Genomic DNA, 72,089 nt, shown 5'->3' with positions numbered 1-72,089 from the left:
GAATTAATTAAAGTCGGCGAACAACTCCGACAGCGTTAGCAATAAAAGAATGGAAAGTATTCGGACTAATCGGGACACGAGGTGTATCGAGTGCGACTCGACTCTCGATTAATGGACGAACAGGATGAAGTCACGCGTCTTCTTTTTTCGCGCGCGTATCTATTACGAATACGTTGCACGATCTAACGCTCGAACGATCGCTGCCGAGAGACGATTTATCACGACGCTATGCACACGATATCGCGCATCTGACTTGCAAAACCGTCGTTACTGATGTCGTACATTTTTTCCGAAAATGCAAATCATTCGACGGAGCGGAGCGGCGCGATGCGGAATAAATTGAAAAGGATGAATGGGGTGGTGAAGATGACATTCAAATTCGGCCGCGGAGAAAATGACGGAAATATACATATGTCGCGTACCCTTCACGTGTCGCCCGTAATTGGCTGGTATTCAGATATCAAGAAATTGAGTTTCGCCTTCATCCCGGCCCGAACCGGGGGACATTTATTCTGAATCAACAGTCCCCCTTCGCTTCTACGGAAACACACGCCGTTACCGTTACCATGATACCCGTGACTCTGCAGTGTCCTTGTCTTTTTCATCGATCTATTCCATCTATTCTTTTCTACCAATCTTCATACAAAGTAGAATATCATTGAACTTGCATCGATCTCAATCTCGTTGTCATTCTTCCGTAAAGTCCTTTTTAATTTTCCTTAATATTCCTTATATATTTCCAATGTAGCATAGTTGTTTGTCTCAATTAACACGTTAAGTGCCAAATATCGACCCCAGAGATTCTTACAAAATCAGAGTAATTTAATTAACACTAGAACGACCGAGCAATAAATGCGACTCACGTATATTGCTTTGTAACGGTAACAAGACTGAGCCCATTCAGACTTCATACAACTTTTATTGTAATATGTGCTTCAATGAAGAGGTTCATTAAAAAATTTCCGATGAAAACATTTTTACAATTTCAGTAATTGTAAAAGAAAAAATTAGGAAGCAGTTATTTTGACTGCTCCGGTCGTTCTAGTGTTAATGAAACCAAAGCTAGAAATTTAAAATGTATTATAGGGGATGCTGTATTAACCCTTTTGAATTCGAAAGACTCCAATCAATTTCGGTTTATCTGGATATATTATGATAAAAAAGAAATTCTAAACCCAGTGAAAAATCGCTGTCAGTCTTATATGACTGACCTGACAGTTAACGTGTTAATGTCACCTAACCCCTACCGAATCTCTGTCACTTTTTTGTGACTATTCGACCATTTTCATTGACAAAAAATCCAGACACTGAATTTTTACACAAAGTGTAATATCATTGAACTTGCATCAATCTGAATCTCATTCTCATGCTTCCGTCGAGTCCTTTTTAATTTGTCCACCTCTTAATTTCTCTTAACATTCCCTAACCCCTACTGAATTTCTGTCACCTTTCTAGTGATTATTCGACCATTTTTATTGACAAAAAAAAAAGCAAACACTGAAATGCTAACCTCAATTTTTATTAAACTTTGTTGGCTTGAAAACAAAGAAAAACAAAAATAATATTCTTTAGCTGTGGTAACTCAAGTTCAAAGGGTGAACTCCCCATTTCTTCTTCTTCCTCAAATAAGTTTTTGGCAGTCGTTGTTGTCAACCAACGTCCTGCACTGTTTTTTAATATAAAAGCGTATGACTGATTTGCGGGAGATCAAAAGTTAAAAAATGTATGCAGCAAAAGGAGGCCTGAAGGATTACGTAAAAAAGACAGTACGATAAGTCCGGCAAAATTAGTAGAAGTTAGAAAGGACAAAAAAGTGGAAGAATGACTAACGAAAAATCGCTAGAGAAGTGCAGAAAAAAAGCATAACGTCTAAGTTCTAATTAGTCGATAGAGGAGTGCGAAACTAAAGAAATAGGGGTAAAGAATTTTTAGAAAATTAAATTTTTAGAGAATATAAATTTGAAAAGCGAATTTTAATTGCGAGTCCATTTCGTAGCGATCGAGCAGAAACTAGAACAAATCGTATCTGTTTATTTACAATCCTGTTTGCTAAACCGAGAGGACTCGAACCAAATGAAATGGAGTCGAGTGCCATCTGGTTTGCTAGAGTAGAATGGAGTCGTTTGCCAGCGTAAACAATCCTCGTGATAGTTTGCAAACGCGTCAAGATTCCTCCACCATTATTTCCGGCCGACTTGCTGCGAACGTTCGTCGATCGGCCTCGTTAACAGTCCGGCGTTTGACGAGCATAAAATCCGACGGTTCACAATGAAACCACCCTTTTCCACGTGTCTTATCACCGGCGAGGAGCAAAAGAGCCGAAACGAGCCAGCACACCGTTGACACTGTGAATGGAGATCGGCGAAAGTGACGAGGGACACTCGTGTTTAACACGGCCGGCCGTGCGTCGGTGGATCGAGGCCAAAACTGACCACTGGTCAGTTCCCATAGATCGGCAAGACTCTGAATGGGACGGACGAACAATGGTACACGGGCGACCGGTGTTTGCCAATCATAAGCTGGACAAGGGCAATCGGCTACGATAAGCCACTCCGGGGAACAATCCTAAGTACCGTGAGACGAGTCCTGTCGTCGTGTCTTAGAGCGAACCGCCAACTGACCACGGTTAATTGATGCTCGTCAATTTACGGGCAGCCGTCATCGAAAGGGTTCCATTTGACCGACCCGGCACGCATATGGGGGCACGTACGTGGAAACGAGTGCGAAATGGAACGAGCCGAGACTGACCGGCAGCCGTCCGACACGTGGACCCTGTCAATCTTCATTTTCTCGAAATAGAAAACGCCGCTGCGGACAAAAATGGGACGCCGAAGAGCTGCTCCGTTTCCCAGGTAGACCTCTCGAACAATGCCGATATCTCCTGAAACGTGAACGTGGACGCCGTCACAATGGTCCAAACGGTCAATTCAGCTGGCAAAAAGTCAACTTCAAAAATTCTGAACCAAACATTTTTCTTTACCCGAGGTAGTTAAATATCTGAAAAACAACACTCGGATGTTTTCTTTTTAACTCGTGCGCTCGTTAAACGTTCTACTATTCCTCAAAGTTGAGAAATAATCACAGGCTGAATTCTTAAAATTGTCTTACATAATTCTTATATTCTAAAACCTGTATCTTTCCTTTAAACGTGTTTTGGAAAAGTGTAAATAGACAGTATTAATAAAAATCCAGTGATCCTTTAATTCTGTGCGCTACTGTACTTTCGTGTCTTATTAACACTAGGTTTACGGAGCATTAAAAGTGAGTATTTTACATTACTTTATAAAAACAAGAGGAATGTGGCTAATCAAGTTTTCAGCCATTTTTTAAATAATATATACCAAAGGAAATAAGTTTGTTGAGTCATTCCACGTAGATGGATCTTCACAATCTCGATAATCGTAAATTAAAAATATTAGAACCCGTCATTTTCACGGGTCCCGGAAACCTAGTGTTAAAATCAATTTTCTTTGCGATGAAAGCATTCTGGTAATGAAGTTCGAAACTTTTTGTATGAATTGCGACGAATATCGACTGTCAACTACGCGACACAGAGGCGAGGTTTAAAAATCTTGATAACGAATTAGAATAAAATATATAGGCCCGATGGTATAAAAAACTTCGAGAGCGTGGTCTCATTTTGATGGAAACCCGAGATGGAACGTCAGCCCGAAGAGACATCCCATGGTCATTATAAGAAAGGAAGTCTGAGAGTTTTCAGAATCTTTTCTCCGGTGAGTGACAGACGGGCAGTAAATTGACCGGTGGTGTACCGGTATATATCGGCCTTGAGGAAATCGCGTCGAGGGTAGTCAGACGGTATCGGCTTACCCCAATTTTACCCCAATCATTTTGAAACTCAAAACCCCGTCGCGCGACCGTCCCTTTCCGTCTCTTCTCGTTCGAGGAATCGGACGTGCACGATGATAGGGAAGATATGGAAGAGAAAGCGGGAACGGTATTCGAAGCTGCAACCGTTTGTCCGCCGAGGAGCGCGCGCGACTGCTCCTACTCGCCCGGCGAACGGAGGGAGTTTGACAAATCAGGACCCGTCAGAATTCTTCTGCGTCAATTTTTCACGAGGACGACGCAGCCAAGAACAAGAGGGACGCGTCCGAAACATTTTTCAACCAGTCGAACGGAACGGGAACGAATCCGCGAGAAAAACGGCCGCACGTGCCCCGCTCTCTTCCACCAGCTGGGAAACCGAGGAAAGAATCCTCGACGATTTCCTTAAACCGGCTGATAATGCGATTGGTTGGTCGCGCCCTGACGCCTGGGACTCGAAGGAATCGTTCCGCGTGAATCACTCGCTCGAAGACCTCCTAACCTCTTGGCCATGATGAATCAGGAAACAGGGAAAGAGTGAACCCAGCGACATCGCTTGCGTCCTTCGAATACCACGCCGAACATTGCTTGTACAGGGTGAGGCGCTAACTATTGCCACCTACAATAACACAGAAAGTATAATAGTAGCAGAAAAGTTTTCAAAACAAAAGATGGGGCAACATTCTTTTCTTGGGTGGCGTCACTTCAGAGATGGGAAGGTCACCTTCCGAGAATCAGATAGAATGCTATGTTTTGGTAGCTGTTTTCTGATAGCGGCTATTGAGACGTAACCAACGAGGTGCAACATTAAGGTCTTTGAAGGTCAGCGAAGGTCACTTGACAAAGAAATTTATCAGGTTTTTATCAGGTTTTCATCTCTCGTGACAGCTACTAATCGTACCATTCTTATATTTAAGTACTGCGATATTGTCGACAAGTGTTTATTTGTCATTGCCAGGTTTAGTAAATACGCTGAAAGATGTCCTCAACGTTCTCACCCTAGATGTCGTAGCGTTGAATACACTTGTACAATAAATTGTAAATCAATGGTACCTGGATATTTTAAGTGATGTTCCAATTAAGTGATGTTTGTATTATAAGTGATTTAAGTAAATGTTCCAATATTTCGTCGGACCACGGTGAGCACTTATCACGGCTAAGTAAGCAAACATCTTGGCACGCTGTCAATCCCCATTTTTGCATCGTTGAGACGGGTAATTGCAAGGCGTGAATAAACAGTCGCATATAAAACGTTGTAGCTTCCAGTCATTAACGTGTAACGTCGCGCAACCCGAAGAATCATTACCCGGTTTCAAATTTTAATTACTCCCAGCCCGTCGAGATCCTCGAAATCTGTCTGGTCACGATAAGAGCAGTAAAATCAACCGGCTATGTAATCTGCTAGTGTCTCGCTTTCTCTGCCAGACACCCTTAACCGGATAAATCGTAAAACAGAGAGCACGCACGGGGGGTCGGGGGGGGGGTGGGGGTCGGTCCCCTTCGATTCCATTTATTGCGGCGAGCTTCTGTCAGCTCCTTGGGCTAATCGCGACTCCGGAGGATGCGAGAGCTGCGTACGAGGCCAGGAAATGTAAATTAACGTCGAGTGCGGCCAGGTAATCACGGCCGGCGATAAAAAGGTGATAAACGAGCGAAACGCAGCCGGGAGCTGCGATGCTTATCGGGTATAACTCCCTTTTTCGAGCCACCGAACGCCATAGAAAAATCCTGGCCGCGTTTATGTCACTGCTTCCACCCTCCCAACGTTTACACGAGCACAACGAGCGGGTCACTCGCACGAACGGCGCGCGTGAACGTGTGTGCGTGCGAAGCGCAACCAAGTGCATCCCGTGGAGTGCGTTAAAGGGACGTCGTTTTCGGGTTACTACGGCGGAAGGGTTTTCTGCTCCCTCGTCGCCGATGACTATCTACCGCGAGGAACGAAACGAGCCGGGTCGGAGCCTCCTGCGTTCGCTACCTGGCGCATTACGCCACCCCAAAACCCAAATAACCTCCGCTTGTTCTCCTCTCATTAACGCCACGATGAATCCATTCATCGACACCGTTCACGGCGATACTCTCGCACCGTTGCGGCCCGTACCCGCACGAAAATGAAAAATGAACTGGGATTAACGCGTGGTTGCCTACCGGTGGCCTGCGCCTGGCCCCCCGACTCCCGGGTCCTACGGGCATCCCGAGGTACGGGGTGCCTGGAAATTATACGTCGCGGCCACCATAACGCGATTCCACACCTCGAGATCTGCTCGACAGTTGCCGCAGATTTTCGTGTCCAAATTTTAGGCTAAACTGTCCGACATTTCGCTTGCTGCGTGGTCTATCAGTGTCAAGGGAACCATAGGTCGTAACTCGATTGTCTCCTCTCAAAAATGAATGGAAAATTTTAACTCTCCTTGAATCGGTTTACTCGCAATCTGATACCCAGGAAGACGAAAATTATCCGGAAATGGTAACAAAAATTCGAGAGTATAAATTTTCAGACAAAAGTTATTCGTCCTTTAAATGGGACAATGACTTGTGGACCACCCTGTACAACTCACGCGGATACTGCAAAAATTTATAATCAGAGTTAATTGATTTTATTAACACTAGATTTACGGGACCCGTGAAAATGACGGATTCTAATATTTTTCAATTGCGAATATTGAGATTGTAAAAATGCATCCATGAGCAATTATTTAACAAATTGATTTCTTTGGGTATATATTATTTAAAAAATGGCTACAAACTTTGATCGATACATTCATGTTATTTTTATAAAGTAATGTAAAATAGTCATGTTTAGTGCTCCGTAAACCTAGTGTTAAGGTGCATACATTTAATTTCGACTTGCATCTTTTTTTTATCCCTTGCTGGCACGCATCGCGGTGCGATTTAAATTGGATCGGGGATCGACGACCCTTGTGGACACGGTGATTCAGATGATCGGGCCTGCCATCATCGATTGGCGAGAAAACATTCCTAGTATCCCTAAACTGGCCTAACACAAAAATAAACAGGAAAACGATAGAGTTAGCCATCTTAAGAATTGATGTTATCAGACTGCTGATCTTTATGCATGTATGACAAAAATGAGGTGTCATTTAAAAGAGTAAAAACATTGGAAGAATTTAAAAGTAGTGTTACGTTAATTTCAGCCTATTAAACGTATTAAGAAAGAAAATAAGTTTCTATTTCACTCCAGTTTGTTGCAATGCAGGTAGAAAATTCTTACTCTCCACAAAGATCCGCTGTCTAGTTATTATTAATATACCATTTTCTAAATGTTTTATACGATGGCATGGAGCTGTACATTGGAAGCGCGGAATCGGATGACCATTGTTTTACCTACGTATTCCTTATTTTCAGACAATTTATTTCCAAGATGGCTGACGACTGGATAGGGAAATAAAGCGTATCTACCCCTTAACTATATTAACACTAGGTTTACGGAGCACTGACAGATACTATTTTGCATTACTTTGTAAAAATAACAAGAACCTGTTACCCACATTTTTAGCAATATTTTTACAATAATGTATACCCAAAGACATAGATTTGCTAAATAATTTCTCATGTATGCATCGTTGGAATCTTAATAATTTTAAGTTAGAAATATTAGAATCCGTCATTTTGACGGGTTCCGTAAATCTAGTGTTAAATCTAGACTGAAATACTGAAATCAACATGGTCTCTGCGAGACAGAAGTCGCGTAGGCCGGCAGAAACGGAACAGCAAAAATGCCTTTGGCCGTAAAGGGTTAACGAATGAACGGAACTCGCGAAGCAGTGAGAAAGAAGAGGGTGGGGGAGGGGGGGGTAGAAGAGGATCAGGAACTAATATAACCTCCCCTGATTCTAATAAAGCCGGGAGTCCGTGACGCAGCCCAGGTAGAACAAGATACGGAATCGACATTAGTCGTTAATGGGGGAACGCTGGTTACCGGTCACACCATCGTGTCACGCCATCGGGGCAGTCGGCAGGACCCCATCGTGAGAGCATCTCTGTTCCGAAACACCATAGAGACTATTCACGAGCTGGGTGAAGGTGGCAGGGAGCGAGGAGGGGACCCCCATATAGGCGCGAGGAGGGGGGGGGCGGAAGGAGACACGTGACTGCTTTATAGCGAAGCGACGAGGGGGCGCCGAAAAGGGAGGGACGCTCATCTTTTGACCACGTCGACGTCCCTCGGACCTCGTGCTTTTCCCTAGGAGGCAACGGACCAAAGTTACTCCGGGCCCTACCGGGAAACGGGCCGGACCGATGGTTATTGTGATGCGCGGGAATATATTTATATCGAAAGAGCGTATTGTTTTTACCGAGTCGCCACGGTACCCACAAAGAAACGCCGCTTTTTTTTTTATACTTGTCATGCTGCTGGACCGACCGGACCGGACCGTTTATGTACCGGCGGACAGAGGGTGGGCCCCGAGCAGCCAGAAGCATTACAAAACGCAATTTCCGGGCGCGGCACTGGGACGATTTCTCGTGGCGAGCCGGAATCCGAGGGTGAACGGAGAAACGCGGGACTGCGGACTGTGGATGATGGTCAATGCGCGTTTTCGGGCTTGACATCAATCGAGCGCGAACGGGGGAGAGCCTTTGGTGTCGCCCGGACGGAAGCCTGTGCAATTAATATTCGCCGATCCTGCAGGCCGCCTTTCACGGCGAAATCGATACGCGAAAGGGTAAAAGGTCCTCCGAATATATTATTTCTCCCCTTGTGCAGAACGAGTCGCGATTCAACTTTTATTAACCCGTGTCAATTAACACTCTGCATTCTTACCGCCCCCCCCCTATTGAAGCACAGAATCAAATTTCAACAAACAATACAGCCACGGCTTTTATCGCGAGTGAATTGTTACATTTCAAACATTACAAACTTCGTGTGCTTACGTACACTTCATGTTTTAGTTTTAAAACCTGACTTGTTTCTACGGAACTCGGATAGCAGTATCAACAATTTATTTCTAAGTGTGTTAGACCTTGATGTACAGGGTGTATAAAAATTATATGTCACGACTACCATAGCGTGATTCTACACCTCTAGATCGGTGGAAATCTGTTAAAAAAATGCACCGCAAAATTCACCTTGACCTTGGAAATCAAGGTCAAAGTGTCGAAAAATTTTCGTTTATTGCATCGTATAGTACTCATCACTCAAATTTTTCGATACTTTGACCTTAAGTTTCGAGGTCAAAATCCGGAGGCGTAGAATCACGCTATGATGGTCATGACATATAATTTTTATACACCCTGTACACATCTGCAGCAGAACTTTGACTTATTTCGCGAAAATAAGTGTTTTGTAAATATTTTGTTCCGGTCTGTCGGTTTTGTAGCGGACAACTACTTGTATCGCACAGCCAAGACAAATCTAAACAATATTTACTAGTACCTGCTGAGCAGTGTTTACAGTTAGACGTATTACAATAGTGCTGTGACGAGTAAAGGAAGAAATATCACACCGTGTTTCGATGAGTACTTAACTATGTGTCCGCAGAAAAAACACTTCAGCATAAAAATATAAAAAACTTTTTAATTACAGTAAATTAAGGAAAGCTATTTTGATATCTTATATCAAAATCGTATATCTTATATATCTTATATCTGTATACTTGTTTAACGTATAAGTGTACAGGAAATAATATTTAATTTTATTAACTGTACCTAAATATATGGCCGCCACTGTAGACTAGAGATATTCGACTAAATATGATTTTCACCCTAAATTTTCAGGGTTGCTTTCACCCCTAGATTAAAGTACCCTATATACCGAACATCCCGATACGAACAGGATGTTCTATATTTTTATTTATAATTTCATTAACACAGATCCGTTTCGTCGCTGCATCGTATAGAACATCCGCGATCAAAGAAATGTGCTAAATAATTGAATAATTATAGAAATTGAAGTAGACAGAATTACACAGACCCGACACCGGAGTACTCGGACGGGAAATATTACTCCATCCCCGTGAGTAAATGTTTAAAAACCAACAAGCGAGCGAAAAAGTCTATAACCAATAATCGCCTGTTGAATGCTGGAGGTATAGTTGTCAGACGATTCGATTTGCGGCTGGAGTAAAACATGGTCCGAGGATTACCCTTAATCCGTGGTTGCGATTTCATCGGCGCGACGCGGGCAGAGCGTTTTTCCCGAGAGCGGTTAGCTGGGTTAAATTAAGGATTGCGGCGGCTCGCGACGAATCACGTACGCGGGCGCACGAAGGCAAATCGAGGTCTAAGAATTTCAGCGCGGCACGTATCGGCAAAGGCCACGAAGAAACAATAAGTTGCACGTGTCCGAGGCGTTTTAACTCGCCAGGCAGCGTGACTCCCCGCAGAAAAGGTAACCGATGAAAAACGTGACGGTGTGTGTCGAGCATAGGGGCTCCGGCCGGCAGCCGCGAGATCTCTGGTAGAATCGCGTTTGCCGGTAGAATTATATCGTGTAGAGCGGCCGGCGGCAACGCGATAAGTATACGGTAGTGACAGACGACGGACAATGTTCGGCGCGTTGCAAAACTGTTACCCCGATGCCGAGGAAACGAGAGTCGGTCCCGACGAGCGAGCAAGCGAACGAGAACGGGTTGCATGGGTTTTCGCAGTGAATTATGGCCGTCGTGGGTGTGCCCTACCGCGATACGTCGGGGCAACGGGACAAGAATAATAAAGTAAAACGGGGAAGCAGATAGAGAAGGTCGTCGTTTATACCTAGACACGATATAATGACTCCGTTCCGCGATTGCATCGATCTCCTAGCGGCTCGTCGCGCGTTCTAATGGAACGATTGCACCCGCAATTCGCCGATTGCTCGTAAATTCCGGGCTCGGTGTCATTAGGCGCGCCATTAAAATTACTATTCTTTTGCACGAGCGTCGAACCCGACCGGGTCACCGTGCTCCTAGCCTTTCCAATGCCAAATCTCGCCCGTAAAGATTACTCGCCGGGGGATTAGATTGGATTTTTATCCGTCTTCCTATCCTACCTACTCGAGCGAGTCGCGCTGCCCGGTGTTACGTTTACGTGTCGGTGAACGACTCTTAACCGGGTCGATCGTCCAACAAACGATTCCCTGGGTCTGTTTTGCCGGGCGTCTTTTAGGGGACGATGGGCGCAATAAAATTGCCCGTGAAGCGAATCGATTACGATGCAGCTTTGGTTAATAGAATCCCGTCGGTGATGAGCACAGGTGACGGGAACCCGTAGGAAAAAGAGCGTTCTCACGCCGGAAACTTTAACTCATTGAGCTTTCTCGCCCCCCTTGGTCCCGCAACCCCCCGAGAACGACCGACTAGGAAGTATTTATTAGATTGGAATCTAAACGCCCCCAAAGAGACCTAAAAGCGTATTTCCTTCGCCGTAGGTGGTTTCGTAGATCGGGCGACCCCCTCAATTGAACGACCTATAGAGACCGGTTGTTCCTCCTCGAGGGTCCTAGGAATTAGCGGGTGCGACTTTATTAGCTTGTATCACGGAACCGGTGAGCCGGATCGTTGTCCGTTCTTTCATATTTCTTTCTGTCTTTTTTTTTTCCCCCGCGCGGATTCGTGGCCGTTGGGACTAACCTTCATGTCTTCCTGCCGACGAAATAAAATAATAATTGCCCTTAATCGCGACGGTGGGATCGTATTTATCATATCGCCCCTCCCAATGCCGAACCGTTCTTTCGACGGCCACGATTCCAGGTAACGCCCCGCCGGACATAAACACACATATATTTCACCGCAAAATCGCTCGCAGATGTTGTCCGGATATTTGAACTGGCCAGACGAGTATTTAATTCGATACGAGGCTCGTTGAGTGGCCCGCGAACTCGCGTTTGATAATAAATGAATTTATCGATCACGCTGCGATGCTGCGTGCGACCGCGCCCGGAAGCCAAACTCGCCGCCATTTATTTACCAAAAAGCCACGGCAGGACCGCGCACACGCTCCCGTCCCGATCAAAATAATCGCTATCAACTCTGCCTGACTTTCTTTAACCCTATACTGCACGAGTATGAATGGAACTCCTAATAACGTCATTTTGATTAATAAATATTGCTCTTTCTGGTTGTAACGAGGTCGTCGTTTTATCGCGAACCACGGAAGCGAGTTTATTCGAGCAATTAAGCGACTTTGAGAAGCGGAATAAACAACAATTTTCCTCGTGGGTCTCGCGGGTTGAACTAGTGCACCAGACGGCTGAATTTGACAGCAAAAATGTCGGTAAATAATTGCATTTACCGCTTGCCCTACAATATCGAGTCATACTCGTGATGAAAAGTCTGAACAGAGTCTAATAAATGGACTGCGGATCTTTATGCGAAATAAAAATTGTCTGCATCGATTACAAGAAATGGAAACCAAGTGGAATGTTAATTTTTCACTTGCTAATTTTAATAGATGAGAAATGGTATATTCACACTTGAAATTTTTTAAATTTTCTTATAATTTCAAATTTGATCTACTCAATTTTGTCATAAATGTATAAAAATCCGCAGTCTACTAATAAATATGTATGTTTTTAATCTTCTTTAACAACTTACCCTACAATATCGAGTCAGACTCGTGACGAAGACTCTGAGCAGAGTCTAATAAATATTCATGTTATTAATTTCCTTTAACACTAAACCTACCGAGCCTTAAAATCAACTGATACATGTTGTCTCATAAAAATGATGAGACTGAAATTATTTAGATTTTGTGCGGTTCGTACTATATTACATTCTCTGCTAAATATATTTATTTAATCATTTCCCACGAAAGCACCTTTATAATTTCAGTAATTGTAAAATAAAAAATCTGGAACCGGTCATTTTGACCAGCTTATCATTTTTTAGTGTCAAACCGAAATAGAATTCTATTCTGTTGTAGTTGATGTATATCCTTTGAAGAAAACATAGGCGTAGAATAAATATAAACTATCTTTCTTTTTCTATGAAATTCTGAATTCGGAAAAATTTCTAATCATTATAATCACAAAATAAGTAGTACTGCAAGAGGTTAAACCGAAATAAATTTCTATTTTGGCGTTGTTAATGCACAGCTATTGAAGAACATACAAGAATACAATAGATATAAATTTTCTACTTTTTTCAGGAAATTACGATTTACAAAAAAGTGCTAATCACTGAAACCGTAAAATAAATCGTGGTGCAAGGGGTTAAACCGAAATAAATTTCTATTTTGGCGTTGTTAATGCACAGACATTGAAGAACATATAGACATACAATAGCTATAAATTTTCTCCTTTTTTCAGGAAATTACGAATTACAAAAAAGTGCTAATCACTGAAACCGTAAAATAAATCGAGGTGCAAGGGGTTAAATCTCGTAGTCTGGTTACTCCAGATAAGATAGGGTATCTTCAGCGAGAAAAGAATCTTTCCGAAACTGAAGTAGAATTTGGAGGAAGATAGTTGGTAAGGGGGTCGCGCGGAACAGACGAAATAAATCAAGCTCATCGTCGACGGCTCATGAACCGTCATTTCCCATCATTAAAGTCGAGAGACCATGGCCAGCCGAGCGGAAACAGCCGATTCAAAGGGCCACGGGCGAAACGCATCCGTTCTGCTCAATTTCACCGATTTTCTGTCGCCTTTGTATCGGTTTATCTATTATCGAGGCAGTAGTGGCGATCATTAGTATTAGTGTCAAACAGCGGGGCATTGTCGAGCGTATTTATGACTAGTTTACCTGGGGCTTGATCGATCTTCGCTCACCGGTTCGCCTCTCGCCTCGCCTACCGACGCGACGCGACGATAGTTTAAGCTTTAACCAATGACCGTCCTGAACCCGTGAACCAGAATACGTCCTTACAGTTATTATTTATCGTACGGTGTGCTCTACGCGGAAATAAGAGAGTGCTAACGGTACCCCTCGAGTTTACGATCTTTCGGGTACGTACGGCGGAATCTATCGGCTGCCGAGCTTCTTGACAAATGACCCGCAGCGCTGTCTACCGTGGCGAACCCGCTCCGTGAACGGGCGGCGGCGTGGTACGTGTGCCCCGTGCATACGCGGCGCATACTCCTCGAACAAATTTATTTCGGATGATTTGAGATTCGCTGGATATCTGCCATTTCCGTTTCACGTCGTACCGATTACCATAACGAAACGAGTCCGACGAACAACGCGGGCCTCGGCCGGCTCCGGCGTATCAATCATCCGGCTCCGATTCCGAATAGTCTACAACGAATGGAGGATGATTAATTCCTCGCCGAGGACCGTCCACTTTACATAGTCTCGCGGGAGCCTTGTATCGCTCTGCACAATCCCGGTGACATAATACGCGGCGTTTCTGGGAGTATACTCGGTGTTCTCTTTTCAATGATCACGGGAGAAGAGAGAGGGAGGGATAGAGAGAAAGAAAGCGTCTCGTGTCTTTCAGGTGAAGCCACCTGGTTGGTCGAGTGCCGTGTGAACCTGTCCAAGATAGAGCGCCGCTCGAAAAGACACCCGAAGGGTAACTGTTTGTACAAGCACCCCGGTATTTTTATCCGAATGACGGTGACTCATAAAGATCAGAGCTCTCGCATGTCCCCTCGTTGTTCCCTCCTCTCACACGTACACGCTTTACCACGCGCACACCCTCGTCAACTCTCCCTCCCGCTCTCGATTCCTCTTTCTCTTCTCTCTCGTCGGGCTCTCTATCTTCCTCTGTTTCTCTGGAGCACCCACACCACCGTGCGAACACACACGCGCAAGCGTACGCACGCGTGTTCGCGCGCGCACGCGTACACAGGAACGACGAACACGAACGTGAGACGCGGCGCGAGGTTGGGAGCATCCTTGAATGTGTACTTAGCGGCAAAGAACACACTCGCCTCGCATGTTAGGATAGAGATTATGTCGTCCAAGGAGTCTATAGTTAGTTAAGGCTACTATTCTTCGGCCGGGTGGGCCTTTCAGCCGCCGAAAACGCCGTTCGAAAAGCGCTGCGAGTCGCGCGCACCCGGCTAACAATTAGATATTAATTCTATTCAATCCTCTCGCCCGGAACCGCGCCGCTTCTTCTTCTGCCCCGGTTAAAAGGAGACCACCGGATTAACCTCGTCCCGCTTTTCTATCTTTGGAATCGGATTCCGTCGCTCGGCATTCTACGTGCAAGACGAATTTGTCGGTTTCGATGAAGCGCTCGGCGGTGAACGCCGACGAGCACCGTGAATGCCACGAAAAAGTCCTACGATCGTCAACCTCGCGATCCTAACCTCTCAAGCACGGCGCGCTCGTCCGCGACTCTATCTCCCAGGTACGGCGAGCTTGGCCGCAACTCCGTCTCTCAGAGACGGCGCGCTCGTCCACGCATGGCACAAAACCGCTATAGTGGCGTTACCGTTCAAACAAACGCTTTCCACGGAAGCCACTATAGTGGCGTACCGCTCGAACTGATGCTTTCCACGGAAGCCACTATAGTGGCGCACAGTGCTTAAGAGGTTATGTAGATAGATGTACGGGAGAGTAGTCGAATTTGGCACGGCGCACAGTGGTTCGAATGCCATAATTACCTGGACAAAATCCATTTTCAAATCAACGAAAAATTAACCCCTCACACTAGAAAATCTTAAATCTTAACTTGTGATGTTTTTACAGGTTAGGCAAGCTTTGACTTAATAGTATGTAGAGTGTGAACTGACACTTGTTCTCGTCTGCACTTGGTCTCGTCAAAATCGATAAAAGTATGTTAAAAATTTATTAGAATACACTTAAATCTTAAATGTATGATAAATACGGGATGCTACGTGCGATAAGCTGTGTCAAAGAGATGGTGACAACTGGGCGATGCAGGAAAATAATCGTGTGGACGCGAGGCACGCGTTCTTGTTTACACGATTGCCCATTTGTAAAGAAGTAAATAGAAATATTTGGGCCGAAAAAGTAGGAGGTGGAAGCTCGAGTGTTCACACGTCGGCGGTCGGTGTTTACAAAAATATATCGTTCTACATCAAGACGACGACACTTAGCGCCGTAAAATAAACACGCTTCCGACGAAATTTTTCGGCAGCCTTAACGACAACTGTTGTCGTCGGTGGCGCTTCACGGAAATGGAAAACGCCTAGGTACCACTGAAACAATTTCCATAAAATCCAAGCCAAAATAATTTACACATAAACGACAAATCAAAAAGCGAGACATGACTGCCTGGTTTATTGGCATTTTAAATTGAATTTTCGAGTGCTGCTTGCAGTACAGGCGTCTGTTTTGCGTCAGTATAACTGCAGAAAAACTGCTGGAACCTCGTTCCTCTTATTTTCCGTTATCCCTTATTTCCAGCATGCGGTACAGGTGGGGATGAGTCACCGTTCCTGCACACGCTGCACTGTCTCGAGAACATGGCAACTGACCGTGCCCCGGGGGAAGAAACTGGTGAAAAACAATTTTTTATTCTGTTTCCCCTTATGAAGATGAACGAGGATCGAATGGCGGCGCAATGGGAAAGGGGTCGCCGCGTTTTCATGGCAGCAATTTTTCGGGGAAAAAAAGTGTCGGACACATGGCCAGGCCGAGCGAAAGGGCGAATCGTGGCCACGAAAATGGCACGTTTTATGGTTTTATAATGCGAATGGTTGACCAGGGGACGCGTGGGATGAGACGTAACACATGGCTGCTCTCCTGTCTGCTTTTCGCTTTCCAGGTCGCAGGCGCTCATGTATATGTATAGATATTCCCGTGTAGGAGCACGAGAGCAATGGGGTGACCAGTGTTCGACTGTCCACTACGAGAGACCGGGTAATGAGCCGTCACGTAGCCCGGTGCCCGTTCCCCCAATAAAATCTATATCAGAATCCAGAGTGGGGCTGTTCCGTTCCTTTTTTTTTTTCTTTTTTTGCTCGCGGATCGAAGCAATACATCATTTCTCTGCCGTCGTCGCCGTAGAGTACCACTAAGCTCTCTTATTCCTTCCAGTCACGGCCTCGCGGCCGTTTCGCCGTCCGGGATTTGATTTATACGCTGTCCTCCGTATCCCTGGTTGTCACTCCGGACTCGAACACGATTCCCGATATCGGAGGAGCTTTAAAACGTTTACCAATCATCGACCCATTCGACGGGGTCAACCCATTCTCCTCCGCCCGTTGCCCTTTTACTTTTCCCCGAGCTCGCTCGTAAATGGGTTCTCGTGTTTCAGGTATAGACGCGAGTAATGCCAAACAAACGGAGAAAATATCCACCTAGCGGGGCAACGTCGTGGGAGAGGGTCTATATTTACGCGGCAGTGGTTTCGACTTTTTTACTAGCACCGGTGCCTGCGGTTGTATCACTGTTATATTTAGGGAGCGGAGCCACGAGCACCACCACCACCAACATCACCACCTTGTGACGTGTCAGATGCAACGACTCGTGCTCGCCTTTTTATCGAAGGGGGTCGAGACCCTTCGTAAACCGAACTATTTCAGGTCGCATGGGAACCTCGTTTAGCAGGTGCCTCCGGCTGATTATAAATAATCAACGGTTCGCCTCTTGCCACTCGGCCCCTCTGCCTCCTCTTGCTCCGCGTGATATATGCTACGCTTATAATTATTCGGACTCGAAATGTCCGGAAAATACACGCACGACGAGATAAATCCATTCTTTGTGACATTCAACACTTGTGTAGGAAAACAATATATTGACGTTTTCCTAGAGTTTGAACTGTTTTTCTTTGTATAATGATTTATCCGAATTTAACTCGATGACCATGTAGAACCCTGCACCCTTTCGACCCGACTTTCCTCTACTTGGATTTTATTATATTTTCTTGTAGAAATCGATTGAACTGAATTGCGGATAGATCAAATTTGAATGTTGCGGCACACATGTGTCCCGGAAAAGTTAAATAGGGTTATCGTTTTTTTTTTTTTTATGAAACTTATGTCAACACGCTTGAGATGTTTGAAGTAAGATTAACCATCCAGTGTACGCTTGAATAGAACTCCTCAAGAAAGATGTTTGTTCTCGACGTGTAGCTAGAGCGAAAATATAAAATCTGTCGTTCTGAATTTTTTGACTTTTTTGAGCAATTAGAAGAATTGGTGTTCCAAATAATGTGCAAGAAAGATTTCGACAAAATTGCAATTGGTAAGAATTACGTGAGGAAATAAAAATGGCACTTTTTACAACTTTCTTATTTGAGTCTGTAATGAAGATATAAAATATGCGTTTTGTAGATCTATGTTTGGTATACACATGCTGAAAATTTCATTTTCAAAGTGGTAAAAATTGTAGACTCACGATGTAAAACTGTAAATTCACAACTTTTGGTCAGTTTCTGCTTAAAATCCACAGACTCTAACGTCTTTCGAAACCTGCCGTTTTCTTTCAAAACTTTCAGTATGTGTATAACCAACACAGATCTACAAAACGCACATTTTAAATTTTCATTACAGGCTCGAATAAAAAAGTTTCGGAAAGTGCCATCTTTCCTTGCTCGTACAATTCCTAGCAATTCCAATTTTCTCAAAATCTGTTTTGCGCGTCAACCAATTCGTCTAACTGCCCAAAAAAGTTCAGGTCATTTGTCCGAATTTAAAAACAGTTATGCTATTTCAAAGGGCGTTCGAATACTTTCGTGTGCCAGTGTATATATCTGCCTCCGCGAGCAGCCGACATTCGTTGGAATAATAAAGAGACACGGACGACGAGACGAATGAGGGACGCTGGAGGTTCGGGGCAGAGGTCGAAAGAAAAATATTTTAGTTCCAGTATCGGTGTTCCATTAGCGATCGGTGATTCGACGTTCGAGAGAAAACCGGGGTGCAACGTCTGTCGAGAGGCGGCGGATGATCGGGACGTCGAGCTAACGATCCGGAGCAACCGGTGAATCGGCTTCCAAGTGAGCGAATGGACTCTGAAAGCCCACGGGTTTCAACAGGTGCTTTCGCGGACCTGAAGTATGCAGGTATGCAGAAGTAAGCACTCCTCTCTTAAAAACCTCTTATACGTGCACACTCCACTTGTACACAAAGCGGGCCCGTATATTTCTCCTTTCCGCCTCGAGGGCTCGCAGAGACTCTCTCGAAAAGTGTGCGACGCGGTACCCCTCCCCCCTCTCTCTCTCTCTTTCTTTCTCTCCTATTTTTTCCTCTCCTTTCTCGTTCTCGCCGGTGCATGTGCAGCCACCGAGTATTGTCATATTCCCCGGGCCGTAAGGGAATTTGAAAAGGACCATCGTGAGGAGAAACGTTTTGCGGTTAATAAGCTGTTGGTAAAACATGGTGGCCATTAAACGCGAGTTTTTATTACATAATGGAACTCGAAGCTCCTTTCGGGGGTCGTGCGTGCTTTAAGTGTTAAGTTTGCGGTTATAATAGATCTCGGTCTCCCCTCCCCCCCCCCTCACCGCCCGTCACCACCCCCCTCGGGGGCACGTTAAGTGCTGCGAAAAGCATTCAACGCGAACGATTCGGATTCCGCGTCGCCGCTCGAGACACGACAGAACGTTGTTCTTGTTGTTCGGGGCCTTTGTCCCGCCGCGCGGTGCCCTCGACGCTCGTAACATGCGTACTCGTTCGTCGGACGGGTGTCCACGGTTCTCGAGGCGGGTTACCTTTTGGTTTTCTGGCTTCGGAAGAGTGCTAGAACACGGGAGAGGGCGGCTGAAACACACTTTCAATCCTGAGAATACACCCTTTAAACGAGGTACGCCAGTGTATTAAATATACGGGATCAAAGGACACCGATACCGGCCGGGCGGTTCGGTTATGTCAACGCTCCGACGGAAGTTCAAAGAGGAGAAAAAACTGACTGACGGACGGGTCCGCGCCCGAGGAAACTGCGAAATATGGAATTCCCGTCTGCTCCGGGTCAATTCCCTTCGAGATCACTCGAGAATCAGCTTCTATTCTCCGGAATACTCGAGAAGATTAGACTGTCACAAGCTTTTCCAGGTTTCACAATAAGCCGCTGCCTCTGCCGCCGCCACCCCGCAGCACCCCCCGAGAGGGCAGCCGCCCCCGAGGGTGGATGCATCGAGTGACCGTATCCACTCGAAACAAAAATAATTCTGGCTCGGGGAAAGGAAGAGAGAAACGGTGCAAAGAGAAAAAGAAGAACATGGGGCGGAAGAGAAAGAGAGAAAGGCGAAAAAAGGTATAGAAAGCAGAGACAGAGAGAGAGAGAGAGAGAGAGAGAGAGAGAGAGAGAGAGAGAGAGATGGAGAGAGAGAGAGATACGTAAGCCCCTCGACAATGGGGAAGATATTTTCTCTAATGAACCAAGACGAGTGCACTCCAGTGCCAATTACACTTCAACCGCGTTCTCCGTATTTCGCTCTACTTGACTTCTGTCATTTCAAAGCCAACGAAATGTTGGAGAGACAAGGGCGGCGGGAACGGTCCGGGGGAGGGAGGGGATCCGCTTGCGATCGATGCTAAGCCTCGTGGCCTTCCCGTCTCGTTCTGAGCAATAAACCGTGAGACGGGGAACCGAGGCGGAGAGATAAGCCAGACAATTAATTCTAAGACGAATCCAAAGACGAAGAAACTTCGGTGATCCGCTTCTGGCACGAGGTATCGCCTTTTTAGCCGGCCCGATGAATGCCCGCCTCGCTAGCCTCGCTAGACTGAACAGTTAAACGACCATTTCGAGGAGGAAATTGCACCAGTCAAAGAGGAGATTAATGGATTCTTTTATTATTCATTAATCCGCCATTTACGCGCAAGACACGGAATAATAGGTTCCTGAAAGTTGGTTTCACTTTTAACGAACCGATATACCGTGTGGCGAGAGCAGGTTCGAGGACCAAAATCAAATTTCAGGTCTCCTGGGCTCGTTTATACGCAGGTTAAAAAGTTCTTAAGTATGGGTCCCTTAAATTGTAAAAATTAACTTTCATGCTTTTCCTATCTCCATCAACTGGGACGCAACTAAGCTAGATCAGCTTTGTCGGGTTTGTCAAGCTCGATTTTCCCGATAATAAAACCTCAAACAAATTTCAAAATCACCCCCTCCATATCCAATATTGAGACACCCCGTAGACATGTAGAATAAAAGTTTGCGAAACTTTAAAGTCACTCTCCAAGAAAACGATTGATACTTTATTATTTGTGCCGTTAATAAAAATTTAAAACGCAGGCTTTGCAGGTTTATGCCTGTCGTATGTATGCATGCTTACATGAAGCACTGAAAATAATTGACAGAAATTAACAAAATTTCATTTCGGGCTCTGATGAAGAAGCTGTAGAAAGCTATGCTTACTATTTTCTTCGTGATCCTGTCGATTGCAATTTTCTAAAAACTTTTTACACTCAAAACTTAAGCCGTTTGTAATTATTTCTTTTCCCACGATATTAGATCTCCATCTGATTAAATGTTGATAGATACTTCAAAACAACATTTCGAGATATATTACACAGACCGTAAACACGCCAGGCAAGGGTGAATCATGCGAACAAGAAAATGAAATATTTCATTTTTGTTATACGGGCAACGCATTGAGCGATAATTATACCTGAAGCGAGGAAGATAATTGTCGGTGAGCAAGTGAGTTTGAATCCGACGCTATCTGCGAGGCAATCGTAATCAAAACTAACCGCGCATCTAATTAACGCGGAGCGTATAGTTCAGGTTACCGAAACTAAACGCGCGGCGATCTCGCGACGTCGACGACGACGACGACGTCGACGTCGGCGACGGTCCGTCTTAATTTAGCATAGATTACGTAGATCACAATAAACCAAGTTGATAGGGTCAGTCCGAGCAGTAAGCCTTGATTAACGGATTTAATTATGGGATTGTGTGTGAGGGCAGGATTGCAGCGGTCATTATAGAGGTCTTAGTAACTCGGTATGCTGTACAGTCTGCATCCACCCATGGTACACCATGACTCCCGCCACGGCGTGTTCATACTCGGCCCGCGTCCCCATGATCAACGATAGTAGGTATCGCGATATCCATTTCACCGGCATGATTTCCACCATGCGAAAGAAAAGAGAAAAAAAAAAGACCGAGAGAGATAGAGAGAGAGAGACCTCTAATCGTCGTAAACGTATTACACGCTTGGTTCGAACGGTTTCATAATGGAGCCGTTAGCCGCGGTATCAATTTTCCTCTCGGCCCGATCGCTTTTACCGGTTCGCACCTCCAGCGAACCGTGAAAGGAACAAAAAGATCGTTACAAAATCAGAGGTGTGTCGCAGTACTGGCAACCTGACAATCGCGGCCATTTTATCCACCCTGTACATACAGGGTGAAAGAACAATGCGAAAACTTGCAACACTTTTTCTTCCAGATGTCGAGAAATTTAAGTTTTAATATTCGTTTCTTTATTCACACATTTATTCATTATTTTCACTGTGCATTTATACCGCATATTATTTACTTGCATGGGAAAAACTTTTCTTTGCAAAGAGTTGTAGAGTTGTAGTATTGTTGATAACTAAGAATTTCAAACCAAATGGGAAATATGAAACGGCAATTAATTATTATACGACACAGATGTACGGTATAGAAGATTTATAATTTTCATTCCAAAGTAAATTATCTTCCTCCGCAATTGGCGTCCAGTGACCTTGAATAACCTTCATTAATAGGGCACTGATTGGAATCAAATAATTCTATTTGATAAAACTGAGACCTTAAAACTTAGATTTTAATTTTCATTGCAAAGTAAATTATCTTCCTCTGCAATTGGCCTCCAGTGATATTGAACAACTTTCATTAATAAAATTGACCTTCATATAACTTGGACGCGTCTATCAATCAAAAAACTATTCACGTCATATTATTTACCGCTTGACATCATGCAGCTGTGGTCGGATACATTTTTTTGCCATTTTTAGCCGAGATATTAAGGTGGCCCGTTTTAAATGCCTCACTCTGTATAGACCCTATTATTTTGCTTTTATTATTATCCTATTGTTTTCGCAGTTGCCGAGTTGCTACAAAAGCAACACGTACAATCTTCTCCCAGAGTGCAGAGAAATTTTCCGAGAAGCTAACTCAGAATAGTAAATAAAATTTAGGCGAACTAAGCTTAACAAATATGCAGAGTGTGACAGAACGCGTGTGATCCACTTGGTGTGCTGATTGTACACCTAAAAAAAAAAGAGAAAAATTCATATAATCTCTCTACCTATCTCGTTCATTAGACAATCCGTGTTTAACAAATACGTTCAAACATGTCCTCGAAAACCTCGAGAGTTTATTCAAGTAAAGAAACAGCATTGTAAGTTTCATTGTAATTTGATTGTAGCGCAATTTTCGATGCACCCTATATACGGCGAAGTTCATCGAGGCATATTACGTGACACGATACCCGTAGACACCCGGTGGTCCACGGGGAATAAGGTTTTAGAGTTGAGCCCTCCCCACCCCCACCCCCAGCCCCCCATTCCGTCCTCCTCACTCAACCCTCTCGCAGTACCGAGGACTGCGGCTATAGGAAAACGGGCGAGCGCGAGAGATAATTAAGTCCGTAATTAAAAGACGGAATCGTGGCAAAGCCTTTCACGGTAGCTAAGTGACAAAAGCAATCGATCAAAGGGACAACCATGGAGTCGATTCACGTCGAGACGTTCGATGTGTACACGGAACGGCGTGTACGTGTTCGGACCATTAAGGCCTCCTATCATTTGTTACCATCAGGGATCAGTGTATCCCTTAATACCATGTTTCACGGGTCCGCGACTTCGCTAGGCAGAATATAAGCGTATTAACCAAAGTATTCCGCGTGCGCTCGCGCGCGTGCTCGCTCGCGTATTGATTCCCTTCGCCCGAAAACGGACACCCTCCGAAAATCGTCTCGTTGGGGCCCGGCATTGAAATCAATTACGCGTCGGTACGGCCACGGTCGAAAGCGTGCCGAAAGCTCGGCAGAAGCACCGGAAGGGAAATATTCCTCGAGATTCTCGATTACAAAGCTCCTCCTCAAGACGTTCGGTTTCCATGAATCCGCTCTGGACGCTCTTAGGCGGTCCTCGGCCGTGCACCGAGGGGACCTTTCGGTTAAATGAAATCACGGTCAATCTGACATTATGTAAATCGGCGGTGACTATCTGGTCAGTTTTGCATATGAATACCAAAGGGACAGGATACTTACGAGGACGTGTACGACCTTAAGATGATGCTAATCAGTGCTCCTCCGAGGACGCTGGCCGAGGACTCCGTCCACGGTTCGTTTGGTTTAGTGGTTCCGAGGGTCAGGCTCTAGTCAACGATACCGGAGAGACTGTCTCGGGAGGAGTGAATGGCAGAGCGAATGGCAGCGAACGGCGTCGGACGGTAAACGGGACAAAAGGATGAAATTACTTTACGAGCTCCTGGCGCGCTTGATAATTCTCTAATAAGGATCCGGGGATTGTCTCGGTTGGAGATGCGACAATACGAAATGTCCTCTTGCGTAAACGATGAGAATTCAGGGAGCATATCGCGTTTGGCTTGATAACAATGAAAAGCGCAACGCTGCGGCCCGAGTATTTTTATCGGTTGCATTTGCGTCGACGTGGAATCTAATACAAGGTGGTAACTCGTGTACCGAGCGCCTTCTAATGTCACCGCACGGTTTCGATGACTAGCCTGAACCGAGTAATCCTACGGGGTAGCACCTACTCGAAAACCGTCGGCCGGGTATGTATTGTCCGGCGGTGGATCGCCGCGATTTCCTAAATTAAATACGGCCGGGCGACAATTGTTGTCCGTTTATCGGCGGCAACGGTATTACCCCAAAGGGGTGCGCACCCTCTGATTAAAAATTCTCGCGTGGTTAAGCCTCTGATAATGATCTTCCCTAACCCCTTTCTGCCCGTGGGGTTTATACAGTATGGTCTAAAAACGATTGTACTTACTCAGTCAGCGTGCACGGCGACGGGTAAAGCGCAAATGGCTCGAGGTCATCGCGAACAAGAGTTAACGATCGTTTTCAAGGGCGTTCCGCTCTTTTTTCTTTTTTCCTCGGGCCTTCTTTTTTTTTCCTGCTTTTTCCAACGAACGCTATCGTCTCCGAGGGATTCTGCGTTCGAGGTCTTGCGCGTGTGTACCACTTTCTGAGAATTGCAACAACCGTAAGAAAAAACGCGTGCAATGTTAACTATGTAACTCGCGATTAGCATGGAACTGAACTATATTTTTCACTAGCTTTCTCAACGAAACCCTCCTTAACGTTATTTTGGTAAACATTGTATATGCCAAGTTTTTAACTTGGAAGTCTCAAAAAGAAGCCTCAAAAATTCCATAAAATCAAAGTAAGTTATTCAATGAAATAAAAATTGAAAAGATTAACTGTATGATGTTCAGTAGTCCTCCATCTTCCTTGCATTTTACAGATCCCAATAAAATTTGGTGCAATGAATATATTAACGTAAAAATTCGTTTTAAAACCTGGACAAATAATTCCGTCATCCACATATGAGTGGCATGGCAGTCACCGTGATAATGCACGTATGACAACTGTTTGACTGTTTGAATTTGCGTGCACTGCGAATTTGCACACAAAAACTGCGAATTATATTTTCAAAGTGAGATTGTTCAGATATGAAGAAAGGGTAGAAGGGTGTGAAAAGAGGTTTGGAGGTTAAGGGTGTGGAAAAGAGAGACTATACTTTAAAAAAAAATGGATATAATTAAATTGGAATACTACCAGAAGCAAGGGAGGGGAAAGAAATTATAGAGTTTAAAAAAGGGAAAGAATAAAATACAATAAGATACAATAAGGCTCTGCGCATAATAAGTTGTATAAATACACCGCGTACAGTAAACAATGTGTAGACCCGAGAATCATACTACGGTGTTTAATGGAAATATTCGGGAAGTCAATTTTATGAGTAGAGTTGTATAGAGAAAGACATAAAGCGCGCAATATGCGAAAAGTACCAATTAAAAGGAGAGGATTATGAAGAAATAGATACGATCAAAGTATTGTGAAATATAGTTCATTAGCGAAGGCGAGTCGTTCATTGGTGCGTAGAAAACGAGCGATTCGTTTGACGGAAAATTTATTTAGACAAAAAGTCGTCGGTAATTGAAGCCAATCGAACGCGAGATAACGCGCAACGGTGGAATTCGAACGTGTTGCGCATTTCCCGTTCCGACGCCGAGAGAAAATAAACGGAATGGTAACTGGAAGGCTGGATCGATTACAAAGTTCATTTTTTAACGGTCCGAGAAATTAGAGTGCACCGTAATCATTCACGGCGCGTTGCCTAGGCTCGAAGCGCGATTAATCGATACGTCAGAAACACCGCGCACACCAACCCTCCGAACGAGCCACGGCCGCGGAAGATATCATCTTCGTCCGGGCGGTCGTTATTAATTAATACCACGGCGAAGATTAAATGAATTCCTATTGAAGATGGTCGTCGGACGGCAGGCCAAGCGTGAAGTAGGCGGATGCCGCGAAATTTGTCAGGAGGCTAACGACCCTCGTTATTAAAAGCAACGTTCCAGTGACCTCGCCGCGATGATCCATCCGTTTGACAAATCGAGATAATTGCTGCCGACGCTCTTGATCATGGCCGCCGAAAGGGACCGGGAGAAACAGAGCCGCGACATATTTCACGAGCGATTTGCTTTTGCGAAATTCCATTAAACCCGTGCGATTCGAATAATTGAAACATGGGTAAGGACGCAGCTGCCGAATTCTCTGATAAACGTCCGCCATGGGCCGCGCTGTGCGCGCGTGAAAAAAAAATAATGCCGGACGCGAGGAGGAAAAACGAGGGAGGAAAAAAAAAACACGTAAACGCGAGGGGAAAACGACACATCGAAAGCAGGCTTTGCCGGGCGAACTTTCATTAATTAAATATTCAAAATCGCCATTAATCCCGACGGCACCCTCCCCTCCCCTCCCCTCCCCACCCATCTTCCACTTCCTCATCCCGGTCGGGCCGCCAGTGGTTGAAATCGGCCTCAACGAATCCGACCGTTCCGGATCTCTGCGGCTTAGGCAAATGAAAGCTGCGGCGCTCGCATGCAAATACACACTTTTATGCGTGTGGAACCGGGGCTCGCCGGTGCTAATAAATTTTTCCACGGCCACGCTCGACGTGTAACTAATGACGAAGAATTAACCTGAGAGCGTCGTCGATATCCCGGCGCGTTTTTAGGAACGTTTAGGTGTTGCGGTGAAAAAAAGGAAGAAAGGATTTGACCAAAAAAAAAAAACTATGGAAAAAAGCCGGTAGTCGTTGCAGACGCGCACGAAGTAGCTATGACAAATTCCGGAAAGTCGATTAACGGCGCCCCGCACCGTTCTACCTGTCTCCAGCCCCATCCCCTGTCGCTTTTTTCCTCGCCCATTCAGATTCAGATACGAAGTTAACGAACAAGGTGATTTTGTAATAAATGACACGGGCAAAAAGTCGTGCGCGCATTCTCCTCCACCCCGGGTTAATTATTCAGACTAAGGGGGTTGTAAGCAGATTGGTCTCACCCCTAAGCCCCTATCTCGGTACAACGAGGGTGACGCGACCGGAGAGACAGAGAGATTGCCGGAGACTTTAAACCGCCCTTACTTACTGACTGGTGTCTGTGATTAGAACCAGAAATATGCTAAGCGGGCCTCCAATTATCGAAGATTTCGGCCCGCGGATTTATGGCCTCCGCCGATCGAGGGGAACTCGCACGCGCTCGAATTACTATAGTTGCTTGCGAGATCGCACAGGTAGCCGTGCGAGTTGCAATCAGCGGCAGTCCGAGTCGTTCGAACGTCATAAGTCAGCCATAAACTGTGGTGGTCCTTAACTTATTATTATTATTAGCATTCCCAGGGATTCAAAAAGAATAATGCACACAGATTTTTCGCTGTTCTTCCCGGTCAGACGCGGTCAAACAGTCAGAAGTTTATGAACATACCAAATACAGTGATTTCTCTGTACAGGGTGTTTCACCTAACTCGAGCATCTAAAATATCTCGCTTGTTTTTTGTCATAGAAAAAAATGTCAGAGTCCTAATATTAATTAATACATAATATTACATAATATGGTCATATTATTACAGGTCGTTGGATTCGTCTTGACCTCGGCTATCACATAACGATAATAAAAACATATCATTCCATTTAACCTTCCGTTACTCGCGGCTTCTGCCCGACAAGTATAGTCACAAAACAAACAAAACACACAGACACAAAACAAATTTATGTGTTTAGAGTGTCGAATCATATTTTTACACTATAAATTTAAATGAACATAAACACGAGCTCCATCCCCACCACAAGTTACCTACTACTTTAGACACATTCGATGCAAGCCGTGTATCTGTGAGATACGCGCGAGTAACGCAATGTTAAAAAAACTTCGATGACCTTGAAATCTCAAAAAATACAACCTTGAACAAATTTGTTTGCCTGTCATAATGTTTGCCCCTCCGAACCAACTTATGTTTTCCTCTGAAATTTTCTTCTATCACAAAAAACAAGCGAGATATTTTAGATTCTCGAGTTAGGTGAAACACCCTGTATATGTCGCCAAGGCCTAGATGATAAACGTTGCAGAATTATCCCCACTACCGCAGGGTATACCCCGTGAGGAGCCACGAAGCTCGAGAGGACTCCTGTACGATACACGACTCTTGCAAGACCCGTGTTGTTGACATATATCGAGTATTCACTGTATCCGTTACCAAAAGGTGTAAGTCAAGTCGCATTGAAATTGTTGCTTGGTCAATCTCGAGTTCTGGAAGCTCTTTTTGCGTTGGGATGGGTATTAAGAAAGTTTTTAGGTATCACAAGCAAAAAATAGTAGGAATAAGCGTTTACTTCTTCTACGGTTATTAATATTTTCGGCTATTAATAACTGTTTCGTCGTCGGGTGAATAATGAGCTTCCTAATAAAACGAAAGGCCATCGATAAAGGGAGGCTCCGCGCCGCCGACGTGCCGCAGACACGAAGAAATTAAGTGTCTAAGTCGTCCCGAGGCTCGGATATTCGATTAAAAGTTGCTGGCCATAGTGGGGCGTCGTAAAATCAGAACCAAGGAGAACTTTGGAATTCCAGCCAATGAGTTCTTCTAATCCCGACGTACGATAACCCGGGGGATGATGGGGGGGTAGCGTGGGGGGAGGGAGCCCCGGTACAAACGGCACGGAGATTCAATTCGCTGCAACCCCGGGGGCGGAAATTAATTCCGCGTCGACGACAATAATTTCAGACGCGACTCTTTCGGAACGGACTGACCGGGGGTGGGGGGAAGGTCCGAGGGCAAGAAAGGATAGCGGAAAATCGTACGAGAACATTGTCGTTAACTTTTACGAGGCCATTAACGTGCCCGTCTTCCGCCATTCCGAACGTGGACTGGACACTGTGACGTCATCGGACGAATGAAAACCAAAGAAGGAAAAAGAAACACCAGGGAAGAAGAATTAGTGGCGATCGCGAGGAAGCTTGCTAGAGTCTTTTGACCCCTTCCCCCGTTCCCTCTTCCATAGAGTCCGCGGACAGAAGCCGCACAAAAGGCTCGATTTCCATGAAAAAAGGAATCGACCGATCGTGTGCAGACACTGCCTCCGCGGCGTATTTCAAATTATTCCGCGGGACTTAATTAAATATTCAATTAAATGCGACCGTTTTGAAAAAAAAAGTCGCGGTGAAAGGGAGCCTGTCAAACTGTACACGACGAAATAGATTTTCACCTGCGCGCGGCAGCTGGATTGTGGTTACTGGGAAAATATTGAAAAAAAAAATGGGAGTGGTGGTAACAAGTTGGGGAAGACGGGCGGCGAGGAGGAAAAGAAAAAGCGATGGCGAGAGGGAGAACGATTCCGCTTCGGGATTTGACACGCGTATCTGAAACACAGACCGAGGCGGGTCACGTGTCGACCCTGTCGCCCTTCCTGTCGGGTCACGTGACCGTGCGTGAAAGGGTTGAGATTTTCCAGTACGGATTTTTCGTCGACCGACTTGACAGATCGCCGCGCTAAGTCTGACTGATACTCGTCCGCCACGGGCTTCGCTTTAATTATGAGATATTATTCGAAGATCGCGCCCCTTCTCGCGATCGGGTTTAATGCCTTTTTAAAAGGAGATCAGCCCGGAGGGAGGGACACACGATCGGGGATACCTCGAGGATCGGTCGACACAGGGGACAATGCTGTCGCGGGTTCAGAACGAAACAATTAGCTGACTACAGTCGCGTTCTGTCAGACAACTTCGTGGTGACACCGAAGCTTTAGGACATTTCATAATCTCGAAGAGCCCTGCCTTGGAAGTTCCTCATCTCTTTGAACATTTTCTGCGGTAGATTTCAATATGATGGCGATTTTTATCAGTACAGTGATTTCTCTATGTCTCGAGTTAAATAATGGAGGTTGATCTTTTTTCAGTGTGCAGTTTTAGATTTCTAAAATCGCACCGTTTCTTTTATCATTCCTCATTGATTCTCAAGTATCTCGGGGTTCGTTACGCGTTTCCGTTTCACGGGCGAAGAAAAATCTGGCACGGAGACACGTTGTCGGGGTCGCAACGCGACAATACTATTCCGGCCTGCCGGGAATGCCAGAACAGAAAAGAAGCGGGTGATGGATGCGCCCTGTAATCCATGCTAACTTCCTGCGGGATTTGCCGGTGGATGCCTTTGGGCGACTCTACAGGAAACCGCCCCTAATTCAAATTTGGCCTAAAACCTCGAAATCAAGTCAAGTCACTAAGTCTCTCTCTCAGGGGCCGTGGCTCTCGGTACTCCCAGACGCTGTTCTAATTAACATCGTGTCGCTCTCGCGGCTTAAGTTGTACCGTTCAGCCGGCGTGTCTTCAGAAAATCATTAGAAGGGCGAGACGTTCGAAAAGCGGGGGTAGCCGAGGACGAAATGGAACGGCTACCGCTCACTTGTCACGGCGAAACGGATAGGGTGAGGAGACGACGAGAAGAAACAGGGGTGCGCTCGAATGGATAATATCCAGGTTACGGGGATCGGTGAGAACGAGAAAGAAGGGAGCAAGGGATGGGAAAGCGGGATTCAAATTTTCGCAAATCATTCCGCGAGGGCTGAGTAACCCCTTCCCGGATTATCGGGACCCATGTGGCCTCGGCTCGCTGATGGCTCGTTACCGAACCGAGCTTCTCTTCGATAACCGACAGATATTGCTATTTATGAACGGTGCCGGGCCCCCGTCACGACTACGCCGACGCCTCTTTGTCTTTTCACCGTGCGTCGCGTCGCGTCGCGTCGCGTCGTCTCCACGGCAATCGTTCGTTCCGCTCACGTCTGCGACACGCGTCCACATTTATCTAGCCGCATGATCAGAGATACTCGACGCTGCATCTTCGATGGCCAACCGATTCCGTAAACTAGTCTTCGTCACTACGGTAAATGACCCAATTACGGATGGCGTCCCTGTTGCTAAGGGGTCGTTATATTTTTCTGAATTAAATACACCGTATCTGTATTATTTAGAAAAAAAGTTGCGGCTGTTTAACGTTCTATGAACCGAGTTAAACCTCTAACCCTTTGACTGCCAAACTAGAAACTTCAAAAATTCCATAAAATCAAAGTAAGTTATTTAATGAAATAAAAATTGAAAAAGTTAAATTTATGATATTGAGTAGTCTAGTACCCATAAGTAATCAATTATTTGCAAAGAATTTGTTTTGCCTTTAGTTCCGTACCGATCGTTGAAGAGGAAACACATATTCTTTTATATTTTGCTTGACGAACCCTGGATTTCTATAAGAGGGGGATTGAAAATTTGCAGGAAAGATGGCAAACTGTCCTTGATAATGATGGAGATTATATAATACATTAAGAAATAAAAACTTGAATTTACTACAAACTTTGTTTTAGATTTCAAAATAATTGATTACTTATGGGTCTCCCTAACATTAACACAAAAATTAATTTTAAAACCTGGACAAATAATTCCGTCACCCACATATAGTCGACATGGCAGTCAACGTGCTAATGAACCATCAAATTTCAATCCTGCACCTTAACCGGAACGACCCTTCGACCTTTGATCCATCCGATGTCACGCAAACATTCGGTAAAAAAATTTGACAAATTGCAACTGCTGAAACACATACCATGGACCGCGTAGGTACAACTCTCTCAACAAATGGCAACGTTCTCTGAAGTTACAACCCCTGATCTCTCAAGCAGATTCCGACTGGCGACCCTCTTAATGTTCCTAATGCCCGACCTTACTTATGTCCGGCTTAAGTCGATGAAATAGACGCCCGCGGGGGATCGTCGACGCCATCCAAGACATTCGTCACCTCATTGTTCGCCGTGCAACTATGCGTGTATAGATTGAAGCAATTAGACCCGGGAATATACGAAACTGGTATCCGAAGCGGTATTCGAGTTACGTGAATCTTCGTTGTTGAATGGCGTTGGGCCACCGTCGTAATTGGAAATATTACTTTAAGCGGATTATCAAGTTGGACACGTGACGATCATTCGAAGCAGTTTCGGAACCGGTCCCTCGGTGAATACTATCGACCGCCGTTCCTCGGTGGATTGAAGCAATTAGGTTCAACAATACCGAGAGAGCAACAGAGTATTGAAATTACCGCGACATTGGCTATCAAGGTTCGCACGACTGATGAAATGCCCAATTAGCCGCGTAAGACTTTTCAATTCTTGCGACGATCGTCGTGCAACGCTTGAGAAACGCGAATCTTTGCCATTGTACTGCCATGTAGGGCATAGCAGCTTCACCTGATGGCCGTATCAATTATTTTCTTAGCTTAGCCATCATCTTTTCGCAATTCGAATACGGTATTATGCGGTATTATGCAATCTGACATTCTGCGGAAAAAAGTTTCTGCAGGGGACGAGTTTAATAATTGTGGAACGCGCTGTTTGTTCAATACTGGTTCAATTAAGGTAAATGACAAGCGAATGGAACACTCGGTTTTCATAACACTCTTAGTCGTACTGTATCATACACAAACAGCGATCCTAACCTCCAACCATAGTCGTCAGATCAAGACTTGTACCCCCACTCTAATTTCCCCTTCTCCAAGCTCCCGCCACCGTCCGGTCACGTGACGCGTTTCGACTCGGTAGTGGTTGTGTCACAATGTCCGGTGACTAACCCGGTACTGGCAGAGACAGAGGGTAACTCTTTCCCCTCTATTCTTGCTCCCTCCCCTCATCTGGCGGTTATGACTGCAGCAAATGGTCGCCAGATCAAGACTTGTTCCCCCACTCTAATTTCCCCTTCTACCGCGCTATCCCTCCACGCTTCCGCCGCGGTACTGGTAGAGAGAGGGTAACTTTTTCCCCTCGATTCGTGCTCCCTCCCCTCATCCGGCGACTATGCCTGATTCGCAACTCACTCACACCACCTCCACCATTTCAAACAACCGAACAATTTTCGTCTAAACACATCCGCGCGACGGCTAACGTAGTGTTAGGGCCGAAAATGAATTTGTACATCGAACCGACATAATAACTACGGTATAAACTCAAAAGTGGCCAGATACACTTCGAACGATACCGCTCACGAAGAACAAGAGTGCGGAGCAAGCATACTGTAGCCGGTTACACAATTCGATCTGGCAATTTCCAAGGGATCGCGTTTCACGTGATCCGGCTCGTTTCTGTTGACAAACACGCCGTTTTCGATAGTTAATATTCCTGCAAGACGGTAGTGGTGTAACGAGGCCAGCGCATATTTCAGATAAGTGTGCTCGATCATCAGTCACGAAAGCGGCGCGCTGCTCCAGACGCTTGCTTTAGCGTTACGGTAACGTGTCATTATATCGCATGATTATTACGGGTCCGTGGAATTGCGGCAGGAGCAACGTCGCCCGGCGCGGCTCAGCGTACAGCCGCGTGTGCGTAACCGACTTGCGGCGCAGTTAATTTTATGGAAAACGTAAGGTCGCGTAATTATATCAACAAAGCTTGACCCCTTTGCGCGGTCGTTGCGAATTATTTACCGGTATCTGCGTCGTGTAATTTCGCATTCCCGCGGCACTGCCTCCGCTACTTTATTACTCTCTGTCTGTTGCACATCTGGCAAACCAAAGAATCAATTAATCGGATCGTTCTTGGAAAACTTCTTTCCAACCATAATCTGTTCTGTTCGATGTGCACACTACTGCATGCGTACCGTGTGCGTCATTCAAAATGTTTTTACGTCGCTCCGAACTGAGCCTTTCCTTCCGATTGGTTTTGTTGTTAACTATTTAGTTATAGGCGTATTTCTTTTTCATAAGATGTACACCACCATGTCACATTTAGCCGCACTTTTATTCGGAACTTCTTCAGTCACACTGACACACATGTGCATATTTAGTCTTCAATTAAGTTAAAATTATTCTGTATTGAAATGAAGTAAAATCTGTTCGACTCCTGTGAGAATTATCAATGAGGATATAAATAATAGTTTAGCAGTGTAGTATCTTCGATTTACAACCACCTAAACTGATCGATCATCTGTGTAAAATTAAGCTTCCATTAACGTTAAGTGTACAAACATTGTCCAACCCAATATTAATAACTGACTTTAAACTATAAATTTAATTTGACTTAAGATAACGTGTATACGCAATGTATGTATTGTGCTTCGTCTTGACACGTTAAAAAGATTGATCAGAAATGGAATTTCACTTGTGGTAGTTAATATTTTATTCTAATAGACACTAATAACATAAATTCTACTAAATTCTCAAAAATTTTATATTATTTATTTTATTTTATGTGTATCGCTACTGTACCCATACTGTTACTATAGACTTATTTAAACCAGTAAACTGAACAACACTTTAACACGGAAGTTGAATTGGTCCGTATTCGTGGTTCCGCAGGAAACGTAAAAATGTTCCGCGTCCAACAAGAAAGAATAAGACGAGTTCCATCTGGGCAATTAGGAAATGAATGAACCAAACATTGAGAGTTATCGTAGCACGGGCTCCAACGAAAGCCCGTTATAACCATTCGCGGTTCAGCTTCTGCGCCGCCATTGTTTCAAATGTTTATTATTGTGCAGTAACGACGCGGTAATAACAAAGGGGCGCGTCTCGCGGCGAAACAACCCATTAGACGTTCGCGGTGATAAAACCGGGTCAAATAATATTATTTCCGCGAATGATACCGGGAGCACGGTAACCGCTAATGTCTGATCCGAGTATTATCCATCCGCGGGGACTAATTAACGACATTATACTCGAGCGAGCCAGTTTCGTTGTGCTCGGCGGCCGTCGTGGACGCCTCTCGCCGTTCTCTCGCGGTCATCGTTCGGAAGTTGTACTAATTGAGACTTACGTCGTTTGCGTTGTATCGCGGTACGTATCCCCCTCCCCACCCCCCCCCACCCCCCTTATCTTTCGCGTCGCCTCGGTTTAAGCTCGAGCGAGCCAAGGAACGGTAACGCGACGACGAGCAGGAGCCGAGAAACGGTCGACGGCTGTGTTTAGAATGGGCTCGTTTCGTCGGCGAACTGCGCAAGATATATCGTAGGACATCCTGCCCGCAGGAACGATCCTGGCGGCGCTCTCGGCCCGCAGGAATTGCGTCACATTAAACTCCGTCCGCGAACTTAGACCCGGTTGCACCGGCGAACAATGAGGTGACAAATATCTTAGTCCATCGGCGAGCTCCCCCGCGGCGAGAGCTTCACAGACTTAAGCCGGACATCGGTAGCGCTCGCTGAGAAACGAGCTTTGAAACTGCTCCGACGATCGTCGCCGGTCCAAATTAATAATCCGTTCGAAATAATATTCCCGTTCGTGATCTCCAACTTCGGGAATGAAACATCACGTTGCTTTAACCTGTTAACCGAGCGGGACGTATAAATACGTCAAACGTAAACAATATCGGGTACGGGTATGACATATGAATACGTCCTTTTCTATTTGTTTGTAATTTTGTATTTTCCTTTGTGCTTTATATATAAGTGAACGAAAAAATATATATTCCATAGTCTTTTCATTTATTTTGAGCATAAATAAGAAAATAATAATAATATGAAATTACATCCTCCTGGCGTGACGTATTTGCACGTCCTAGTGAAAGTGTTCGCGCCCGTTATATGCTGCGTAATTAAAAAGGGAATTACCCGATTAACAGGTTAATGTGTCGACGATCTGACAGCCATTTCTGTGATCAAATCTTGACTGTCGATGGGACGAAGACATTGTCACATTTTTTAAATATTAACACTAGAACTACCGAACCAGTCAAAATGACTGATGGATGATTTTTTCTTTCACGATTAGTGAAACAATGAAAACGTTTTCACGAGAAATTTTTTAATATATCTCTTCTTTGGAGTACATGTTACCATAAAAATCGTATGAAACTTGAGCAAAATAAAATAAGTGACGGTATTAACACCTTGTCACGTGTATAATCACTAGACTGCGGATCTTTATGCAAAATAAAAAATATTTCCATTGATTGCAAGACACGGGAGCGAGATAAAAATTTCTTTCTTATTTTAATTATTTTATAATATAATCACTAGACTGCGGATCTTTATGCAAGATAAAAAATACTTGCAGTGATTGCAAGACACGGGAGCGAGATAAAAATTTCTTTCTTATTTTAATTATTTTATTAAACCAATATGCTGATATCCTTGAATCTTTTTAATATGTCCACTGCTTGAAATTGTGCTTACCCATTTTTCCAAATCCGCAGTCCAATCATCACTGATCTAAAAGATTCCATGAAGTGAACTGAAATTAACACTAAACCTACCAACCATTAACAGTATCCAGTAAATATTGCCTTATAAAAATGGCAACCCTAAATTTAACAATATTGTCCCGAATTTTCTATATAATAAATGCTTGGACAAGGAAATTTATTCCACTATTTTCACTAAATGAATCTTTATAGTTCCAATAATTGTGAACTATATAAAGCCGGTCATTTTGATCGTGGTAGGTTTAGTGGCCAATACGCGTGTAGCTATATAATATTGTAAAGGACCGGACTGTAAATTGCCAAATTTGATACGAACAACGTTGTTTCCACTGCGTTTAACGTGAACTCAGTTTAGTGTCACTCGAGTGTCCGCACGTTCGACTCGAGGATACCGAAAGAATACTGAACGAAACGCGTTATCGTCGCGCGTTCGTTATCAATCACCGCGGCTGTGCCCCAAACCACCGACCAAGATTCCGCAACATTGACGAATGTAAGGTTCTGCGGCGGAGGGACTGTTAATTTTCTAGATTCGCAGATAGCAAAGGAAGCCTGATTCACGTCGGTCACGGAAACGAATTATCTCTTACCCTATTTGTTTGCAGTCGGCGACAACGGAGGGACCGAGGACGGTGCGGGATACGCGAAACCGGCGAAAACAGAGGGAGAGTGGGGTGGCCAGGCTCCGATCCCGAGGGGCCATCATCAGGGAAATTGGATTCGGCATTTTTCAAATCCCGTCCCCGAAAAACATCGCCACGGACGTGTTCGGGTTGTCTCGTTCGGGGACGTATTTTTATCCGTGAAAGGTTAGTGCTCTCCAATCAAATTAGACCGTTTTTACGGCCGGTCGATCGCTGCGGAGGAATCGAGGGCGGATGACACCTGCTAAATCTTCGGCGATACGTTCTCGGGCCGAGCACTTTCGAGGAAATGAACGACGAACTAACGGAGCAGCGAGTCAAGACATTTTTAGAGGAAGAGCGACCGGTATCCGCGAAGACCAGATAAGAAACGATGATCTTCCTTCTGAACGGTGCCTCGTCACCTCGAGATAATTCCTCGTTTCGCGGTTCCGCCTCGAGATTAAGATCTACCCCTTAAAGTTACATCTCGCAGCCAGCTCGCGGACAGGCGCCGCGCCGCCGCCGCTCGGCTCTAACTCATCGCTGCCAGATAATGTCGGTGGATGTATTATTTATCTCCGCTGTCGTCGCAATTATTCATGCCGCTATCACGCGCCGCGCCGTTTCCGCTGGGAATCGAAACGAATTCGTACTTATTATCGCAGTCAAAGGCGGAGACCGCATTGACATCTACCATTTTTCTCGCGGCCGCTCCCTTAACGACGTGTACGCGATCTCGTCGGCTATGTGTCGAGCATGTGTTGGAATGGGCGTGGCTGGCGCGTCTATTCCTGAAGAAACCGCAAGAACAACCAGAAGAAGTGGAAGAGAAAAATGCTCACCTCGACGAAAAGACTGAATAAAACCAAATCAGTAAAAGTTTCTCTGATCTGTCAATGCTTACTATACAAGTCATTTAGTTTGAAATTCCCAGGGGGAATATCCGAAAATATTTTAGGTAGAAGGCGACGCATCCTGCTGTCATTTACTCGACCTTGAGATGACCTCGAAAGAGCGCGTATAGAGCAATTTAGAATTTTCAAATTGGAACCGGTCTTTTCGCGAATTAAAAATTACATTTCTATTTTTTAATTGATGCCGCAATGCCCAGAGATTGAAGAATTCGGTAAAGCGTGGGAATACCATTTTTGGCGGCTATATACCGGTGGCAGTACCGCACGCGAGAATCATTGGAGTCGTTTCGACGAATGGAAACGTAATTGCCGGCGGAGATTAGCATGAGCCGAGAGCCACTTCGAAAGGCAGAATTCCATGAAACGAGAGCGCATCTAGTTAGTTCGTTTACGACAGTTCGCGGAGAAACGGGGAGAGAGGGGCCAGAGCATTGTCATAAAACGTAAGCAGAGAAGATATTTCCAAGTGTGAAATATTTCAGTCTAATCCAGCAATATCATAAAGAACGCCGGCGAGGCGGCCGCGCGACGAGCCAACCAAGTCGTAACCAGGCATTAGGGCTGTTTACAAAGGGCACTTCGATACCGCGTCGCGTACCAAATCGTCGCTCGGGACCCCGTGCTACGGGTTCGTCTGCGAAACCCGCCACCTGGGTCCTCCCCGCCCTTATTATCAACAATCGTAAAATGCTAAATTGAAAGTCCTCGAAGAACGAGCGGGGCTTGAGCCCTTGGCAAATTGCAACAGTGAAAACGAAATTTGTGGCCGAGGCTTTTCCGCTGGATGCTCAACCTGATACTTTTTAAACGGATGTGCTTCAGTTTCGTCGGTTCTAACATTCCACGATAGAAGCGTTAATGATTTCGACATGAAGACAATGTTTTTGCCTCCTGACACCATGTAACATAATCATTTTTCTCTACAAAGCGCAATTTAGAAGTTACTCGAGGTAATCAAGGTTACGAACTCTTAACATTAGGTTTACGGAGCACTAAAACTGGCCAGTTTGAATTGTTTTATAAAAATATCAAGAATATATTCAGCCAGATTTAATATAGGATATATGATCCAAGGAATAAATGTGTTAAATAAATTTCCTATAAATGCATCTTTACAATCGCAATAATTGTAAATTAAAGAGTGTGAAACCCGCCATTTTGACGGGTCCCGTAAATCAAGTGTTACATGAGCCTCCATTATACGAACTACTTCGCAGCGTACCATTAGTTACATGAACGCGTATTTCAAAGTGCAGTAGAACCTCGGTTATCCGAACTAAACAAGGACATCTGCGAGTTCGCATAATACAACAATAATTGAATTAATTTGAGACAATCTGTATCGATTTGTACAATAAACAGTGTTGTAAATGGATCGCCTTATATGGAGCTATTTAAATTTGAAGTTTAGTCTCTATTGTATATTCTATTTATTCTATTGTACATGGAATATGTATGACTCATGCATCTATTCCAGCAAAGAAGAAAACGCGGACTATTGCGGACAGTCGCATGACCTTTATGTGGGAAAACAACGAACTTCTACTATCCGAACGTCGACCTCTGTTATTGCAACAAATAAATGTCTCTTTGGCCCATATATAAAAATCCTGATATCCCACGTTGATCCTACTTATAACGTTGACATTTTCTTATTCAAAATAAAATCATTTTGTTATGAGATTCTTCTCTATAAAAATCACGATTCCTCGTAATACATGCCATTTTGTCAAAATGTACAACATGCTTTGGGTCAGTAAGATCCATAGCCACATTTGTGTGATCTAATATCATCTTTAATATTTATAAATCAGGAGAATCGATAACAGGAACGAAGCAATAAAATAACATAAATCGAGGCAGCCATTTTGAAGAAGTATAACATGAATCGAGTCATTTCGAAGGAGTATAACACCACTCAATATTGAAGTATAATGCTACAACCTCGCGAACTAAAAATGTAATTGAACAAAAATACAAAAATATAAACGCAGAGAAACAGTTTCAATTTCTCAGGTCGAACAGTTCTCGAACGCGACGTTAATCGAAAAATTGTCGAGGAACTTCCTGTTGGGGTTGAGTTCTCCGACTTCAATCTGTCCAAAGTGACAAGACAAATGTCTCGGTGCACTCCTTGGCCCGGGCCGACTCGATCGAGTCGTGACGGGCCACGGGTCAATTAGCCAAAAAATTGGGACGGCGGACACAAGCGAATGCCGAGGAAAAGTAATTCGATTGAAAGGGAGCAACCTATAGAGATAAGTGAGAGAAGATGCCAGTCATCCCCTGGTAATTAGTCAAGGGTAGCTTGAGTGCTGGTCGGAATTCCGAATCTAGTATCATCCCCGCAGAGCCGAGAGTTGGGGTTGTTTCTTCGACCGGAGGATAAGCTGGGATCGGCCGCGCTGATATCGTGGAAAAGTTTTGCGTCTAGGTCCGGATTTGATTGATTAGCCGGCCGCGGAATGGAGTGTCGCGATTGTTAGCGATATAAGCAGGGGTGGGATCTCGTTCTCTCCGATGGTACCGGGAAGATTGATGAAAATCGTCGATAGAAAAATTGCGACTCCTTGGAACCCGTCCGGAACGCGGATGAGCAATAGACACGGGAGAGTTTAGGCGATTCGACATAACGAGAGACAAAAATTCATCACGCGGCCGAAATCGATTCGTTTAGTCGTTTTTGTACCGCATAATCCCCCGGAAATCTGTGCGCGTGCGTACGTGCGTTTTTTTCCCCGAAATTTCTGTTAAGCTGGCTTTGCGTCGCGTCAAAGCGGACAATCCAACCGGACAGCAACGGTGGTGTACCGTGATCGAATCGACGCGAAACGTGACCCGAGATCGTTTGATCATTGTTATTTTCCTGTCGATGGGCGAGTCTTCCAGAGAAACCTAACATTTCGATCCCCTCCGCCCCCGGAAGAAGAGGAAGAACGCCGGTCGAAATGTCATGAACGGTGCGCGGGCAAACCTCACCTACGTCATTGGAAGATAGCTACGTGACATTTCGCGGCGTATCCGTGACCGGTGGAACCTCGAATTACTATCATGCAGCACGCGCGTACGAGCACGCGGCGTGTACCGGGGGAATGTTACGTAGGTGCTTCCAGGACACTATGGACTGTCCGCCAGTCCAGTGGGTATACGTATTGGACTCTGGACAGCGGTCATCTGTCACTGTCAACCATCCCTTCCCGCCTCCTCCTGTTCCTCCCACGCCTCCTCCTCTTCTGTACAGCCGGGTGGCGTCACCCAGTAGGAGGACGACGAAGGGAGGATCGAAACTGAACCCCCTGTACCCTGGCAGCACGTGCCGATGCCTATGTCCTTATATGCACATATACGTGTCACACTACATATGTATCCTGTACGCACGACCGTAAACGTATCGCGGGCTACATAATATATAGGGAGTATAAATAAAGCGCCATACTGCGTTAATTACAATCGACTGTCACGTTCGACGTGACATCGTCTCGAAATAATTGGGGGGGAGCGGTAGGACCGCAGCGGTGCAACCTCCTGCCAAAACGCAAGTAATCGGTGAAAGTGATACGATAAGTGGTACGGGCCCAGATGTGGGACCCCGTGGTCCCCAAACCCTTGGAAATGTGCCGCTTCCCGAAACTTGCCGTGTTCTCGTTGCTCTGCAACTGTCGCGCAAGTATAAGTCCCGTTACGCGCTGCCGATCGGTCGTCGGCCACCAGGTCGTTGGCGACCACCACCCGAGAGAAACAATAGCCTGCGGATTTCGTGCATTTATTGAGTGCAATTTGAAACAGCAAGAAATTTGCGAGAATTTAAGTGTAGCGAAGTGTCAATGAAATTAGTTTCGACCTAGTCTAATTTTTTAGGGTGGAAGGTCATTCCCAAGTGGCTCTTCTGCCTCGCAATTGATGCAGCCTAATCTTCAAGTTTCCATAGAATTTTAATACACGCAGGACATGTAATTAAATCTGCTATATTCGGTGTGTACTCCTAAGTGATAGAAGCAAGGAATGAAAAGTTAAAATATATTAAAGTGTGCTAAAGAACAAAGTCCTTGTGTCAGGGAACCATCTCTTCAAAGAATCGCAAAATGAAAACGCTAATACCGATGGAGAGCGATTATAGAGTAAAAAGTTATAAAGATATTAGATTGCAAAGATATTACAACGCTACGTACAGTAACGTGCGAATTAATGTGAACACACCAATATTTTTCATGTTTTATTAGATTCTTAAAGTTGACAGCATGACTATGTCAGTGGTAACGGCCATTTTGTTGTATGTTTGATGAACTACTCTGTGCTGACCTGTTGAGAGGTAAAGAAGAGAAATAAAATATAAGAAGTAATTTTTTTATAAAGCATTTTAGTATTTCTTTGCTAAATTATACAATTTGTAACCTAAACCTAACCTAATACCTCCCAACAGGTCAGCACAGACTAGTCCATCAAGCGTACAACAAAATGGCCGCTACCAATGACATAGTCATGTTGCCAACTTCGTAAAAAATTAATAAGACATTAAAAATGTCGGTGTGTTCACATTAACTCGCACACTACTGTAGATAATGTAGGTATTTAAGGGAACAATTACGAATCAAGAGAAGAAGCAGAACGGAGTCAAATGAAAGTCAAATAAGAGTCAAGTAAAAGTGACAAATATATAAACAAGCTCGTTTCTCGCGTAAATCCTAGAAATATAATAATGAAAACAATGAAATAAAAAAGTGAACCAACGAAACGATAATAGATATGTCACAAAAGTCAGTATTTTAATGACCCGTGCTCACATGCTAATCGGCTAGCAGTCGACTTAGGACCAGTGTGCCACGCGGGGAACTAGACGGCGTGTATTATTAACATTGTTGTCCGAGTAATGTCCAATAATCTGATACACGGTTAATGAATTGACGTTTCGCCACGGTCCGTTTACGTGCGGCAATACAAGCGACTGATATACACCCGTAAACATTGACGCGGTGTATTGTGGCAGAACTCTGCACGCATACACACATACGCCCGTGTTTCCAGATTCGTGATTATAATACGGAACACGGACACATCCGCGCGCGCGCGCGCGTCTCCAACATTAGGAAGTACGACTTAATTGAACCGACGCGATGTTTGAGGATATTCCCGCAGCACTTGGCATAATATTTGCGCGCGTTAACGCTCCGCTAACCGATCCTTAATTCAAAATCAACAGCTGAGAGCGACAGGACGGGAAACGATTATCCCGTTGCTCGAACGGATCCGTTGATTGTTTTTATCATTGGACAACTTTCTACCGCGCTACGCGTGCTTGCGCAATCGGCGCGCACTGCACACAAGTTCGGTGCGTTAGATAATGGATTACGGCTACCGATACGGCCAACTTCAAAGACGCGGTGTCTACAAATCATCAATCGATATTCCGGCAACAACCTCTCTCTCTCTCTCTCTCTCTCTCTCTCGTCTTCTCCTGCAGACCGTTAGGTTCTCCCGCAGCTACTCCGACGCGACTCGGCGCAGTGATTAATAACTGGCCGTTCACGTCGTATTACTCATCAATTTTGCACGTAGACTTCCGCCAGACGTTGCTTAGGAGTCTGCGGTTTCGGAACCGACGACCAGCGACACTGTCAACGGGCACGAGCATTACCTTGCCCGTAGCTTCAACGGCGAAACACCGCCGTCGATATTCTTTTCGCCTGCGATCGACCTTGTGGATCGCGAGTCGAGAGAACAGATAAACATTGACGGCCCGCGCTCGCAACGCAAGCGGCGCGTCGCAAAACGCAGACGGGCCGCAACCCGCAAGCTGAGCGCGGTATTCCATGCGTGAAACATTGCGAGCTGGAAAATGTCAGTGTCCCGAGAATACAATATTCCAACTGCCGCAGTATATTGTGATCAGCGATCTCAGGTAATTGATGGTCTCAGAGTGATTTCAGGTAATTGTTGGTACTTCACGAACTTACTCGGCGACATGTAGATCATAGGACGGGCTGGAATCCTCGAATTTTGTCTGATTTTTCTAGGATAATTGTATACCCATAGTTGTGCAAATTTAGTGAGACAGTATTACAGTATGTCAATATTGAATTCGCTAAAGAATTCCCTTAGCACTCGAATTGCTGTATCATTATTCAAAATATTTTTTACATTATTAAACTTGTCTGTATTCAATAAATTACTAAACACTTCCGTATTGTACGAGTAAATTGCACCATTTTCGTATGTGTAACACGAAAAAAGTATATAGAAAGGAAATATTCTAGGTCGAAAGAAATGTTTCGTTTTCGAGTTAAAATAGCTTCGAGCGCAAAGGGTTAATAGTAGATCTGCGAAGAAATTGATGTAAGGGAACGAAGACATATCCGACGTACAGCCTCGGTACGTCGCGATTCTTTGACGTCCGTATAACCGATTCTCGAGTAACCTCTTATATGTGACGGGAGATGGTCGGCGTTTCGGATCGTCGCAACAATATTTTACAATCTAACGGATTTTACGAGCAATTCCCAGCGGGCCCGCAGCTCTTCAATCTTCCTCAACGCGCCTATGAATATAAATACGAAGGCGGCAGTGATTTATGCTTGGCAAGAGAATGAGCAAAAGGAGAAAAAAGGCCGTAAGGACGATTCAATACTTCGAGTCTCATTTTATGTCGCGGTCAGTGTTTATGCCCCAGATTTTAGCACCTCCCCGAGGGCGTACGAGGTTCCTCCCTGTTGAGAGCTCACCAATTTTTACGACTTTGCTCCTTCTTTCTTGTTCTTAACTTCGTCCACCTCTCCGCTCCGCCTTTCGACTCGGCTCGTAAACAAAGTCTTTAGTTTAGTGGCTCGACGACACGAATTGTGAACGCGCGGCCACGCAACTAATCCGCGAGAGAGCTCAATTTCTCCGTCCAGAAGGAGAACAAAACAAACGAAAGAATTGTTCGATTAAAACTTTCTTTGTTTTTTTTTTCTTTTTTTTTCCAGTGATCGTCCAAAAAATAAAAAACAAAACAACAAAGGAGAAAGGAAGGAAAATATACGCGAAACAATCGAAGTGTAACAAAAGCGGCGCATCGGAGCTTTCATGGCGGGCGCTCATTGTGCGCGTAGCGCGGCGAAAAATTGAGCGGCACGGATCACAAAAACGCGGGCTATTGTTTTCCGTGTACAAAGGCACCGGTGATGGTATTCCTAAATTTCGTTGTAGAGCCGAAATCCGGCGTCGAGTCGTTATTAAGTCTTGATCCGGCGTCTGTATGCGCGATCCCCCATTGTTCCAGACAAATCTGACGTTACGAGTGCGATCATCGATCGGATCCCTTTCTTTGATCGACAGGTAATGACAGTTTAAATCGTTTCATCGGTGACCGCACAGCCGATGTCGCGGCTCGTTTAGATTTTCCGTGTGCAACCGCGTCAATAATTTCCCGACCGGTGCGTAATCCTTTCCGCATGCAGCATGTAAGCTCCGTGTATGTATGCCCTGCGGTCTCCGTCCGCAATACGCGTAATGCATTTGATCCGCGCTAAAACGCATTTGGATGCATCGCTCCGACATTTCATGCGCTTACGGAACTCACTGCATCGAAAAGTCCGCCCGCGCCGCGTCCTGGGGGAAGATCCTTGTCGAAGAATGCTTGATCAAGTGGTAAGCGCGCAACGCTACGTCCCTCAATCGACCACGGACTCTCCGCTCCACACTTGTATCGCAAATGTTGCTCTTATGCCACTGCGACGCGACGTCCTCGAGCATTATTCCATCCGACGCGACGCGACGCTCGAACGATTGCTATTTCCCAGCGAACTCCGACAGCTGAAATACGACGTCCGGCCAAGTTTTACGAACTCGTCCCCGGTTGAATTGTCACCTACCTCGTTGCTATCGTGTTGGGTGACTTCAAGGTAGTACCCTTACTGCGAGCCACGATACGATTCCAGCTGGAAAAAATCCTGCACGTCAGACGCGTGTTTTTGAAAGATTGTCTAAAAAATTAAAAGAAACTGGAAGTCTCGCTGTTCGTAACATGAATCGTGAAATATGTACTGATGAAGATAATGAAATTAATGTTGTTGCAATGGTACATCATAATCCTCATGTCAGTGTACGTCAGATACAGCGCGAATCTGAAGTCAGCGAAAGTAGTGCATCGCGAATTCTCACTCGTCACAAATATCATCCGTACCACATTAGCCTTCGCATTAGTTTGAAATAACCAAGATATTCAAGTGGACAGAGTTCGTGTATATTTGAATCGCATGAGATTCTTTTTTTTTAAAGACAAAGTATCATCGGTTTACCACCGGATTATTAATATAAAGGAATTTTTAAGAAAATTGTATTCAAACTATATTTCCTATTCTCGACAAACTGTCGACATTAAACTGTCTTCTTATATTACGTAAAAAAAGCATATTGCTCCATTTTTAGCAAGCTTTTGTAAATCAGGTGTTCCATATTGTAAACCTTTACCCTACTATTTGATATGACAGATAATACACACCACTGCACAACTGCTTGGCGAATCAATAACGACACGGGTGTGCTTCTCAGGTTGACCGAGTTCAAAGCAATTTTACCGGACCTCGATAAATGGTTATTTTTCCTGTACATAATTTCTTATGATTCTATAAGAAACAATGCCACCGGTAATGACAAATATTTGACAAATATTTTGTCAATCCAGCACTTACGATTCGTGAAAGAATCATTCGTCAAGTGCGATCGGTCTATTTCGGTCAGTGAAGCTTAGCGAAGAAGGTTGCGCGTCATGGGGATCGTACGAGTTTATGCGTCATCGTTGACCGATCGTTAGAGAGGCGAGCATAAAAAATGTGGTCCGTGAACGGTCGGAAGAGGTCGCCGTAAATGAGAGAGAGAGAGAGAGAGAGAGAGAGAGAGTGGGAGGAACGAAATGTGACGTTCGTAATTTCCATTTCCTTTCCGTATCGCGGCGGAAGATCGATTGCCGCGGCACCGCGGCTGAAATTCCGAGCACGACAGATAGACGACGAGCTGCACGGAAATGGAATGATGATGTCTCACGGAAGATCGGTGCCGGCTGATTCCCCGGTGTCACCGTTCGCGTATATCGATACGACGGATCAGTCCTACAGAAGAACAGAGAGAGAGAGAGAGAGAGTGGCGCGTAATACAAATTGCAACGCGAAAACGGCGCTCACGTCGTGTCGGGTGAGTGAAAGGAGAGAAGAAACGGGTGGCATCGAGTTTGATAAATGACGCGGGCTCGATTTCTGCCAAGTGGGGGCGCGAGCACGCCCGATGTAATCAACCGTTCTATTATATAACAGGATGACTTCCCAGTTTAGAAGGGTCAGCCGCCTTCCCCGTTTCGTAATACTCGAAACGCAGATTTCGTTTGTAATACTATTCGACTGGGACACCCGAGGATATCGAGACGACGCGAGTGATTCCCGCGGTGGCAATAATTCCGTAGTTCAACTCGATTTTAACCCTTTGCACTCGAAACTGTTTTAACTCCGAAACGAAACGTTTCTTCCAATCTATTTCCCTTCTATACATTTTTTAATTCATGTTATACATACGAAAATGGTGCAATTTACTCGTACAGTACTGAAATGTTTAGTAATTTATTGAATAGAAACAAATTTAATAGTGTAAAAGATATTTTGAATAATGATACAGCCATTCGAGTGTTAAGAGTTAACACAACATTGAACATTGGACATTTTTCATCTGCATTTTCATTGATAAATATTGTCCTTTCTGATCGTAATCAGGTTGTTCTCTCATCGCAAATCATTACGACGAATAACGCAAGCGAATATATTTAAGCTATTTAGTAATTTTAAGAACGTAATTCAAGAAGTAATTTCAAAGATTTTATTCTAGTTTTTTCGACATACTCTATTATGTAGAATCATCCCCCTTTATGATAAAAATGGGTAAACACAATTTGAAGCAGTAGACACATTAAAAAGATTTAAGGGCACCAACGTATGAGTTACCAGCTTAATAAAATATTTCAAAGAAGAAAAAAATTGTTATTTCGCTCCTGTCACTTGTAATCAATGCAAAAGATCCGCAGTATAGTGATCACTTTTCGAGATCCTGAAACTTTACTGCACTCGACCCGCCCGGCCCGAACCCAAACTTTCGGGTAGCCGCACGCCGCTAAAAATTTCTTTTCGTGTGAAATAACGCCTGTAAGTGCGTCGACGTTTTTGAGCGTCTGCAATGCGTCAAAAATTTTTTGAGAATAATTCGCGAAACAGTGCAACGTTAAAAGGAAATTCTGGCTGTTGCGCTTACTGTCGTTCCCGGTCTAACATCCACGAGGCAAAGATACGGAACGACGCATACGTTTCGAAATATGGAGGAGAAAGCAACCGCAAAGCCGAATGCGCACTTTCGATTCTATATCGCCGCGAAGAAAGGCAATAACGTGGCTCGGCACGCGTACGTGTACCACTTATGCATCCGCGCAAATTTCCATACTTCTAGGAAATGGCGCGCGTCTGCACAGCGCGACGACCAGCGGTGGCGTGGGGACTTGTGCACTGCGGGAACGTGTGCGAGCGAGTCTCGTACACTTATTGGAAAGACGACTAATAATGTCGAGACTTAATTGTTACGTTGATCGGTTCCCGGTGTACGGTTACCTGCGCACAGTTTTCTTACTACCCGTTAATGATACGAGAAGTAGCCAACACACAAGTACGCATAAAACTAGCTATTGCAACACTTAACCCCTTAACTTGTACGCGCTAAACAGGCCAAACTGTGCACACTCGAGATAATTCGAGCGGCGTTGTATTTTACGCTGCTATAATTATTCACACTCGAATATAATCGAGAATTGAAAATAACAATGTGAAAGCAAAGAAAAAAAATCGTTTTGTTTTGTCTGCCACCCCCTGCGACTCTCAACTTTATAAACCCCCTAAGAAGTGTCCATCATGCACACTCGGATACACGACCTATTTCATAGTTTTGAAAAATCGTTTTGTTGATATTTATCATTTACATGGGATTGTAAGCTATAACACTTATTTATTCAAGAATAAAATATAGCCTTTTTCCATGGGACAAAAGCGCAGTGTATTAAAAATTGATTTTTTTGGCCGGTTTAAAAAAAAAACTGTGCGTTAAGGGGTTAATGTTAGTAGTACAGCGGGGTCGGGTCGGGCCAGGCCGGGCACGAGGCATACCCGTATCACTTTTTGCGCTAGTTCCGCGTCGCATTTATAACTGGTCTGAAGCGGACCAATGAAACGTTCTCGTCACGGGATAATTATCCGCGATTAACAAAAGCGAACGCGTGTCCCGATCGATCGTATATCGGGATAAGGTGTGCCTATCCCGAGGGCCGGTAAATCGCGCCGATTCCCGCGTAATCGGAATCTCCGGGAAACAATGGCGGTCGCCGGCATTAAGGGACCGCTCGGTGTCCGAGATTACAACGGAGAAAAGTTAATCTTAATAAACGAGGGCAATCAGGAGGACCTCGGCGGAGGTAGTTGTTGCCACAAATGCCCGGCCCATGCAAATGTGCCCTAAAGCCAACTCTCTGTCTGGCGGAGGCTAACCCTAAGAATTTACATACTACCGGTGGGCCTCTCTCGTTTCTGCTCCTCGCCCTCCCACGCCCATCCTCTTGCTCAATCCGGAGCCTTTTGTCCGGCGCGGAATGTCCATCAACTTTTTGTCCGTCGGGCACGAGTAAATAGAAGAGTCAAATGACCAGGCGAGGGCTTTAAGGGCGGCGAAATGGGGCTACGGGCCCTTTTATTTGCTGATTCCGTGCGGATTGTTTCGTGATTTAGCATAAATGTTTGATTAGATTCTCGAGCGGATAGAGGCTACCGGGCGGCGTTGCGCGGCCGAGGGACAAGCTGTTTGCACGAAGAATCCTCAATGACCGGCTCCAATCGAGTGTACGTAATTATTTAACCGGCCTACGCTTCTGTCATTTCAACCGGCGAACGGCGTGCTGTGTCACGCACACTGCCGATAATGTCCCGAAGATATGGATAAACTGAATTAATCGTTACGTATGCTTCAAGTTCAACGAGTCTTATGTACACAACAACTGTTAGATAACTGCGGTTCATAGATCTCTTGCTCGCAATTAACCAGACTCGGCGGACGGACGATGTCGCGCGAGAACGTTGACTCGATGTTACGACTGAGAAAATTATAACCGTATACTTTGTGGAATATCTGGACAAGCACAATTGAATATTTCAAGTTCAAAATAACGAAACAGCCGCTAGAATGCAACCTCATGCGATAAATTTATTTTTACAATTCGATTTCTCGTAGCCAGTGAGAATTTTGTACGGACCAATAAGTAAAGGTAGCCTCATCGGTAAATAGTATTAAAGAGAAAAAAGTGGATCGATTTGTAGCTGCTCTTGAGCCCAGTCACAAAATCTAACACTATTTACACAAATCCATGTCATGTAATTTCTGGTGAAGGCTAATGTGGTACAGATGATACTTGTGACTAGTATCGTCCAGAAGACATACCCGAGCCGTGTTATGTTTACGCTCCTAGGCGTCCGAGGTCCCCCGAGCTTCGTCTATACCGAGCGGTGGTGGGGATAATTCCGCGACATTTACCACCCAAGCCTTGGCGACATATACAGAGAAATCAGTGTATCGTGGACATAAAAGTGCGAAGACGTTTCTGCAGCTGCAAAGCACCATTAATTGAGTCGTGGCACTTTTAACGTCCACTTAGAAACTAACACACGCTCGATCCAACGCAGGCGTTCGATTTTGGCAACGAAACACGGCGATACTCCCGAAACAAGAAGTAGACCGCGACTGACACACCCGATACAAATCCTCTTGTCTGGTGTCACGCGCCGAGGGTTGGGTCAACGTACGACGAAAAGCTTTTTCCCCGACGCTTTTTCATGCTAGCCGCGTAAACAATCTAGCGGTCGCGCGGCCTCCATGCTATTTTAAGACTCCCGTGGCCTTGAATCATCGACACGCGATGAATTAAATTGCTAATTTATATCATCGTTAACCGCACGTACTATCGGCAGGGGCGATGAATTTATTGCCGGCCGGTGTCTGCATTGAACATATTACCTCACCGCTACTGCGCGCGCGGGAACGACAGTGGACTCGAGACTCTTCGAACGAAGACATCCTTGTATCGTCTCCGCTTTACGCCCGTCGTTAACGAGGACGACGACGGCGCAATTATGACGCGCGATAAAATTCCAGGTGAGTCTGAATCAATTTACGCGTAGCTATCGAATTAGATAGGGCGCCCGCGAGTCGCACAACGACGATTCCAGCATCCGACCACGATGAGGACCTCGATGTCTCAAGGAAGGATGCCCAACACCGGCGAAACGGAGACCCGGTGTATCCAATCGGTCAAGATGGCTCTTCGTGTCGACGCCTCCAAGCGAAATTCAGTTAGTACCCCGCGCCAGTCGGATTGGACCATCAGTTTAGACAATGGGACCTGCTCGTGCGTTTAAGGTAATCCCTCGTGAATGGTGTCCCTCTGGTACTTAATACATTGTCCGCCCTGACGCCCGTCCTTTACAATCTCGTCGCAGGGTGTGGCGCGGCTCGTCGAAAACCTCGCCCCTGCCGAAGATGGCTCGCATTAACATCTATTTACCGTAACGTTGCCAAACAACCCCTCACCCCCCCACTCATTCGACATTGTTCCGTTAAGTGGACAGAAAAATTCGGCGGTTAGCTTGTTGCGCTCCGCACACGCACAACTTTTCGAGACAGTATTTGTTGAACAAACAACCCTTTGCAGTGGCGGCTCGCGTATAGTCACCGTGGAACTGTAGCACCCTCTATCTCCACTTCCTATTATCGATAACGTTTAATATAATAAAAGAGGTACAAAAATCTTTTTATGGAACTGTGCGCTCCATGTTGTACGCATGCGCACGTAGGAAGCTGACATTTTCTGGAGAATAGACCCCACTAATTTTAGCTACGAGCCTCCGCTAATCCTTTGGAAGAATAAAATTAATTAGTAGACTGCGGATTTTATGCATTTACGACGAAAATGGGTAAGCACAATTTAAAGCAGTATTAAGAAGACTTAAAGGTACCAACGTATTGGTTTCAGCTGAATAAAGTCAGTAAACTAGTAAACCGATTTTTCCAATGTCTCAAACAAATTCAAATCGTTTCGGTCCAATTGGAGAAAAGTGATCTGTTTTTTAAGGGTGTCCGAATATTTTTCTGGCCCCGATTTTTGTCTATCGAAGAACACTTCGGTGCCAGAAAATTGATAAAATTATTCGAAATTTGCGGAAACAAGAACCGATAACAATTCGGCGTGTAAACGGTGCGAAGCGAAGTCAATGTGAATAGCAGGAAACAAAATTACTGTACACCGCGATCGTAACGCCGAGCGAGATGCATAACGTGTAGCGAGCCGGCCAGAGCATAAATTTCGCCCGAACGACGAAGTATCAACACGCATACGGGCGTCTGAATAGCGGGAGAACGTCGAAGTGTCGACGCGACGAGATGATGCGACTGAAATTCCCTTTCTCATTTGTGTACATTAATAGGCCGTAAAGACGGCGTTGTATATTCTTAAGAAGTTTATGGTTCGTCAAACGCGGTAGATTTAAAGTCATAAACGCCGCGAGGTCGTTCGTTCTACGGCGTTCGGTTTTATTCTCCCTGAAGCGATGGCGGCGGCGGCGGCGCGCGTACGGGAGACAACCACTTGGAAATGCATCTGACATCCAGTACAAGCCAGCCTCGGGTCAGGATATCCTTCGGTCAGTCCCTCGGGTGCGATAAGGTCCGGACAAATGACCGGTCAGTCACGACAGAAAACTACTGGCGGGAAAATCAGCCCTCTAAGTAAATTCGTATCAACCCCCGGAGACGGACGAGGAAAAGGCGCGGCGGAGGGTTGCCGATCCGTCATACGAGATTACCGAAGTAAATAACAGGATCTCCGGGCGGAAGAAAGGCGACGGGACCGAGAGCAAATCGTATCGCGTGTAACCAAATTTCGAAATAATCGTGAACGCCGTTCGTCGATCGGTCCTCGATCATTCACGGTCCCGTGCGCTTTCGTTCGTCGTGTTCGCTGACCGTCGGCCATCCCGAGGATTGCTTAATGCCCATTGCATTTTTTACGCGGTCCTAGAAAAAGAGAGGAAACCGGACAGGAGATGGAACAGGATTCTCTCCCCTCCGATCGTGGTGCACGGCCGACCCAATTTCACGGGAAAACTTCACGCCGTTTACGGGACGACCGGAACACGGCCGAAAAAACTTTTTCTGCCCCGTGAGCCGGCTGAAGGATTAGATAGATTATCGGTTGTACGGCCGTGGGGTCAGGAAGTCGATAAGGTGGGTCCGTGGGAGAGTTTCTTTTTTTTCATTCTGTCGGGGATGAACGCGGACAATGGACTTATTGGATCACTGAATTTAATCAACAGAGATTCTTTCGCAAAAAACGGACGATTAGTTTGTCGAATAAAACGTTACGGTGTTTTATTATATTACGGGTACCCATAAGTAATCAATTATTTGCAAGGAATTTGTTTTGCCTTTAGTTCTGTTCCGATTATTGAAGAGGAAACACTTTTACAGTTTTCGGTAAAACAGCCTGTGTTGAAAATATTCTAAAAAGTATAATTTTTCTTTACAACCCTGTAATAAAATGACGGCGTCTGTACCTTCCGAGGATCATATCCATCATCGCATACTTTTTCATGCGGGATTTAATGCAACGGTAACAACGAAGAAAACTTGCGATGTTTATGGAGATGTATTGAAGGTCAACAAGTGTCAACGTTGGTTCAGAAAGTTTGCTGCTGGTGATTATGATCTCTCCGGCAGGCCTCGAAGTGGACGACCAGTTGAATTTGATAATGACGCCCTAAAATCTCTAGTGGAAGGTGATCCAAAATTAATTTTTGCATTTTCAATTTTGCTTGACGAACTCTGGATTTCTATAACAGGGGTATTGAAAATTTGCAGGAAAGATGGAAAACTGTCCTTGATAATGCTGGAGATTATATAATAAATTAAGAAATAAAAACTTGAATTTACTACAAAGTTTGTTTTAGATTTCAAAATAATTGATTACTTATGGGTCCCCCTAATAGTTTTATGGAAAGCAGAATTACCGTTCATAACCGGTGTTCTTTGTCTTCGCGGCTGTGAGTTACCGATGTTTTTTGTCTCTCGTCACGGTGGAAGAATAATCGGTAGATAAACGACCAGGGTGAACACGTTAAACGGCCGATCGCAAAATGGGGGTGCGCGTACGCGTGAATCCGAACGAGACGTTTCCATTTCCCGGGGATGGTTAAACCCGTTCGCCGGCCAGGTAATAAGCACTAATATCAAAAAATATTTCATGTCAATCCGCGGACACGGAATATTGATTCCCCTCCATGAAAGCCAAAGGCCCCCCTCCTCCTCACTGTTCCCGGCTACCAATATGCATTCAAACTGAAATTCCATGCACACCGCTCGTTTCGACACCGTGAGATGGATTAATTAATCAAACTCCCCGTGGATTCGGAAAACTATCCGGGACCGGTCGGCCAGCGTCAATAAGCAATCGCGAATCCGCGGAAAATGACCAGCCTCCATTTTTAAATGACATTATCCGGCTGCGATTCGATACATTAATAAAGGATAATGCCCGGCGGAGGTATAATCAATGCGACGAATATTTTACAGCACATCCGCTCTCCCAACTACAAGACTTTATTATCAGTGGTAAACTCTTCTTGATGGCCCAATTTATTATTAACCGTCTGTACACACAGATTTACATAGTAAATAATTTATTACTGCGAAATCATTTCTAATTATTATCGTGTTTCGAATACTTTCAGTGTCAGGTCATACATCAGTGATAACTAGACTACATAAATTCTAAAAAGATTGTGCATCAATTGCAAGAGGAGCTAAATACAAATTTATATTTTCCACTAATAATTTTCACGTAGTGAAAATAACACAGAGATTCCAATTTCAAACTTTCTTTTATCCAACAATGTACGATCAGTAAATCTTTTCGGCGGCTTAAACGTTTCCATTGTACGGTAGAAAATGACGTATGTCGTCTTCTAACCGGCTTCCATTAGGATCGACATCTTCGGACAATAATTTATTTATCTCCGCGTATGACAATCGAAAGACTGATCGAGGAGCGATCCTCTCTCGGCGTAGGTCGTCAGGCCAATCAGCTACCAACGAACTTCTGACTCTCTTACGGCGGGCGTTCATAAGCATTTGAATGGGCCAATCAATCACGCGGCTCCTCTCTTTCTCACCCTCGCGGTTCCTCGCTCTGTTCCGCCCGGTGACGTCACGCCGCAGTCATCCCCTATTAGTGTGGGGTGTTGTGCCAACCAGCCCGAGCTGCGGGTCGCGGCGAAAGAACGAGGAAAACGGAGGCTGACGGTTCCAGCCGAGGGGGTTGGTAATTATATATTCTAAGGGTGTCTCGCCGATCAGTCAATGTTTCCGCTGCAGCTCTCCGACAATGGAGCAAAGATAGAAAAAGCTTATCTGTCATTGCGCGAGATACTTCCTTAGGGGACCGATGCCGAAGACTTTTAATTCGCGCTGCGATTACCGGTTCTCCCAATGAAAAAGTTAAAGAATCGATCGCTCAACCCGAGGGGATGAATTTGTTAGCGCCTCGCAGCCTAACCAGAAACATTATAGGACGCGTCTACAGGCTGTAACGAAGTTACATCGCTTTTGCGAATGCACGCTGGGAAGGTTTTCTGAAAAATTTAACAACTTTATCCATTTTGTAATTTCTTCGCTGTGGAGATTCTACCTAAAAGACTGCATCAAATCTCTCGAGTCAATGCCAATTTAACTAAAACACTAAAAATTTTAGATTGTTAAAATTTAGGGGCTACCAGAGACAGGGAGACAATTAATCTAAACGAAAATTAGTGATTAGAAGCGATGAAAATATTTTCAAATAATTTCGTTAAAATATCGACTCGATGAAAGTATAGCGTCCACGGTGTGTGACTCGTCGCCGTGCCGTTGCGGCGTAACAGCTCAAGCAGTGATCTGTGACGAGTAGCATCATAATGGTATTTGATGTTAATCGGGCTTTGAGTGCGAGTTAGTGCGACGAATGCATCTGGATCGCATGAGCGGGTTGATTAAATTCAAACACCTTGTAGGCAGAATGCCAGAGCTCGCCGGCGTCGCGTCGTTCGACCAGGAGGCCGTGTGCGTGAGTTCAAATATGCTCATATCGGGCCGGTTCAAAGGACCGAGGTAACTCTCTGTCCAACAATAGTCACGCATGATAATAGCATGCCATCCGGACCCCTCGGTCAGTCTCGAAACGGCCGGGCCGGTCGTCTGGAAGGAGTAAATACCGCGAATGGTTGAATTGATTCGGCCATCGGGAGTTAACGGCGATTGAGTTCTCATATTTGGTCGGAGCTTGCGGACTACTAGCCGTTCCTCGTTACCGTTAAGACACAATGATCCAGGAAAATCGGACTTTCCGACACTTTCGATGGAAAGTCTCTTGGATCGCCAAGACGTTTTTCTTATTTGTAAGATGGAGCTAACACTGCAATCAGAGATACCTTCAACAGAAAATTATTACCCGAGAGTATTTCCAGGTCTTATTCAATATTATATGATATTAAATTAAAGACTAATTAATATTATTAAAGAATTCATATTATATTAAAGACTCAGGAACGCCTAACACTATGTTTACGAGATCCGTGAGAATGACGAATTTTAAAAATTTCGATTTACGAATACAGTGAGTTCTCGATATATGTCAACAACACGGGTCTACCGAAAGACATATATCGTCCAGGAGACATACCTGATCCGTGTTATGTTTACACTCCTCAGAGTCCAAGGTCTCTCGAGCTTCGTGACCTCTGGCGAGGTATATCCCGCGATAATTCCGCGACGTTTATCATCCAGGCCACGGCGACATATATGGAGAAATCACTGTATTAGGGTCGTAAAGATGCATCCATGAGGACTTATTTAACAAATTAATTTGTTTGGGTATATAAATATTATTTGAAGAAGTGGCTACAAATTTTCATAGATACATTCAGATTATTTTTATGAAGTAATATAAAATTTTTAGTGATCCGTAAACCTAGTGTTAAGGACCCAAAGTCTTAGGCCCTGACTCAGAGGTGAAAGAAAGATGGTAGAAAACAATGGCAGCTATTTTGATTTCGGGCGCCATTGACTGATTCGTTGCAGGTTTGCTAAGGTCGCTGGATCTGTGGAAGAAAAATTATACGAGTCGTTGGTATTTCGTCCTTTTACTGGATCGCGAGTAACGTATCCTGACAGTTTCATCTACTATCCCGATATCGTGCGCCCGGCCGTAGCGATCATTCCGTTCTCTCGAATTTAAATAGTCGAGCGACGATCCGTCATACGAATATCTCTCGCGATGGATATGGCGTAGAGAATTTCTCCGCGCAATGAAATCTCGTAACGCGTCCCCCTTCTCGCGTCGGGTCGGGTCGGGTCGGGTCGAATCGCGACGAGCCGGCCCGACTCGGTTCGTTTCGGAACCACGAAAACGTCGAAACGACGCGACGCGGGCACCGCGTGCGAGAGAGCAATCTAAAATCTGTCAGGCCTTTGATCGATGCGCCGTTCGCCATTTTAATGCCTATCACCCGACAACAAGCCTCACGTGAAATACGAGTTAACCCCCGGGGCGTTCTCACCCTCATCAAAGCGCGATCATCCCTCGAGGAATTCAAAACGCCACCGCTAACGTCGGCCTCGACGACATAGGAGCCGGCAGAGGCGGCAGTGTCGTCGTGTGAAAACGCTTTAAACAACGTCGGACGTCAGCCCGCAGCCAGATCATTATCGGAAATCATTATCGCGTCGTGTCTAGTCGCGTCGCTCGCTCGCGTGCATTCGCCCGTCGATAAGGACAAGCAATTTCCCTGTCGAGCAATTTTCCTTAGGACAGGATGTCCTCTGAAACTGGAAAATAAATTTCCACGCGATGTCTTAATTACAGGCCTAGAAACAACGTACCCACTCGCCAATTATTCGAGTTTTAACGGCATAACTACCGAGCTCGACACGACGCTAATATACAGGGTGTCCTACGCCACTGGAACAGGCTGTATCTCCTAAACGCTTGGGAACGGAAGAAACTGGTACAGATCAAGGTTATACGGTACTGTGTTTACTCGATGTATGTCCAAAACACGGGTCTAGCCAGGGACATGTATCGGCCAGGAGATACTATTCTTTGATCCTCGCCGAACGTAGAAAGGAACAGCGAAGATCTAGGAACCTCGGTTCATGACCCCTCACCGGGTATACTCTGCTACAGTGGGGGATAGTTCTGGGACTTTTATCGGCTAGGCATTTGGGACATATATAGCGTAAACACCGGAGTTGTGTATTTGTGCATCAGAACATCAGAAAAGTGCAGTAACCTCTCTGTTCTTGACTGCACTGATTAATGCAGTTTTTTCTGCTCAGCATAAAAGCATTAACATACTAATGTCCTAAACTTATTTGTTAGGAAGTTGTCGAGCTAAACTAATTATTCTGGAGTACCTACGTTGCAACAAATGTTCGAACGGCTCTCCATTGCAGTATAAGCACTTTCCCGTCCCCCTACGGATGGAAATTTCAATCTCACAGTAATAAATATTAGCAAGCCGTTATTAATACGCAAGTTGTTAAAATTGAAAGCAATAATTTAAAGAGTTGTTCAAAAATTATAAACGAATGCGAGTTCTATGTTTCCCGTTGTACTGTTTCTTAAGTGCAATCCCAACTTTATTTCAACAACTCGTATTATAATTTAATTATTTCTTCAAAATTTAATATCGCTATTACGTTGTGACTACGCTGCCGCGTTGTTTAAATAAATATATTCACTCCCGTTTCATTATACATCATTTCTTTTCAACTTTCCTTCACATTTGAACATCGTTTGATTAACATTTGATAATCCGTATATAAATGTTCGAAACTATTGAACATTTTCATGATGCTACAGTTACGCTTCATGGTGCAGTTCGATTAGCTCGCGTTACCCGCGGTAGAAATGTCCGGCAAGCAACGCAACTTCCTCGATTCTGTTTCACCAGTAATTTAATCCGAAAATAATTGCCAGCCGGCCAGCGGCCGAGGAAAATCCTCGTATCTTCCCCGGATAATCGGAAAAATATTATGATAACGCGATTGCCGGGCCGAACCGACGGACGGGACGCTGTCGGATCGAAACCGTAGTGTATCGAATCATCGTTAGCCAGAGATACAGGATTTGCCGGACTGTCGGAAAAACTCGGTAAATCCAATGGACGCGGCCTAATCCTAAATGAACGAGGCGAGACCCGCCGGGCAGAGAGTGCGTCCAAGTAAAACCTGTTCGGTGTTCGTAAATCTAATGACGAATTTATTCGTCCTGCCGTGCCGTACATACATACATACATGTGATACATACATACATACATACGGCTGAGACAGGATTTTTGCGGAAGTCCAAATGGACAGGGCCAGGCGGCTGCGCGCAACAAACTAAATGCCTATTAAAATATCATGGCGACACGGGCACATCGAAAGCACGTATCAGTCGACGGATGAAAATTTTATCGGTGTTACTTGGCGAATTTCCCTCTAATTGGATTACCTTCGATGTACTGAATCCTCTCTCTCTCTCTCTCTCTCTCTCTCTCTCTCTCTCTCTCTCTCTCTCTCTCTCTCTGTCTCTCCCTCTCTCTATCTATTTGAATGTGCAGCAACGCTATACAATTCGGCCACGTGTCGATTACATTCGACAGCGGTGATGCACGCGAATTACACGGCCGTTCCGCGTGTATCAATTTAATAATTCGTGCATGGGGGACAGGTGTAAAAGCCAATATTCGACCGGGTAACACGCTCCGTTCCTCTGTAACATCGTTATCGGGTTATCGCGACGCGTTAATGTAACGGATACAACTTTCCCCGTGATATTTGAGCCGAATTACCTATAAATCGGATTAACGCCCGCCCATTGGCTTTTACGATTGAAAACGGAGCACCGATTGAGCACACGAAGGATAAATTCTTTAATAGACATTCCGTTTTTGTTTACAATATGTTATTGAATACTCCGGAAACTCCGATAGAAATTCTCTCGTTCACTTTTAAACGGCTTTTCCCGGCCGTGATTGTTATCAAAATTTAAATTTCTTGTTGCGTTCCGTCGTGAATAAAATACGCAACTATATTGGGAAACAAAAATAAATATTTTATATTTTGTACACAGTGTGTTCAGTTGAAAACTTTCCAGCCGAATATCTCGAAAAGTGTGGAAGATATTCAAAAAGTGTAAAACACGTGTCCAAGGATTTCGAGGGGAAAATAGTGGGTCAGTATCAGTTTTTTATTTCGGTGGCGTTTTCAAGGTCATTTGAAGATCAACTTTGTTTTTTCAAATGGAAACCTATATTTCTTATTATGGGTTCTTATTGTACCTAAAAAGACCAGCAATTTTCGCAGGATACATTTTTTTTATCTGCGAGAAGACCTTCCAATGACCTTGAAAACGTCGTCCAAATAAAAAACTGATACTGCCCCCCTCTTTCCCGCTCGGAATCCTTGGACACGTGTTTTACACTTTTTCAGTATCTTTCAAAAAAGTTTTCAAATGAACACCCGGTATATTATATATTATATATACAGATAGAAGCGAGTCGGCCGCGCGGTTTTGCGCGAGGAACGCGACATTTTTCGGTGTTATTCACTCATAAGGGAAATAAATCCGCAGGGCGGTGAAAAAGATGTGTTCGTAGATTTGATGGGGCGAATGCTGCGGAGACACTCGTAAAAGACGCATCAGTGCTGGCGAGCATAAAATTAGAAGAATGGACTTAAAAGGATTTGAGAGGATTGCCGTGGCTCCGGTCGCATCCGCCGGAACTTCATTCCTCTCTGTCACTGCACCCCCTCTCTCTCTCTCTCTCTCTCTCTCTCTCCACTTCTCTCTCGGGTTCCACCTACGATATTCGTGTTTCCGCGGAGCATAGACGAAGTCCAAGTTTCGAGAGTGGATTGAGAGTACGCGGACTTTTTTCGAGAGAGAGAGAGAGAGAGAGAGAGAGAGAGAGAGAGAGAGAGAGAGAGAGAGTGGTGGAGGGGGGGCTCTAAGAGACGAAATGCATTTTGGCGCTTCCAGGAGCAACGTACCGTCGAGATGCGCGAGTAAACAGGCGAACGGTGTCCCGCGAAATAAAGCTTAAACGAAAAACCGAGCGAGAAGCAGGGGCGAAAAGAGGGAAGATACATTCCGCCGCTTTAAGAGCCAGCTCATCCGTGAACAAACGGTTCGCGGGATAGATACGGGGACGAAATTTAAGCGGCAAATGAAACGGATCTCGGGGAGGAGCGAGTCGCTTTGTTTCTAACCTCGTCATCGTTCGCGGAACGAGTAAGAATTGCGTAAAAATATATTTCGGGGACAGAAAGACGTGGGAAAGGGGGAGAGGATGTTGAGCAGAGGTTCGCTGTCTTTCGAGGATGAAAGTTTTCCGGGTTTTCGGTCGATTTGAGGGGAAGTGCAGTAATACGCGGACAAAAAGTGGAGCCGCGATAAAGCCGGGCGTCGGAACTAATGCCGGTGCTTAAGAAAAAGCTTAATGGATCGTCCTCGAGGCGCAACGAAGTGTCATTTGTAACCTTACGCAACTCGCACGCACTCGCTCTCCTTCTTTCGGATTAATTGCTGTCCAATTAATGTCCCGACGTCGCCGGAAGGGCCGCCGCGCCGAGCGTTGCCCTCTACGCGATCGACTCCGCCATATTTCTGCCGTCCTGGAACGCCCAGAACGCCGAAATCATTTTTCATCCTACTCGTCGTTATTCAATCCGAGCCTGCCCTAGTCCGAGCTGCCTTTGTAATATGATCCTCGCAATCGATCTACGAGAAATGACCCTCGTATAAGAATACGATCTTCTTCTAAACATTGTTCAACGAAACGTGCGAAAATACAGATTGCAAACGTCATTCGACGAATTTGTGACAACCGAAATGCAAATATTTTTAGATTCGCCTAAATCGACCATCTCGTTTCGAACTTAAAAGTAATCACTTCTGTTTCAACAGAAATGACTACCAGAATATTTATTTTCCGTCTAAACATTTCAGAAAATGATGTAACATTTCAGAATAATTGAACACAATTTAGGGTACTTTCATACGATTTTCAATTAAGATAAAGGTACATGTAATGAGAAAAAGGGATGTTTTTAAGACTGTAAATGTGCTGGAAAACGTGTTCGCGCACACGGACGCGTTGCACGATAATGACCACGTGACCGTAAATACAGAGAGAAAGAGAGGTGGACAAAATATTTGTTTGTTTTTTTTTCTCTTCTGAAATCGCGCTCGAATAACTGCGCGCGTGTTCGACGAACGTGTCGTCGACAGCCCGACTCTGGAGTTTATTAATTTATTCGAGCATGCAAATGGTAATTAGCCTGGACACCGATGACAGAAACAGGCACGCCCTTCGGGCAGACGTGTGTCGATTTCCCTGCACGCGATACGCCCAGAATACCTGAGGCCCTCGGGGCGATTAGGGCCCTGTTTGATGATCGACAATCAAGCGATCTAATTCCCCGTGATGAATTGAAAAAGTCAACGGGACGCGTGTGTGTGCGCGCGCGCGCATCCGGGTCTAATGCAGCAGCCGAAGGGTTTTGCACAACCAATACAATTTCCAGGGTCGCGTCGTCCCGATTTATAACCGCCGATCTCCATCGACGAGTTTCACCCTCGACCTCCCGGCCCGCTACCCTCCACTTTCAATGGCGGCGTGTTTGTAGTCGAATCGGCAATTTTAATCAAGTTGCCAGAGAGAGAGAGAGGGAGAGAGAGAGAGAGAGAGAGAGAGAGAGAGAGAGAGAGAGAGAGAGAGAGACTCCTAATCAGAACCGGGCGTTAAAGTGGCGGCCACGGACCGAAATTAACAATGTTGTTAACAAGCACGTCGACGCGTCGCACAGCGACAATTCCGGCGCGAATATATCCGAGGCTAAAAGCACCCCGAGCCCGTGCCACTCTGTGGGAGATAAGTGTGACGACCTGTCCAACGACACTGGGAGGGGAGGAAGGGTTGACGCAATCAACGTAAAACGTAACGCCGACGGTAACAGGGATTAGTTATCTTCAGCACCCTCGTAGCTACCGCGGGAGGTGCGGGCCTCCTATTTAGGGGACGCGCAAGGACGAAGGAGGGGGCACCGTTCAGGAATCACCGACGATCTCCTAGTAATTGCGCGAAGAAAATTGCGCGAACAGCCTACGCTGCTGGCTCGAATGGCTGCTGACGGAAATCGGTGACCAACAATGGCTCAAGATGGTTATTGCCCTGATCTGACGCGATAATGCCGATATCCGTTTCCAGAACGATGCCATCCGCGCGGAGAATCGGCGCGGGATCGCCGAGGAACCGCGCTATAAAACCGTTTAGGAGAATCTACGGACGATGGGAATGGTTATGCTTATTAAAATATCGATCGTCTCTCGCGTTCCGATATCGAGAAACCGTTACCAGTCCTTACGTTGTAGATTTATTTTGCGGAATCTTGTTTAACTTCCATTGTACTGTTCGTACTTACCGAGTCATGTGTACGGGGTGTACAAAAATTATACGTCACGACCACCATTGCGTGATTCTACGCCTCTGGATCGGCGGAGATCTGTTAACAAAAAGCACCGCAAAATTGATCTTGACCTTGAATATCAAGGTAGAAAGATTCGAGTGATGAGTACTATACGATGCAAATTTTTTCGACAACTTTGATCTTGATTTTCGAGGTCAAGGTGAATTTTGCGGTGCATTTTTTAACAGATCTCCACCGATCCGGTAGTGACATATAATTTTTATACACCCTGTACAAAACCAAGTAAAAGCTATACTACTGATTTGAAGTAGTTAAAATTGGTGTTCACTAAATTTTCTGGTAAACGCTTAAAATACGTATGCACGATACGCAGTATTTACTGAAAACTCCGAGTAAACATTACTGTTATTTTAACAGATTATTTACTGGCGATTATTTTATAATTTTTGGAGGACCGATCCGCGGCTAAGGATTTTTTAGTAGACCCAGAAAACGCAGCCGACAGTTGTATTCGTAATTGTACGATTCTTCGGGACAGTTAAAATTTTTCTAAAAATAAATCGGAGACATTGATTAACAAGACCGTCACTTCAGTCACTTTTCGGCAATTCCACGTTTAATATTTTACCGCGATCCAAAAATGAACGTTCAATTGAAATCGGCTTATCGGAATGATAGACAGCATCGAGTCTCTTTCAATTCCCCGGTTGCTTTGATGTAATGAATGGGGCGGCAAAGCATGAACGGGTTTATCAAAAGAATACATAAACAACGTATTACAATTGAACGATTCGTGGGCAGCGTCCAGCGTGTTTGTTTTGAATCGGCGCGGCGCGGCGGTGTTACGCTGTACGATAAAACGGGAAATGAAGGGCTGATCGACAATTACGTGAACAAGGTGTTAATCCCTTTTACTGTCCGCGACAGCGTCACCGACAGAGTGTCGAGCAAAACGGCCCTTTGACGCATACGAAACGCACCGTTGCAACGCGTTGTCGAGCATGGGGCGACCGAGCGAATGTGCGAATGAGCGAGTAAACGCTCGCGCGCGCGCGCGCTCGCGATTGCCAACGTGCATCACTGAGGAAACAAAACCGACTGCCGTCTCGGTTGAGATGCTTTTGCGCCCGGCAAACGACACGACGATAAATAATAGACACGGAATTATATTGCTTTTGTATTCATATTAAGGTCCGCGGCGCGGTCGTTCAGCGCCGAGCTGAATATTTTCCTTCTATTCGGGATTAATGGCTCGGACGTATTTTATAGGGAGCCCCTCTGTCCGTACGATATCCATGCAGAAACTGACCGCTGCCCGTTCCGGCCGTGATATATCGTCGGAAGTTTAAAAGTAATACGGGGAACAGGAGAGTCCGACCATAATATTCGTACCGGGGCCGCTCCTCTTCTCCAGAGAGATTTAAATTTCGAAATTTGACGTTCCGCGTACGTGCCGCGCGAATACCGTCGGGACTGGCCAACCAGACTCCTCTGTTTTCTCGCGTCCTTCGGAGACGGTCAACGGATCGAATGGACCGTCTCCCTGTTATCGGGAACGCGATAAGACGTCCACGTCCGCCATGGAATATGGTAAAACGTCGGGAAGAAGAACGACCGCGAGTGGATGGATCTCCGCTTTCGAACGAACCACTCGCGAAATGGAGAACGAACTTGGCTAGATACAGTGACGAGCAAAACACACTTCGCTAGTTTTACATAAAACGCGATAATACAACCTATTTTTCAATTGAACGAAACATAACAGTTTACGTTAGATAATATTAACAATATACACAGGGTCGTCCGTTTTTAAACGGCCAAACGTCAACCAGCTATAGAGGACCCCAAATGGAACAACTTTCACCCCTAACACTTTTTTTGATTTGAAGTTATTTCATTCAGCCTCCACGGCGTGCCCCATGTCAAAAAAACCAAGATCCAAAGGTCATAGAAAAAAGTTGACTTAATAAAAATGATGCCCCTATTTATTTTAAACCAAACAAAGGAAAAGTCATCAAGATACATAATTGCAGTGCTAATATATTTAATCTTAAGTGAACGCAAAGAATGACGGGTTTTTCCAATTATCTAAAAATCAAGACCGAATCAAAAAAAGTGTTAGGGGTGAAAGTTGTTCCATTTGGGGTCCTCTATAGCTGGTTGACGTTTGGCCGTTTAAAAACGGATGACCCTGTATATAATATTTTACAAAAATAAGGATTTACAGTTTTGCACGTTTCATCGGTTAAGATAGTGCACAAATGCTAGGGAAATGAAATTGTAAACAAACACTGATAGCCAACTGTGGTAAGACATGTTTAGACTGGTGTTTACACAGTTTTTCTCCTATTTGAAAGTTAGGTGACACGCGCAAGTCAAGATGAAACCACTTAGTGCAGATCAAAGAAACAGTATCGTTTCATTGTGCGATAAAAGTTTTCACTACGGCAAATTGCAGTAAAATGTGGTGTAAGTCATACGATGGTTGCAAGAATAAACCTATGGTAGTGTGTCAACTTCTTTAAGAAACGGTAGACCGCAACTTGTTTCTGACAGAGCTGCACGTGAAACTGCACATCGTCTTCGGTCTGAAGGTCATAAAACTCCAAAAATCGCGGCTCAAGACGTTGGAGTAAATGCAAGTGACTGGACCATTCGCCGCTTCTTAAAGAGAATCGGGTTGAAAGCGAAAGAAAAGAAATTCAAACCAGCTCTTTCAGACAAAAATATTAAACTACGAAAAAAATTTGCTCATACATGCAAAGAGTGGACAACAGAAGATTGGAAAAGAGTTATATGGTCCGACGAAACAAAAATTAATAGATTTGAATCCGATGGAAAGTCTTGGTGCTGGACTTCATCCGAAAATAGCAATCAAGCAAGTAGCATAAAACAAACTATGAAGTTCGGGGCTGGCTCAATTATGTGTTGGGGTTGTTTTACTCGTAAGGGTGTTGGTCCCTTAGTTCGAATTGAAGGTATCATGTGCAGAGAGCATTATTTAAATATTTTGCAAAATAATTTACCTTCTGTTGTTAATTCTATCGAATTTGCTGAAGACGAAGTAGTATTTCAAGAAGACGGGGACCCTAAGCATACTGCAAAGATAGTAAAAACCTAGCTAGGAAATCAAAAGTTTTCTGTGATGAAGTGGCCAGCACAAAGTCCAGATATGAACCCAATCGAAGAGTGGTCAATTGTGAAAAGAAGGCTAGCAAAATATGACAATCCACCTTCAGGTGTTCTTGAATTGTGGAAGAGGACAGAACAAGAATGGTACAACATTGAGCCGGAAATGATTAAAAATTGAATAGATATTGTGCCACACAGGTTAGAAGCAGTACAAAAAAGTAAAGGAAAATGGACAAATTAGAATTGACTGCCAAATTAGAAACCGAAAAAATTCCGTAGAATCAAAGTAAGTTATTCAATGAAATAAAAATTGAAAAAAATTAAATGTACGATATTGAGTAGTCCTCAAACTTTCTTGTATTTTACAGATCCTAATCAAATTTGGTACAAAGAATATATTAACGTAAACATGGCAGTCAACGTGTTAAAGTGCAAATCTGTAAAAATTGTCTTCAACCCCTATTTTCGATAAATATTCCGTATATTGTTAATATTAACGAAACTAAACTGTTCTGTTTTGTTTACCCTATTCATTTCGTAATTATTAGTACCTAATCTTTATCATTCAATTGAAAAATAGTTTTTATGTAAAACCAGCGAAGTGCGTACACTTTTGCTCGCCACTGTACCTCGAAATGCGGCCACTGTAAAATTGTCTAAGAAGAATCGGGACGAATGTGCATCCCCCGTTCATCGCACGTTGGTAAACAATATTTGTTCGGTGTCGGAAGTGCCGCGTCTTTCTCCGTCCATGATGAAGTGTCTTCGTATTAAGGGCCCATTATAGGGCTGAATGCGATTCGAGCGATATTTATCCCGGCTCGGTTAGGTACAAGCATCACGCATTACGCGTGACACTGCTGTTAATCGAAATTTACTTTCACACCCTCCGTACGACACGTGCTCAGAACACGTGCTGCAGTCAGGGCGTTGGCCATCTTCCATCTGTCAAAAATCGACAGCCCGCGTGCGGGTCATGCATACGCAACGAAACGAAACATTTTTCGCAATGGCACGCAACACGAATCGCTTCGATACTCGTCGAGCTGTGAAGACAACGTTAGCGTTCACGATGCGGACTGCTTTTCGACTTGAGTTTTGAGAACACGATTTTTGCAAGCTTCCTTGTCCCGGGAGGGTTGCGATGGCACAGTGATTCTACACCTACGATTTGGTGAAAATTTACATGAAAACCTCCCCTAAAAGTTGACCTTGAACGTCAAGATCACGAAAACAAAATATTTTTGTTTCTTGCTCAATCGTGTGATGTGTTAAAATGCATGATGGTCGAGCCTAGGTGCCACAGGTTAGTCCAAATTCGGCAACTATCCCCTATTTCGTGCTGCGTCCGACAAAAAATGTCGCCCTTTATCGTGTTCGAAGGAACGCGGCATTCGTGAGGGCGTGAAAAATATGGGATGGGCGGGGAGCATCCTCGAGCAACAACTTTAAACACTTTTAAACAGTGGCTCTGCCCAGGAAAGGGGCGAACCACCGAGTCAGCGGCGCGCGTTTGTCGCAGACAAGCTTGCTTTTGGGGATGCGGCGCGGCGGTCCCCGGCGAAAGGGGGGTGGAATAAAAGAGAGCCAGGGAAACGCGAAATCTCACCTTAAACCACGAAGATTCCGATCCCTTTGAAGATTCGGTGAAAGTTAAATTCTGTTCGCAGACGCGTATTATACAGTTCGAATCGGTACAATGTACACCCGGCGGAGGTTCAAGGGCGGTTCCTTTTCAGCCCCTGCGCCACGACCATTATAGCGTAGCCGTAGGGTGTCTATAGGGTTGTTCACGGCCGAGAATCGAGCAGACGTGGCGAGCGGTTGCTACCGACCTTCCGGAAGGGTCGATTGTTGACCGAAAAAGTCGCCAATTTAAAAGGACCCCCGGCGTTTCTTTCGCAGCGGCCCGCAAAGAAGAAGCGAGACGGAGGATAGGAACGCGCACGCCTGATTCCGAACAAGCAATTATGTTGTTACGAAATGTTTACAACGAGATTATTGTCAGCGGCATCTTGCGCCCCGGGTGGTGGCCCGGCCGACCAGATCTTTCTCGTATTATCAATTTTATTTGACGAAGGGACCTCGGATACGCCCAGGGCGTGCCTTTTGTGGCCGAACACGCTACTCGAACTTCGTTCGAGCACGTATCACTTACGCTGCTCCGCGGGGATTGTCGCGTCTTCCTCCGGTAAACTACTCGATCCCGTTTATGCTATTCCGCGAACAGACAAGCGGGGGAAGGTTTTATCAGCAAATATTCGTTTCTACCATCGTGACAACCAAACTGCTTTTGATCTACTTTGAACAATTATTCGATCTTGTTCACCTTTTTAGGACTCGGCAGGTTTAGTGGTTAACCTGTTAAGTAATTTCGAGAAGTTAAATAAACAACGAGTTCCGTCGTGTGGCTCCAATCCTGTTCACCGGAGGGTTAAGAGTCAAGGTCATAACAGAGCGAAGACGCTTGTATATTGCATTTATTTACAGCCCTCGTAAGAGCGGAGTAACGCGTACTGGGAACAACAAAAGCGTTTACACACTAGATAACAATCGTATCCACGAGATTCGTTTGCTGAGAAGACGAACGCGGAACTTTGGCCGAGGTAGAATAGAACGTAAGCACCTGGATCTATCATATTTCACGGATAGAATGATTTCAGCGTCGGAAGTAACAAACAATCGTGATCGTGCGCGTCCCGCGGGGCACGGAGTTACAGCGCCGCAGTAAAGAGTTAAGAGTTAATAATTCAAAAAGACGCGATTACGAGGTGGTAGGGGGCAAAGGTAGGTGACGAGAAACGGAGGTCGAAGGTGAGAAAAGGTGACGTCGGGTATTCGCGGCCGAGCCCCGCTCTCGAGACGCGACTCTCGCCCTCGCCCTCGCCCTCGCCCTCGGCCGCGTATACGGCTCCGATTCGTCTCGGTTCGGATTCTTCCGCGTGCGGAATCGCATCTCGAAGGAATTTGCATGCAAATAGCGTCGCGGGGACCGTACGCGTCCAGGCCGCGCCACCGCGCGGACCGGCACGGCGGCGCAATCAGTTCTGCGGTCTCGCGGTCATAATTGAATGTGGCGTAAATAAATAAATGTCGCAGCGGGCACGGGACAACGTTCGCCACCCTTTAAAGGTCGAGACTTCGATTAAGCTTCGCGCCTCGGTGTCGGCGTCCCTCTGAAAGCCCGCTCCTCTCCGCACCGTCCGCGTCCGCTTCCGTCCGTCGTTCCACGCTCCTCGCTTTCGCCGCGCGACCACTGCCGAAAGCGAATATTACAGCAACCGGAATTTTTCCCGAGGATTAATTTGCGGTTAGCCGGCCCTCATCCTGTCAGGACTACCGGCATTACTGGCTACCGTGTGCAGTATGCACTGACTTCGCCGCGCCGTGCCGCTGCCAACCGTACGACGATTAATTATTCGACAAAGTCTTTCCTTTCGCCCGCCGCAAGACCAACACGAGCAACAAGAACCTCTACCTGCGAACACGCACGGATAGCCACGAAACGAAGATACGCACATCGACAAGGCTAGATTCAAAAGCAGCGCTGCTCGAACCCGTTCATTATCATAAACGATGCTCTACAAACATAAATACAGCGTGTCCCACGAGCTCTGTTCACTTGGATATCTTGATTATTTCTGTTTGACGCGGTTGTATACGTTCAAAAGCAATGTTCTACCGCCTCGTCCGGGGTTATTGCCGTTACCGTTTTCGTTCAAATTGACGAGCTCCTAAGTAGGCAAGGATGGTGGGGATACCAACATATTCCGCGAGGACTCCGAGCCGTCTCTGTCTGTTGTGACTCTCCTAACGATCCGGGTTGATTTTTCAAAGATTAGAATAGCGGATCGTGCTTCTGAAACGATCACCGCGAGACATTCCGACGCATCGAAGTGTCAATTCTAGTTTTTTGTATCCGAGTCAGTGAACATTAAAACAACTCTTGGTCGTCCCTGAAACCCGGCTTCCCCGATTAAAGCAGTGTTTTATTTCACCCATTCAAACTTTCTCCACCACCGAGCTGATCCAACCCTTCCTACTCGATTCATACCGAAGCATCAAAGATCGGGATAAACAAACAATACGAGATAATGTTACTTACAGAAGTTACAGGGTTTAATAAACTACATAATAAATGATATTCTTGGAGGCGTAGAGAAGATATAGAGGTCACCTTTGTTTTTTTAAATGGAATGAACAATTTTTTAGGCTCGATTTCGATAGATTGGCGTAATCTGAATATAAAAGTACTAAAGTGTAATCGTCCTGAAACTTACCGTTGCTGAGATATTCATTATGGAACGTGTTCAAGGGTATGCTCACTACGTCAAATGTAAACATTGGTAAGCTTTCGAGGTCTCTCAGTGTCAGTCAGTTTCTCAGTCAGTGAACATAAGATAGTCAATATGAAATTTTCATTCAAAGAACAATTAGAGATGCTTCTAATTTATGGAGAAAGTAAGAGAAACGCAATTGTGGCTCGAAATTTGTACGGTGAAAGATATGCAAACCGCATATGCCCTTCACGCAAGATTTTTTAAAGATTCTGTAAAAAATTAAAAGAAACTGGAAGCAACGGTAAGTTTTAGGACAAGTACACTTTAGTACTTTTATACTCTGAATATATTGTATTGTTTGAAATAACCAAGATATGCAAGTGGACAGAGCTCGTGGGACACACTGTATAATTCTTTTAAATGTGACTCACCGCCAATGCTTAGGGCACGTTTATTAACCCTTTTGCATCATTAGCGTATATATACGCTCAATTATCCTGGTGACTGTCACTGGAGCGTATATATACGCTCAATTTATCTTTTCTTATAATGCTAAAATATGAAGTTCTTTTACTTGTACTCACTTTTGTACTTAAATATAACTTTTAAAAAATTTGGCGATAGAGGCCTTCTTTTCATATTTCCATATGATGCAAATGGGTTAATAAACGTAAGTATCGGTGTTTTCCGTAAATTCTAATTTGATTTATGAATGAATGAATGAATTTGAAAGAATGAATTAAGATTATAATTATTATGGTCGAACGTATGTAGCGGAATTTGATAGAATGTTCAAACGGAGATGAATATTTCAACGGAGTTGTGGGCGAGCATTGGTCTGCGAAGAATTATGGGTTATTATCCGCGTGTCGCCGATAAAATATCCCGGTCCATAGAATTAATTAGGAGGATTTTAATATACGGTTGGGCAATAAAGCCCGGAAACCGCAATTTCGGCGGTTTTTACGAGAGATCCGAAGCCACGCGAGGTCCTGGCAGGAAGGACTCGAGATAAATCCTCTGTCAAGATGAAATGCGTACGGAGTTCCTTAGCCCGAAGTGCAACGTACAGACCGGAACCGTTGGCTACATTCCGCGATATTGCTCCCCTTTCCACCGAGCTCGCGTCGGTGGCTCGTGAAAGTGACGCGACCGTCGGTAGTAAAGCGAGAAAAATATTTGCTTTGTGGAACCGCCAGACTCGCCCACCCGT

At 44.9% G+C, this 72,089-nt stretch overlaps 1 long non-coding RNA gene across 1 annotated transcript; it reads left to right on the top strand.

Moving 5' to 3' along the window:
* Nucleotides 1-18,548: 18,548 nt before the first annotated feature.
* LOC143352279 (uncharacterized) lies at nucleotides 18,549-37,612 on the top strand. The gene is made up of 2 exons (XR_013081888.1): nucleotides 18,549-18,687; nucleotides 36,925-37,612. It is a non-coding gene; the product is annotated as an uncharacterized LOC143352279 (long non-coding RNA).
* Nucleotides 37,613-72,089: the final 34,477 nt, after the last annotated feature.

Source organism: Halictus rubicundus, chromosome 3 (assembly GCF_050948215.1).
Source record: "Halictus rubicundus isolate RS-2024b chromosome 3, iyHalRubi1_principal, whole genome shotgun sequence".
In the NCBI taxonomy this organism is placed as follows: Eukaryota; Metazoa; Arthropoda; class Insecta; order Hymenoptera; family Halictidae; genus Halictus; species Halictus rubicundus.
Note: the sequence above shows the minus strand (reverse complement) of the source record. Positions and strands in the feature narration are given on the sequence as shown.